At 41.0% G+C, this 72089-nt stretch overlaps 1 protein-coding gene across 10 annotated transcripts; it reads right to left on the reverse strand.

Moving 5' to 3' along the window:
- Nucleotides 1-8148: 8148 nt before the first annotated feature.
- LOC141769785 (transducin-like enhancer protein 4) lies at nucleotides 8149-53730 on the reverse strand. 10 transcript variants are annotated; one of them, XM_074639192.1, is made up of 20 exons: nucleotides 52947-53719; nucleotides 52416-52501; nucleotides 50596-50659; nucleotides 50394-50438; nucleotides 36419-36481; nucleotides 31192-31266; nucleotides 29640-29838; nucleotides 26665-26681; nucleotides 19808-19930; nucleotides 18947-19000; nucleotides 18693-18845; nucleotides 17744-17876; nucleotides 17398-17600; nucleotides 16071-16147; nucleotides 15720-15969; nucleotides 15375-15622; nucleotides 13960-14107; nucleotides 12623-12773; nucleotides 10558-10634; nucleotides 8149-10139 (listed from the first exon to the last, which is right to left on the reverse strand). In XM_074639192.1, exons 1-20 carry the CDS (start codon nucleotides 52989-52991, stop codon nucleotides 10032-10034), a joined length of 2319 nt encoding a protein of 772 aa, XP_074495293.1. In that variant the 5' UTR covers nucleotides 52992-53719; the 3' UTR covers nucleotides 8149-10031. The 10 variants fall into 10 exon arrangements, 9 of the variants coding, with proteins under 9 accessions (XP_074495293.1, XP_074495292.1, XP_074495295.1 ...); XM_074639191.1 differs by having other exon boundaries at nucleotides 29640-29841; XM_074639194.1 differs by having other exon boundaries at nucleotides 17398-17585; nucleotides 52947-53718.
- Nucleotides 53731-72089: the final 18359 nt, after the last annotated feature.

Below are 72089 nucleotides of genomic sequence, written 5' to 3' on the forward strand. Positions count from 1 at the left end.
ATTGCTCCTAAAAATTTATTATTATGGTAAGGATGACCTCTGGTTGAAGTGAACGGCGTTACCACAGTTTTGCACTCGGCGGCTCACGTTACCGCAGTCTTGGAAAGGGAGGAGTGAGCGGAGGGGTACTCAGTTGGTTACAATCTGCAACCTCACCACTAGATGTCGCCAAATCCTGCATACTGAACCTTTAATTGCTGTTTGGGTTGAATTGTTTTCAGAAAAAGCTGCTTCTTCCATCCATTCGGATGCAGGTTACAATGCAATGCTCAAGTGTCCCTCAGTCACTCACTCACACACCCACACCCACACACACACACACACACCCACACCCACACACACACACCCACACACACACACATACACACACATCTACACAGTGACTGATTCCTCCCCTGTCTTTATACAAGCCGAGCTGAAATCTCTCATCCTTCCCTTTTTAAAAAGAGATAATGATGCTCGTTTCACAGCTCAAAGAAGTCATTAATGTGTGACACAGCCTTGAATGTAGAATATCAAAGCACGGCAGAGTGCGCCCCCCTCCCGCCCACTAACGGGCACAACCTCGTTAAGACGGCGGGGACATGAATTACTCATTAGTCCACCCTGTAATAGGGCAGGAAATTGTTAGCAGCACCAGTTGTTGTGAGAAATGCCCCTTTGAGTCGCTCGGAACGTATAAAGCTCCTTACAAATCTTTCATCTCATTACAGGATCACCATCAATTTTACTCCAGCAGATAAGCTGATGGACGTGCTCCCACCTATGTACCATCATCCACTCTCTTTCACAGATATGATGAGACTGGCAAGGTGAGAGCAGGAAGGCGATATTAGTAAGTCAGATATGACAAGGACGGATTTGTATGAGTTCAAAAGCAACACGAGGCCGTAAAAGAGAATTGCCTGCATAGCTGTGATATAATCCCATTAAAAATACACTAAAGTACATAAACTGTCCCCCTATTCACAAGAATTTCCTTTCATAGGTCTCATTAGTGTAGTAGGACACATTTTTTTCAGCACTTGGAGTATCTTTTTTATTTCTTTTATGTTTTTGGTGGAGGCAGGGACTGACAGAAATGAACTTTCATCCTCGTGTTGCACTAATGTGAAAAGGTGGGCAGAAATGCTACCACTGTGACAAAACTTTCTATTGTAATGTCATAAAATGAAGCACCACGCTGAGTTATTGTCTTGCACGTTAGTTGTTGTCTATGTGGAAAAATCAGGTTGATGCATATTAGCCGTAGGTTTCTATCCTTTATTACTGTCTGAGAGCAGAGCTTCTCTGATCCGGGGTTATAAGGTAATGCTTACTTGACAGGAGTTATTAAGTTGTCTGCAGCGTACAAAGGGAGTATAAAAGCCAGCTATTATTGGTGGTCAGGTGTTACAGCAATTCATCTATGTTCATTATCAAATCCTGGCATTTGCGTTCCCTTTGTCCCTTTTGTGCAGGATGTATCTTCTGAGAGAATAAAAGAGTAAAGATTCACAGCAGCGTATCCACCGCTGTCTGAAGAATGACCAGTGATTATAAGTTCAGCTGAGGTTTCATGATCAAAGCACAGTAGCTACTGGAAAGGACCGGTGTTGTTCACTAACCTCCCTGTTCCTGTTATCAGGTGTGGAGGTTTTGTTAAAAAAAAATAAAAAAAATCTCCTAGCAACCACGACTGGTACTGTGTTAGAAGAAAGAGCACCTTTATAAAGCGGTTTAAGGAAGCTCTGATGATGTAGCGATTGGACCAAAACTTATTTTGATTGAGCATAAACTGGTAATGAATTAGCATCTGATATGGTTTATATTGCTGGTTTATTTGACTGATTAGCTCTCACTAAAATCAGCTGGTACTGCATTTGGTGTTTGGATGACATTATTCTGTGGTGTTTTGGCGCATTTGTAAATAAAGTTTTGCAGTGAGTTGTGAAGGAGAGCTTTGTGTTCTTTGTTTTTTAGCTAGCTTTAGGGATGGCAATATCTGTCTGGTAGTCGGTTGGATCCAGACGGAAATCTCAACAACTGATGAACAACTGCAGTGAATTTCTGTACAGACATTCATGGTTCCCAGAGGAGGAAGCTCGCTGACTTTAGTGGTCCCCTGACTTTTCCTCTAGTGCCACCATGAGGTTGACGTTTGTGGTTTTGGATTGCCATGAAATTTGGTTCAGGCATTCATGTTTCCCTCGGGATGAGTTGTAATTGCCTACATTTGGTGATCCCTTAACTTTCCATACAGCACCTTCATCAGGTTAAAGGTTTTATTCTGTCCAATACTTTGCTTTATCGTCAAATACCATAAACTGGATAAGAAGTGGACGTAGTCACCATGACGTCAAGATGTTTGTGGACTGCTGTTTTGAAGTTTTGGGTTCGGCATTTTGGCCAGCGCTATCTTGTTTTTTGCACAACCGTACAACAATTAACTTTCATGAAATGAAAACACACTGTGAAAGGTTTAAAGTTGTAAGCCGAAAACGCGGACAACTCCCAGACCGGACAACGCTGTGGTAGCAACCTGTCAATCACAAGGTAGCCACGCCCTAAAGCATCCCCAGCTTTATGGTCTATTTGACTCTAAATGGGACCATAATTTACTAAATGAACATCATGCTGTATTGAACAAGACTTGAAACTAGTGATTGAGACCATAAACTCATGTTTACAATGTTTACTGAGGTAATAAATCAAGTGAGAAGTAGGCTCATTTTCTCATAGACTTCTATACAATCAGACTGCTTTTTGCAACCAGAGGAGTCGCCCCCTGCTGGCTGTTAGAAAGAATGCAAGTTTAAGGCACTTAGGCATTGGCTTCACTTTTCACACCCGGAGGTAGCCGCCTGCAGAATACCTGCAAAACTAATAACATCAGCCTCTGCTGTACTTTGTGTTTAGTGATAATTCTCAACTTTTAGCATACTAACACACTAAACTAGATAGTGAACATGGTAAATTTGCTAAATATCAGCATGATAGCATTGTCATGACATTAACAATCAGCTCAAAGCGCCGCTGTGCCAGAGTGTACAGCCTCACAGAGCTGCTACGTGGCTGTATAGACTCTTTGTTCAATGCTTTTGTGTTCTAACGGAGAGCTTCACACATTTTGTTTTGAACTGCAGTAAATATTCACTCTGTTGCATCTATAATCCTCTTCAGGAGACTCCAAAGTGTGCTGTCAGTGCTCTAGTGAAGTGAATTCATTAAGAGTGATTCTCACAGTGCTCTGAAGTTAGCAGAGTATTGTAGTAATGGTTCTGTAAAGTGGCACTTTGCAAACATTACTGTATGCCAGCAGACAGTGAGGTCACCAACATGGTCACGAATGTTTTTGAACAGCGGTGGTCACAAACGTCCTTTTAACATTCAGTCTCGGTGAGAAGTAAATTCTATCTTTGCAGCTTTATGAGTCAAATTTAGCAGCAACGTGATGCAACACACGCTAACGCCATCTTGCTATTGTGTGGCCTGTTTGTTTAATCCAACTTCGATGTCTGTCAGGAAAGTGGGCAATTTGCAAGTCACAAGTGCTCTTGATATAAAATGTTGAAGTAGGGTTGGCTCATTCCCACATTACATCCCCACCTTTCCTCCTTCTCTCCCACTTTTGGCTGTTTGAAGTGGCGGTTGGAGGGCTGTAACAGGAGTATCATTCACTGTAATGGTGGAGCGTCCTCCTCCACAGCCCTCACTTAGATCACTTAATCCACTTCAGCAGTCCGGCGCTGCGCTCTGCGTGAATTCACAGCACGTTCACAATAGGAGGTGAGACGGAGACCTGCGTTGACCTGTCAGCTTGCACTAAAATGCCACACTATAACACTAGAAACCCTCGTTTCCCAGCTCACTTAATATGGATGTGGAGTCGGCCTGCCACACAGCTGCGAGTCAAAATACAGAGAAGTTTGTACAGAGGACATAGAAGATTAATTGTGATAATTATTGTGTATTAGTGTTGATCATGTCATCCTACTACTACTGGTACTACTATCTGTCGATTGCTTTTTCAATACAGGTTTGTGATAGTTTGTAACGAGGACAAAGTGATAAAGAGGGAGAGTAGCTGCTAGTGGCAGCTAATGGTGATCCAAATATAGAATAATAAAGAATAAAAGCTGGAATATTTGTTTGAAACTGCCAGTCACGTCATGGGAATGAACTCAGTAGCAGTAACAGATACAATGTGGATACTTTATATTGACTTATCTCAAGCATAGAGAGGATTCAGAGGCAGGTTTAGAAGTTCAAAAGTAGGTTAGGGCAGCTATAGAAAAGGGTGTGTAGAGGTCGTGTCTAGAAGGTAACCTGCAAATTGCGAAAACTTGCAGAAAACTCTCACGAGACTCGCTGCCCGACGACCTATCCGAACCTTAAAGAGGACCTATCAGGCTTTTGTGCTCCTTTCCTTTCCTTTAGTGTTTTATATAGTTTTTTGTGCATTTAAAAGGTCTGCAAGTTACAAAACCAAAGTCCACGCCAAAGGGAGTTACTCTACCCAGAAACTCTCTACAGAAACACTGCTCCTGAACTGCCTGAAATGCCTTGATTGAAATCCTGCCTTTTTTGTAACATGGTGATGTCACCAAGTAACACATTTGCATAAAACCTGCGTAGCGGCTAGTTTGGCACGACCTCAAACAAAGCTAGTTAGAGCGGAGCAGGAGCGGAGTCCGAGGAGTTTAGTTCGGACGACCAGAGGTGCTGCAAGCCAGCTAGTATGAGAAAAAGCGTTTTTTGAACATTAAAGCATGTAAACATGTTCTAGTAGAAATAAAAAATACAAGTATGCACCTGAGAATAAGCATAATAGGTCCTCTTTAACCATTCAAGGTCAATGCCTAACCTTAACCATCTTGCGAGAGTTTCACAATTTGCGTGTTACCTTCTAGCCACGACCGTGTGTAGATTAGTGGTAAATCCACAGCTGAAAAGTAGACAAATCAAAGGACAAACTACTGTAAAAGTTGTTATTCTGGTTGTTTTGCCACATAACAGTGCTGCAAGTTTCTTTCAAGGGCAGAAAGCCGTAACCTTTAATGCAAAATGAAATGTCTGCTATGGCTGACAGCAGGCTGTAGCCGGTGTAATTTTGTGGTAGTTGTATTAGATTGTCAAGGAAACCATTAGAATATTAATGCCGTGGGCATGCACAGAAAAGAGGCAGGTTGTTAATGAGTCCATTAAGAGGTCGCCGTACACAAATGTGTGAACTGAGGAATGAAATATGTGGAGACCAGCGGACAAGTCAAGTGTTGTGTCATGAACATTTAATAGCAAGAGGGAAGGAATCTGCCGTCGGTGACTGTTGGTTAACCTGTGTGTCAAATGTCCATCACACCCGTAATCCATTTTTCATTTCTGCTATTATGATCAAATACCACGAATACTCTTTAAAGAGAAAATCCTTCTTTCATACATCACTGTAACACCATGGAGGAAAAACAAGGTCATTTTCTTCAGCTGGGTGAGAAAAGAGGAGTCAAAATATACTTTTTTCAGTTGAACATGTCCCACAGAAATGCAGATATACTCAGTGGTGGAAGGTAACTAAGTACATTTAAGTACAATTTTGAGGTACTTGTACTTGTGTTCCATTTCATGCTATTCTCTACTTCTACCCCTCTATTCCACTACATTTCAGAGGCAAATATTGCACCAAATATTGCACCATTTAAAGGTACAGTGTGTATGATTTAGCGGCATCTAGTGGTGTGATTGCAGATCGCAACCAACTGAGTACCCCTCCGCTCAGTACTCCCTTTCCAAGACTGCAGTAACCTGAGCCGCCGAGTGCAAAACCGTGGTAACGCCGCTCACTTCGCTCAGAGCCCATCCTTCCTATAATAACATAACTCTGAAAAACGTCAGGAAAAAAATCCAAAAAAAGTCTAAAAAATGTCATAAAAATGTTTTGCACCTTGTGACTCACTTTACCGCAGTTTTACATGCTTGTTGGAGAACTACGGTGGCCTTCAGGTAACATAAAAACATGAAAGTCTTTCTCTCTCTAGGGCCCATATTTGGTTTGTCCGTTCTGGGCTACTGTAGAAACATGGCGGAGCAATATGGCGGACTCAGTGAAGATGACCCGCTGCCTATGTAGATATGAAGGGCTCATTCTAAGCTAACGAAAACACAACGAATCTTAGTTTCAGGTGATTATACACTAATGAAAACATGGTAATGAATATCATATTTCTGCTAATAGATCCCCTGAAAAGTTACACACTGTTCCTTTAAGTAAAATATCAGAGTACTTCCACCACTGGATATACTTTTCTTCAACATCTGGACAAAGAATCATTGTTGCAAAACTTCTCAGAAAGTCTCAGACAAAATACTCGACACAATAATTTAATAAAATCAACCACAGACTAGAAAAAAGAGAGCAAAGGCATTTTGTATTGAAGAGGAAAGAAAAAAAGTCAACTAGCAACAGGAAGTTTCTTTCCACTGTAAGCTTGAATTATTAAGTACATGTTTACAGTAAATGTACAACACCTTCATGAGTTCAGTCAAGCTAAAAGCTCTACACATCGTTATAACATCGCGTCTGTATCGGGTCATGTTAGCCAGCTAACTGGGAGCAGTCAGATGAGACGAGTAACATTGAGGTTTGACTCTTTGACAGCGTAACCAAACGTGTATTTTATATTTATCCATTATTAAAGAGGGCGTAGGTTGCACAGTAGCTATTTAGTACAGAGGGTAGAGGTTTTATGACTTATTCAAGAGCAGAAAACGCAGCTGAGCAGTCGATGACAGCGAGGTGAACGAATCGTCATTTTAATCTGAAAAGCGTAGCTGACTGCAGCACACACAGAAATGTTTCCGATTCAGAAAGAAAGCACAGAATAAGGCAAACACTGTGAGAAACAAACCAATATCATGACCAGTCCTTCACAATGTACAGTGTCACTGTGTGTGTCAAAGAAATTACAAAAATATCAGTCGTAACAGGGTAATATCTTACATAGGGTCCCTCCAGGTAGCTTTGCTGCAAAATGTCCCCTTGCATTCACACCAGTTATTATCAGTAGTTTCTGTCTGTGTCACAGCCGCAAAACAAGTACTAATATTGTAAAGACATTTTAAAAAATAAATTGCAATCTTTAAACAGGCTTCTCCTTGGCATTTAACTGAAGAAGGGCGTGCTCAGAAAGAGAAGAGTTAATACTTGCATGAGAGTGTCCCAGGCTGACACAAACTCATCTTTTTCAGATTCAAATAAAAAAGAAAAGTAATTTTGAGAGATAAACCATTAAACACGTGTAAATTTGTCCGTTATTTGATCTTTTATTGTGAAAGGTAAGTGAAAGGAAGAACTGTGTTGAGCCAGAGAAATAGGTTTAAAGCTATATCACATCACGATGATAAACAATAGCCTTCTTATTAATTTGATCGTTATATTATTTTAACCCCATAAACAGTAAAAAGTGGAAACCTTTATATTCATTGCCTTCTTTTCCTTCTTGATTTATAGGTTCATCTTGTCTTTTTGCACTCAAAGGGTCTAGAACTGGAAATTAAAGCTATAATCTGCAACTTCTGGGATTAAAATAACTATACCAGTGATATTTTATACATTAATCAGTCTCAAAATAACCTTTCAGTGATGCAAAAATGATGGATCCCACAGTGAGGGTTATGGGCAGCAGCTAAACCAGGATGTAAAATGATTATTTTTAAGAATGAGCCTCCAGATCAGGGGTCTCCAACAAGTAGCTCGCAAGCTCGCTACCCGTTTCTGATGGGCTTACTAAAGGTTCAAAGAATATGTACATTAATTTTTTATAAAACAAAGTCACTTTGTAAAACTGTTTAAATATCTATCCAATCAAATTCACAGACCTCCAGCTCCCTTCTGACACAAAATGGTTACATCAGTGACGCCGTAACGTCATGCGATGGTAGCAGACTGGCGAGGACACACCGGATTTGACAATGACCGCAGAAATTTGCCAGGCCAATAAAAGGCAAAAAATATACTATTTTATTATTTATTTACATGATTTTGTCTTGTTTAGATCTTAAGTTCGGGGTGTTAATTACTTCTAGCATGCTTTTATTGTAAAGCACTTTGTAACCTTGTTTTGAAAGGTGCTATATAAATAAAGTTATTATTATTTTCATGAGAAATAAGTAACTAATTTGAATGACAAATGTGTGTCTCATTTGCAGACCGAACGTGTCAATTAGCTTGTCAACGATGTAACGTCGGGCGCCACTTCACCAAAGTCCACAGCAACTTTTCTTTCCGGCTGGTAGCGGTTTACGAACAGAGAAGGTGAAGGAGCTGAAGATAATGATCAAAAGACAGCGGTCTCTGTTGACCAAACTGAAAGAACGTTAAGTGGCTCACATACTAACAAAACACAAAAAAGCCCTTCGCCTATAGCAGGATTGTAGTAGAGGCGATGACTGTGTTGGCCGAAACGCTATTAAAGGATCATAAAAGTAAAAAAAAAATGAAGTCTGCTCTTGGAGATTTGGTGAAATTTGGCATTAGACATTTTATTTTATAGTTTTATTATTGTATTCTTATTCTATTGTTGATCGTTGCTGTTCCTAGCTGTTATTTCTATTCTGTGTAAGTACATTGAGAGAGCTGCATAAAACCGGAGTCAAATTCCACGATGTAGAAAATAAACCTGATTCTGATGAATTTAGCAAAATTAGCTCTCAGAGGAAAAAAGGTTGGAGACCCCTGCTCTAGATTATTAAGTTTGGTTATAAAGTTTTAACATGGTTGTTTAGGTTTAAGGTTCGGGGAGGTTGGCGTCAGGTTGTGGTCACAGAATCTAGCGGGAACTTACATCTCTGCCAATAACTACTGAAGTGCTGTGTTTTTAGATGTCTTCCTGTAGGTGAGAGTCATTTGAGCATGGGGCTGTGCAGCACAAACACAAACACAAAAGCAACAAGAACAAACCTTGAAAGCAGAAAGAAAAAGTACGGTGAAGATTGTTGCTTCAAAAACTTCTAGTTAATGGCACCGTGCTTCCAACCATCAGACAGAAACAGCCATGAATAGTGTATTTCACGTCCACAAAGAGGAGTTTGGTCCTGATTACCTCAAAGTGGACGACAGACCGGATAATCTGAGTTACCGTTTGTGTTATTTTGCTCATGACTGATCTTTTTTAAATAAAATCCATCCTTAAATGTTGCACTCAAAAAACTGTCTTTTTTAAAAACCACTCCAACAGCAGAGTCCGTCACCTCTCATCTCTGCGTAGTTGAACACTCAGCGGGACGAAGCGCAGTAGCATAAAGGCACTGTGTTATTTCTACAAGCCAATAGAAGTCCAAGAGAAATCACGAGCATACCGCTGACCACTTTTTTTTTCTCAGAAGTGTCCAAAAGGTCCAAACAAAAAAACTCCAGGCAGGAAATGAAGGACTGGTTGGCCTCCAAACACCAATAAAAGAGTCCCACTGAAAGCATCCAGAGGAGTCTGAACTGAGGGGGGCAGAACCAAGGGCAAAGGTCACTCAGTAGTGAGGGCACCGAGGGCAATCTGGTTAGTTTGTTCAACGCCCACGCGGTCAAAACACACACACACACACACACACACACACATACATTCACACAGACGCTGAGCTCACACCTCACTTAGAATTATGAGAGAAACACACAAAGTACGAAGGCGAGCATGTGAACGACGACGCTCATGTTGTAACTGCTTGTCCGTGCAAACGTTGGTAAAAAAAGAAGAGGAATTAAAAGTGTAAAGGAATGTTATCTGGCCAACGCTGTAACAACAGCATCCTCTCCAGACTCAGTGCACATGAACATTCACTCACTCATTCATCCTCACGACAACAAAAAGCCACTCGGTAAGAAAACAAAATCATCTCTCTGTGCTTGGTTCTGCTTGTTCGTTTTGATCCACGACCAGCTAAAAGGTCAAAAAGGTCACTGTCCAAGAGTCTGTTTGGTTAGTTCCATTCAAATCCATTTTTATACACATTAAAAATCGTACATAGGTGGTGGAGACACCGGCTGGAAGGACGGCCTGGCCCTCCTAGTAGTTCACCTCGTAGACGGTCGCTTTCTTATCTCCCGAGCCCGTCACTATGTACTTATCATCTATGGAGATGTCGCAGCTCAGCACTGAGGACGACTCCTTCGACTGTAAGGGGAATAAAAGATGTGTGAAGATGTGAAAAGTGCACTTGAGACTTTGAAAAAGCCAAAAGGGATTAAGGACGTGTGTGTATCTGACAGACAGGTGTTGAACAGAAGATTTATTTCTCCGTAAAGAGTACACACTTCGCTCCCACTGCAACTTTATCTTTTCTTTTTGAGACACCGGTGACGGCTTCTTGTTCAAATGTTTGTGTCCTTGATATACAGGGATTTCTACTTCTGATTTTTCTGTATTCAGCACCTCCACTTGTGTGTTTTTATCAACCGTCTTCCTCACTGAAAGCTGAAAGGTGTTATATGTCTGGTTTAAAGATATTTCCATAAAGGCAGTAACCTCCTTGCTTTTAGACTGTACAGGATTGTATCTGGCCTCTGGTGATGGTTCATTCTTTCACACTTACCTGGAATATGCTGGCTCCATACGGGGTTCTCCATGCGTTGAGCAGATTGTCTTTTCCTGTGCTCACAAACCACTTCCCTGCAGAGGATGACAAACTACATGAGGCCACATCGAGGGAAAATATTTGCCATCCCAACATGTATTAATACCCAAGCGATCCGAGATTAATGGTGGTTAAGGGAGTTACTGTAACACTTACTGTAAATGGTACTTTAAGTCAAACTGATTCTTACATTAGATTTTTAAAAATAGCTGAAAATGTATTTTTCTCTAATAAAAGCTTTTGCCCAAACGGTGCTGAGCTCTCCACCTCCCGCCGGAGTCCCGACTGCAGGTCGAAGGCGGCATCGAAAGCGGATCTGAGTCTGTCCGCGATGGGCTGGTCGCTGCCAGAGGCCCCGCTGGAGTCTGACCTGAAGACCTGCGTGCCTTAAATCGTTTCGTCTGATTTTGTGGGGAATCAGACCCGATGACAGGCATTAAGAATAACTATATTTATTACACGGCTGTGTTGAATACTCGTTTCTGATTGGTCAATCACGGTCTGTAATTTCTCTATAACAGACCGTTGCTATGTATAACAGACCGTTGCTATGTATAGCAGACCGTTGCCATGTATAACAGATCGTTGCTATGTATAGCAGACCGTTGCTATGTATAACAGATCGTTGCTATGTATAGCAGACCGTTGCCATGTATAGCAGACCGTTGCCATGTATAGCAGACCGTTGCCATGTATAACAGATCGTTGCTATGTATAGCAGACCGTTGCTATGTATAGCAGACCGTTGCTATGTATAACAGACCGTTGCTATGTATAGCAGACCGTTGCCATGTATAGCAGACCGTTGCTATGTATAGCAGACCGTTGCTATGTATAACAGACCGTTGCTATGTATAGCAGACCGTTGCCATGTATAGCAGACCGTTGCCATGTATAACAGACCGTTGCTATGTATAGCAGACCGTTGCTATGTATAGCAGACCGTTGCCATGTATAACAGATCGTTGCTATGTATAGCAGATCGTTGCTATGTATAACAGATCGTTGCTATGTATAGCAGACCGTTGCCATGTATAGCAGACCGTTGCCATGTATAACAGATCGTTGCTATGTATAGCAGACCGTTGCTATGTATAGCAGACCGTTGCCATGTATAACAGATCGTTGCTATGTATAGCAGATCGTTGCCATGTATAGCAGACCGTTGCTATGGGCGCAGTTCTGATGTCGGACTCTGGTGGACCTTTTTTGTGTCAAATTATTGATTTCTTAAGTTAGTAGCTGTGCAATAAGCGCATAATGTACAGCTAGCGGGTCATTGTTGTGAAAGAATCCCCTTGAATCGCTGCACATTATCCCTTACAGAAATAGCCAATATTCTCGTTGATGGTCTTGTTTGCTTGTGTGGGTCATATAGAGGCATCAGTTATTTAATTGAGACTGTTTCATAAGAAGTTAAAAGTGATGACAATGTAAACATCAAAATCATCTATTTGTTCCTGCAGATAAATTCATACTGGTGCTCCATGCTAACACTAGCTAACACCAGAAGGCTTAATCTTCACGACTAAAAAGTTGTGTGTCGTATGACGGGCAGTGTGCGATTTGATGATTGGTGGCAGTCTATGCATGTACATGTAGGTACTGTGTCTGTGTGCAGATACTGTATGTATCCAAGACAAATTTCCTTTGGGACAACAAAGTAATCTTGTCTTATTATTTGTCTGGATTTTTACGTCTTGGTCCAACATGATTTCTGGCTGTACACTGCCTCCTCTGAAAATCACCTTCATTTACATTGTAAATTTTGTAATCGCGTCTCCTACACAAAGCTGACACATTTAGTCACATTATCCTTTACTCACCATGTAAAGTAACACTATAAACCATGTACAGCATCATTCAACATAGTTCTAATGCTAAAGCAACAGTTCTCATCAATTCACACAGAACTTGATCAACAAGCCAATTACCCCGAGACTTGGTACATTCATTTCCTTCCTTAAAGACCTTTTCAAAAACACAGCTCAACATGTTTGAAGACAGAATAGTTGATTCTTACCACAGTGAGCGAATCGCAGTGAGAGCACGCAGCTTTCATGCAGGTGGAGCTGGTACTTGTCAGGTTTGGTGACATGCAGGACCTCCACGTTATTGTTCTCCATCCCGACCGCCAGCCACTCGCCCGTTGGACAGTAGCCCAGAGAGAAGATCTGCAACGATTTATCATCTGTGATTACTTTTCTTTTTATATATACCTGTCTCTTTTAGCTATTTCTCTAGTGAATACTTTTAAAGGTGTGTCTCGTCTGTTGTATATGTTGTTGGGGATATTTAACTTCCATTATGCGTACTGTGAACAATAAATAATCTTGAGCGAAACCCAACAGTTATGGTAGTTCTATTTCTTATAGTGTATATATAAATATAATACATAATCATCTCCTATATTGGTTGATTTTTTCCGTGCATGAAGATTGTGTTTGTCTGCGGGGGCGGCCACCGATATTTACATATCTATGGATGCTGGCAGAAGTCCACTGTGTGCTTTTCTACACCATCATAAGCATTTCATACTAATCTGTCAAAGCAGATGGCTGCTTCAATTTCTAAAATCGTATTAAGTACGCAACCAGTCCTGCCCGCAGCAATTATACATCTATACATGAGGTGAATTCTCATGTTTGAAACAATATTTCCCCAGACTATGAAGACACCTGATGGTTGATAAACCTGGTAAACACTATTGTATTTCTTTTACTTTGTCAAATCGCTGGTGTTGAGCAGCTTTTAGGGGGGTTGGAGGGTTACAACAGATATTATTGGACAGCATTAGCACTCTACTGGCCACGTCTGTCCCTGTCTGTCTGCCCTGCCCTCTCTTTAATGCACACTCACCTCCTCCTGTGCACACTGACATTGTGAAATGGGTCTTTTCAGGAAAATTGCAGTAATGGTCTATTATTGCTGCTCTTCTCCTCACCTGAAAAAAAAAACTAAATTCTAACTGCCGGTGTTATTAGTGTTAAAGGTATTTGAGCAGAAAACCGGTGCTCATTCTGGCCTTTATGGAGGGTTAAATGTGTTGAACTGAGCTTGTAAATTACTGCAATAAAGCAGAATCAGAGAGTGTAATCACACAAACTGTGAGTGATTGTGACTTTTACTGTGATGCACACTTTTCAACAATCTGTGCATTTTACTTTAACCACCAAATAACAATAAAAAGTAATGTAAAAAGCATTTTACACCTGCAAACTAATTCCACTCTACTGCTTCACAAACTAGGATCCAAGCAGACATTTAGCATACAGTGACATCAGCAGTTCATAGGAGCTCTATCAGGTTGCAGCTTTAACAGAAACGGTGTGTTTGTGTGTAAAACAGTGTCTCGTGTACCTGGGAGGTGAAGTCGTGCTGCTGCAGCTGCCGTCCCTCTCTCAGGTCCCAGGACCGCACGGTGTTGTCCAGGCCTCCGGTCCACAGCTTGGTCCCGTCATTAGAGATGTCTATACAGCTGGCTCCGTCGGTGTGGCCCTGGAACTGCCTGCAGAAAAAAAACATCAAATCAAAGGATAAGTATGAATATTTGTGTCTTGCTGTGAAGAGACGCTTGTAAGATAACAAAAGGAAAGAAAGTGTCTTTACAGTTTCAGTGTGAAGGCCTCAGGTTGTCAGCATCCAATGGAGTGACATGTCAGGAATTCTTTGATAATGACCCTTTCTGAACATCGATCACATTGCTACTCCAAATAACATAACCTCTAAATATAACTGTAAAAGGTGGGCATTTTGGTATGAAAGACTAATGTGTCAAATTCGTATGTTTAACTCAAATTCTTGGGAGAATTTGTCAGATAAAGTCGATATTTGGGGTTACACGGCGAGAACTATTACTTGTCTTCTCACCACACACACATACCAGTACTGGTATACATAATAACAAATCAATATAATTACAATAAAGCAATGCGTTAGTGATTTCTGGCAGTTAAGCCTCAGACCAATTTACAGGAAAAATTGTAGGCACTTTGTTACATACTACAAGTTAAAATTACACTTCGGACAATAACAATAACTTATAATGTGAAAGGAGAGCACACACAAAGCATGAGAAGGCCCTATTCATTACCTAAATATTATAAAACAATATTCACAATGTCAAGATTATGTAAGAAAGACATAAAAATGAAAATGTTCCTGACCATTTTTAATGCCATTTCCTCATCCCTTCATAACATCTTGAATAAGTAAACCAGCCATTTTGAAAAGAGATACGTTTGATAAGTCACAACTTTATTTTATGCGTGTGTTATTGAAAACATAAACACATTTTAAATACTTTATAAATAAGACCAAATAAATGCATTTAGGCAGAGTTTACAGGCTCTCCTTTTTTTCCTCTCCTCAGTAACAACAAACAGGATGAACGCTAGCCTTTCATATTAGATTCAGTGATATAAATAGGCTGCAATTATCAGAATAATACGAACATTCAGGCTCCCTCATGTGGCTCAAAGGTGTACTGCATATATACATGTTAAATAAAAGACTGGACTTTGTTTTTTTGGCGACTATAAAATCTCCTGCAACCCACCCGTGGGTCCCGACCCAGTCTTTGGGAATGACTGTTATAGATGACTGTCTTGAAAAGTATGGTAGACCAATCATTTGTGGACTTCTGGACTTGACTGTGGACTCCAGAGTTGGTTGGAGGCCATCGGTTGTTGTAGCTATTTTCAGTTTAATTGTATGAAGTTCTGATAACTTGTTTAAATTGGTAAAATCTGGTTTAAAAACCAAAACCCCCGTACCTGACCAGAGTCTGGTTGTGAAGATCCCACACGGCGATGTTTCCGTCGGAGCAGCAGGAGAAGCAGACCTTGGAGTCGGGGCTGATGGCCAGAGCGTAGCAGGCAGGAGCTGACGAAGTTAGTTCAGCCTTGATCCGTGGAGTCGGTGTCGCCAAATCCCAGATTGACAAAGTACTCGCCTCGCCGCCGACGATGAGAGTCCGCCCATCCGGAAGTAGTCGACAGGAGCGGATGTAGTTATCTCTGTTCTGATGTGACAATCAATGCATAAACTAGTTGCTGTATGCAGTAAAACAATAAAAAAAACATGTTGTGTGATTTCTATGAAGGGGTCATTGCACTCACAAGGCAGTCCAGCTGGGATACAGGGGTCTTGTTTCCCGGGTGACTGATGTCCCACACCTTGACGCAGCCCTTGCCGCCGGTGTAGACGTGACGCGTCGGGTTACTGATGGTGACCGCGCACACCACCTCTCCGTGGCTGAGGGTATTGATCTGTCGTGCGTGGCGCGGGATGCCGGGGCCGATCAGCGCGTCCGGGGGAAAAGGCACAGGCTGCATTTGTCCATCGGCGCTCACGTGAAAGGAGTAGGCTCTGGAGGAAGGAGAAGGGACACGTGGAGAGAAGAGAGAAGGGAAAAGGTTCATGCAAATGTGACAAAGAAGAGGAAATAAATGGTGATTTAGGAAACATACGGTTTTCCACCAGGAATGCCTGACAGGTTGGGAGGAAGGCCCGGGACACGTATGTGGTGGTGAGGATCAAATCCCACCTGGAGAATATGAGAAAGAGAGTTTAGAATACAGTTCACAATAAATAAAGAAATAACACAAAAACTAGAGCTGTTGTAGCTGGTATCAAGATGAGTATCATGCTGTTTTCTGTATTCAGCGCACCATGAACTACTCAGCCCCCACGCTGTACGCAGGTCAAAACATGTCTAGGCGTCTAGGATAGTGCCAGACTAACATAAAAGTTTTATTTTTAGACTTCTTAAGTTATAAATGTTGCTTCAAGAGCATTTAAATGACAATAACAACTACAATATGTCAACTAAAATGTCCTCACTTAAACGCTGTTGGTTATATGTAACCCAGACATATAAAAAAAAAAACATATATTTGCAGTTATTATTTTTTTTTTGTATTTTATACACCCAGTGGTACAAACAGAACAAGAAAACAAGAAAGAAAAAATAATAAATAACTAAAAGAAAAATGTAATAATCTAATAAAATTAGATTATTAGATTATTTTTAGATTATTCATTTATTTTTTTCAGTTGTTTATTTATTTTTCTTTCTTGTTCTCTTGTTCTGTTTGTACCACTGGGTGTATAAAATAAAAATAAAAAAATAACTGCAAATACATGTTGGATATTTTGTGTGGATTGCAATAAAAGTATAAAAAAAGTTCTAGTTTTATTAATCATATGTAGGTTAAAACAGGACCAACGGTACAATCAGATGTTTTTAGTTGCATATAAGAGCACTAGTCATATAGAAGATATAATAAGATAAAATTAAAGTAATAAGATAGAATTACATTAATAAGATAGAAAGACAATGATGAGCTAACATGACAATAAGTAATATAGTATATAAATAAACCATAGTACTATATACATATGATTGGTAGGAGACAGTATCTCCAACAGTATTGCACAAATGTAATAAAGAAAAAGGAATGAGATAAATAAAGCTACCCAATAAAATAATACTCTCTCACTCACGGCACATTTTTCCATATGTTTCTATCATTTCCTCTGATCACACATAAGGTGTCAACAGAAGTAAATCCAGTCAATAAAAAAATCACATTTAAATAATTAAAACTGGAATGAGCGGCAGAAGCAGGAAAATGACTAGAATGCTTAAAAAACAGGATGTATGATTTGATTTGAGTTGTTGTTTGTTTACCAGTCTGTCCTTGGCAGGCAAAACTTGAAGTCAATTCGACACTCAGACTGTCGGTCTGCATGTGCACATATACAATATATGTGTGTTTGTGTGTGTTTGGGTACCACTTGTGTGCGTCCATACGCCGCCACCGCAGCAGCAGCCACGGCGCTCATCTGAGGAGAGATGCTATGCAGGCCGGTGTAGGCGGCTCCGGCTCCGCTCAGGTCTCCGTTCATACCCGGGTGAGGAACCATTCCAAACGGACTCGGGTACGAGCAGGGCACCGCCAGCGGCGTACGGAGACCTGGAGCTGCGAGACAAAATGCTGTTTGATACAAGTTGTGTCATTTGGAGGTTAGAGGGCCTGTTTTATCTGTGTGCATTTTGAGAAACATATTTAGTCAAACTTCTCACTGATTCATATCTGATGCACGCCAAGACGTGTTATGTTCTGTTTGCAACACTCACCCAGCGTCTCGACTCCTGGCGGTTTAGCGGGTGCAGCCCTCAGGCCCGGGGTGGAGGTGCTGCTGGGTGTCGGGGCGTCAGAGCGGGATGTGGGGGTGCTGGACTTGGACACGGGTGTCGTGGATTTCTCATTCTGCAACACAAAAAAAGCTTAAAATCTTAAATCTCAATGTCAACTTGCACGATAAACACCTCGCGAAGAACTGCGATATTGCACTCTGGGATTTTTTTTAGTTAGTTGAAAGAGAGTATCAGTGGAAAACTGCATTTTAAAATGTAGCTATCATTCTTATTTTTATAGGTTGACAGTTCAATGTTCAATTTGTTCAATAAAAGAATGGAAATAATTTCCTTAATTTTTTTAATTCAACAATAAATGTATTGTATTTTAGCAGAACACTGAAAGCAGCAGAAAAAACTGAACTGAGTACACTTTAATATATGTTTATTAATCACAAGTAATATTGTTATCGCGATATTCAACAACGTTATCACATATTATAATTTTTTTTCCTATCGTGCATCCTACTTCAGATGGAGCAGAGATCTGTTTGCAGTATGGTTTTAGAGCTAAAAGACATACGCAGCCATTTACAAATGTAATAGAGCAGAAACGTTTAAATAATACAGGAACTATTCATGCTGTGACGGAGTTCATGACTCATAAAATTGATATTCTTTAAAAACGTACAAAGTGTTTAACGCTTTTTGCACCTGATATAATCCAGCGTCTATCACCTTTATTTTGCCCTTTATTTACATTTCTCATTACTTATAGTTGATCATCTTCTGACCAACAGGAGTTTGTCTTCATTAACATCAAACCTTCATTCTCTCCTATACTTTACTCACAATGACTACATTTATCTCAATACCTAAAAATAGAAAACTACCCCGAGAGATGATGAACAAGGAGATCAGAGGGCTAAAATTACCCCCAACGACTCACCAGATTAATCTCTTTGGATTTGGACGAAGGTGTGCTGCTGGAGGAGGCGATGGAGGACGGACTCAGCGGAGCGTCCTTCTTCAACAGGCGACTCTTGTCCAATCCGTTCTCCCGAGGCGAGTGGGCGGGACTTCCTCTCGGAGACGCCGGATCCTGTGGTGGGAGAGCGCAGCAGGCACAGATGAGAGAGGAAGATTTGATTTTATTTTATTTTTTAACACAAAAAGACACCGTGCTGCTAAACTGTGTCGTACCTCGTTGGAGACGTCCACTACCAGGTTGTCGTCGCTCTTCTCTCCATCACTTTCCTGACAGACACATAGAAGACAAACACTGGACTTTCATTCGGTAGTGAAAACATTTGGGAACAATTTTTGTGCTAAATTTACACACACTAATACTGTATAAACTAATATACTTATAACATGCATTTCATGTTCTCAGCATTTTGTTTTATTTTGGAAAAAATTTATGAACTTCAGGGGTTAAAAACTAGTGTCATAGGAAAAAACATCAGTAAAAATACAGATAATGAGTGCTTTTATCCAATTCAATATGCCTTTTTTTTAATAGTACACGAGATAAAAAGGGTGATCATAAAATCAAGGATTTAATTATTGCTCTAAAAGAAGACCATAAAGACTATTTTAATGATTCCTCTGCTATTACGGCTTTTTGTATTTTTGCATGTTTTTAATTATCAGATAAAGTGGTGGAAATGGTTCCTTTGTGTATCATCCAGATGTTTCATCATCTGGATGAAGAACAAGTCATAAACTGCAACAAGCTGAGTTCAAATCCGAGCTACGACCGTTGACATGTCAGCTCTCTCACTCACTGTGTGGGTCTGAATAGGGCTCATGTGAGATAACTTCACATACTGTCTGTCAGGCTGTCTTTGTTTTATTGTGGACTTTGTATTAGAAAGCTGTCGCTCCTCTTTTTTCTCTAAAGTGGTGAATATTTGAGACTCAATTTTGGCCAAAAGTGTAGTGAATGTAGTTCTGATCACAAAACATTCAAATAAAGAACTTCTGCCTTTCCTTCAGAAATAACTATTTAAAATAAAATAATATACGTATCAAGTCATAAAAGATAACTTTACGTTGACTCACATAGCGCGTCGAGGCCAGCTCCTTATCGTCTGTCTTCTGTTTCTTGCTGTCGGACGAGTAATCGCTCGAACTCCGGTGCTTCTCTCGGGTCCGAAAACTGGCCGAAGGAGACACAGACGAGCTCTGGAGGAAACAAGAACCAGATACTTAAAAAACAGATTAAAAAAAAAACATCCTTCCAGTCTTAGAAGCAGCTGTTCTTCGTTGGAACTACTTTCTACCAGATAAACAATCCCACTTAAAACAGTTGTCAGCGTCTTCTGTGAATTATTCAGAGTAACGGGGACACTGCTATTTTTCTGTTGGATCTTTTAAATTTAAGCAAGCAGCAAAATCCATTCACATCCTTTGTATTAGGTGAAAGCAAATAAATCCCAAAACGTGGGTAAATAATACAAAAACTACCTACATGACTACATATCAGAAAAGGTTCAGTAACAGAACCAACCCTTTAATACCAACAATCAAACTGCATTCAGTGCTGTCAGTCAAAGGAAATTAGACACAAGGGCTCAAAAATCATTACTTATTTCAATTAACCCCGGTACATATTGGGTTTATAGCTTATAAAAATACTCAATGAGGAATTCTACAGAAAGACATAGTTGAAGAAATTAAACATTAAAGTTTAATGGTACATGAGGGATCGCCTCGCTTCCCAGCATTGGACGCTTGATGGGCTGCCACTAGACACAAGGCACCTGATTGGATGAACGCTTTCCCTCGTGGGCTGCTGAGCGCAGCTTTCAAACTGGAACCATTTGGAAACTTCTGGAGAACTTCTTTCTTGTATATTACGAAAATAGTTCACCAAAATGTATTTCTGAAAACATTTTAGGAAAGTAATAAGCCATGCAGTTGCTGAATCTGTCTTTTTTTAGATCGACAACGGATAGTTTAAAAGTTTCTCAGGGGGTTTCCAGAGGCGGCGGCGAGTCACGCCAGATGCCCCTGAATTGCATAAAGGAGCCTAGACTTCAACTTTATGCAAATGAGGAGCGGCCAACGTTTGAAATGCATGAATGCTACCAGAATGCATTGCACAGCTGCTTACATAGACAATGAATGGGAAGCGTGGAAAGGACGGAGGCTGTGGACACGTAGCATAAGATGGCTCGGGCATGTCTGAGTGGATCCCTGAAGTGGCTGGAAGATGAGAAAAGCTGAACTGAGACTACCGAGCAAAGAACAGGGACTTTCCTTTCCTCTCTAAAGACCGTGCTTGGTCGAGGAAAATTACTGACATCTTCTGCCCAGGACGGGGTGAAAAGCACCAGTGAGCTACAACTTAAATGCTGCAAATCTTCTGAATGTGTCAAGACTTCTAAGTTGAGCTAAATTAGGACAAATCTGGCCTATGAGCGTGCAGCCAGACAGCAAAGCGAACATCCACTCCACAGCTGAATTTCTACATCACTTTAAAACCTCCTCTTGCTTTTCATTTTGTCTGCGTCACACAATACCAAAGCAGCGCCGCATCCTTGACAGTTTGACTTGAACTCAGCAGCATTATTTTAGAAATGTGGGGGAAGAGTTGATCCATTGATGTCTCTCTTTTCTTAATCAAATATGGCATCCTTTAAATACCATTACTTAAGGATTAATCCTCTTTGAGAAGCAGAGATCAAAATAAGGTCAGCTAAACATTCCCCTCTCTTGCTGATCTCTCTCTCTCTCTCTCTGTCTCTCATTGGGAGGCTCTCCTTATACCCGGCACACGACGGACAGAGAGAAGCAAAATAAAGCAGGACCTTTAACTCGACCTTTCCACTAACTCACGCTTGTAACCTTTCCGCTGCCCTTTGCCGTGCTGCAAGTGTTGATGACAAAGATTCGGTGGGGGAGGAGTGAGGTTGGGTGTGTGTATATATATGTGTGTGTGGTCGGCCAGCACTTGTACCTGTTTACATTTTAGTAGTCTGTATGTGCAAACAGCGTTGAGATGTCAGTGTGTGTACAGGTGTCTCTTTCTGAGTGAGACAGAGCAAGTTGAATCCCCTCCTCTCTCTTCCAGACTGATTAGATTAATTAGCCTGCAAATTAGCTCTTTGAAAAACATCAAGGCAAATTAATTTCGCTGCCGAGACAAATGAAGGCTCCGCCGGCAGTACATGCGCCGCGAGTGTGAAGAGCCGTGCGGTGTGACTGGGTGAAAGTATTAATTTACCAGCACATCATAATTATATTTGCCTCCCATTTCAAATTGATTCTGCGAGTCATGATAATGATACCTGTAACCTTCACTGCTTTGCTCCATCACAGTTTGGCTAAAAAACGTTGGTGTCTCTGTTGTAATGAGAGGCCCAGACTGACCTCTTAATGTTGTTAAGCACCGTGAAGTCGTGGCCAGCAGTCCTCAAGGTGGATGTTTGGCTATTAAAAACAAATTAGAGGGGAATAAACTCAATGAAAAGCTGAAACCTGTAGCCGTTAGAGATGTTTTCAACGTCATCGTGATAACATTCTGTACTTTTACTGTGTAGTTTTGTGTTTTTTATGCTTTATCCACTGAGGGAACTAAGTACCACTGATTGTAATGCTCCTCTTTTTCAGGAACGTCCTGCTCACAATCACACAGTTCACATCAGGAAGCTGCCTGATCTGACGGGTTTAGAGCAGCTCTGCTGGAGCAGCTGAAGGTGAAGGACCTTGCTCAAGGGCACCTGAGAGAGTCGCTCTTTCACTTTCACTCAGATTTATCCTGGCGGTCCAGGGACTGAACCGGCAACTCTCCCGCTACATGTCCACCAGATCCGGTGAGGACACTAGGGGACATGCTGCTCCACTCAACTGGCCGTTCAAGCGGTGATATACCCGATCGTGGAATGCACCGGATTGGTACCTGGTTTTCTGCTTGCCGTTTCAAACAGGAAACAACATGGCGGCCTGCTTGTAAACTCTCTGTTATTTCGTCTAAACAATCCACCAGAGAAATAGTCTACACCACTGCTGAATCTCGTTTCATTTTAGAACTAGTTTCACAGCTTGGTCCAAGTTTTTTGAGCCTTACGCATTGCACTGGACGGGCTCATTTGCATAAAGTTGAGATTTTTTTCTATGCAAATACAGACCCTCTCCAACTCGTTGCAACACTACCACATTACATTGGCTGACTGCATCTCCTGCTTTCCACAAGGAGGGTGAAAAGAGGAGATGTCACGCATCATCATCGCCTCATATTATTGGGGTATAACACATGTGCAGCCTGCACTTGCCGAAATTGAGCCAATAACAACGCACAGCCGCAGCTACGGTTACACTGCGCATGTGTTTTATACCCCATAGCCCAGCCTCTTTCAATAGGCCTTTGCTTTCCATAGGAAATGAAGTGTTGAGGCCACAAGCTCACTTTTCTACCCTTTCGGCCACCACTGCCCCCAAAATATCTTTAAAAAAAAAAATCAAAATTCAACTGCTCAATTACGCAAACGTCCATAATAATGTATCACACTGTGAAAACGCTGTGATATGTGACACAGTATGTGATATAATATTGTGTATGTAAATACTTTATATATCAATATGTGTCTGCAGCTTTCTCCACTGCTGTTTCCAAGGTCAGGAATTAACTCTGAACCTCAGATTTTATGCCAACATGGATGAGAAGACAAACAAAATCATTGAAACAATCATCAACAGCTTCTGAATGTACCTTGTGGTGTTTTCTTAAAAACAAATTCAGCCATTTATACTAATATGTTAAATGGATACAGTATTAACAATGCCATAACTGTATATTACATCTTTACTTTATTTGTTCTCTTCCACCTTCCCTTAAGAAAGACATCACAAGTTTGCTTCTTTCCACTGTGAGTGAAAAAGAGACTATTTGAAAATGTCCTGTATTTCATTCTCTTTGTTTCTCAGCTTCTTTCGCTAACTATCCCCTAAAAATGACGCGTCTGTTCACACCAAAAACACCCTTTAACTCCGCGTCCAAGTCAGTTGGTTTACTCCATCACCTCTGATCCTTCTGTTCGACTCAATTTGTCTCTGATTCTGCAGCCAACACAGCATGGAAGGCCGGACTGTTCGCCGTTTACAGATTTAAAAAAAAAAAAAAAAAAAGAGCATCCCAACATTAACAAAGAGACAGACTGCTTGGTAGAAAAAGTAGAAAAAAAGAAGTGTGATGGCCACCGCAGCGGTCACGCTAACAACAAGCTGCAGCGTGTTTACTCTCAACAAGTGATTCCTTCTGAAGGTCAGCGTAACCCTGACAGCGGCCTCATTAGGAAATCATTCTCCGCGTTTCTTTTCTAAACATACGGCACATCATCAAGGATGTCGACTTTGTTAAAGCGGGATTTTACCTTGAGTGTTTAAGGTCATTGTGTTTTCAAACAAAATCTTTTAATTGCATCTACTACAAACCACGTATCTCCTTTCATCACATAGTGGACTGAAACGGGAATATTACAAATACACACACACCCCAAAAAAAAAAATCAATGGCATTGACAGCTGAACCAACAATTAGCTTCATTACATAAGTACGTTTGAAAGGCCCGAGGAGGTGCAAGTCCTTGAACGCACCACGACTGCATAATAGACTGTCTGCATCGGCAACAATAAGTATTCAGACACACGTGTACGTCTGCGCCCACATACCTTTATCAGCGCGCGAGGTGCTAACGCCAAGGACATTAAGGCGCAGATGTTCATGCAATTCACACACACTGTACCCGGTGGACCGTTGCCAAGGCAACTGTGGACCACTGACAAGGGGCTTATTGGTTTCATGAAGTGACTGTTGGCTGTGTGTGTTCTCACAGGGCGCTAATGAAAGGCATTCATCATTCTGGTCGCTCTATCTTTACCGCTGATTTCTGACGACCTCACACACACACACACACATACACACACACACTGCTAATCGCTCCCATCACGGTGCCTACGGCTTTGTGTGTGTGTTTGTGTGTGTGTGTGTGTGTGTGTGTGTGTGGAGGAGGAGGATATACTACATGGGGGGCAGGAGATAACATATTAAACATTCCTCCTGTCTCCACCTCCTCCAAAACACCAGAGAACACCCACAACCTGCTAAACTCCTGCATGTGTGCGTGTGCGTGTGCGTGTGCGTGTGTGTTTGTCTGTGTGTGTGTGTGTGTGTGTGTGTGTGTGTGTGTGTGTGTGTGTGTGTGTGTGTGTGTGTGTGTGTGTGTGTGTGTGTGTGTGTGTGTGTGTGCGTGTGTGTGCGTGTGTGTGTGAGCTGCCGGAATAAAGAAATGCTAATCTGCTCATTGAGTATTCAACAAACCAAATGTTTGCCTTGGGAAAAAAGCTCAGCTTAAGGGACTAATTACTACAAGTGCTGGATGTAATGTTGCTCTGTTGAACTGCCTCCTTCCTTCACTAGTCACACGGGCGCTTTTTTTGGGGCTTTTTGCTTCTTTTTTCTTCCTCTTTGTCTCCGTTTCCACAAATATGAATATTTTAAAATACATGATTTTTTTGCAGTAAAATGTGGAATACATAAACGACTAGTGGATCAGAGGAAACTAATCTTCAGAGAGGGAAATGATGGCGGTGGATAGAGCTAATAATCGGTTTGAGTAATTTTTTTAAGGAAAAAAAAATCTGAATTCTCTTGATTCCAGCTTCTTAAATGTGAATATTTTCTGGTTTCTTTACTCCTCTGTGACAATAAACTGAATATCTTTGAGTTGTGGACAAAACAGGACATTTGAGGACGTCGTCTTGGGCTTTGGGAAACATTGATCAACATTTTTCACCATTTTATAGACAAAACAATTAATCAATTAATCGAGAAAATAATGACAGATTAATCGACAATGAAAATAATCGTTAGTTGCAGCCCTGACAGAGGATTCTGATCATTATTAAATAATGTTCAAGTAATGAGCCACATTTACAATTCTATAAATACTTATCAACACTTTTAACACAATAATTTGTGTTAAAATATGAAGCAGTGAACATCAAATACGTGTTATATCTAAGTATATGATGTATATATGATATTTAACATCTCTGTTAAAGATAGAAATGTTTTTCACACACAACTACTCTCTGATTTTATACTTTTACCTGAAAATTAGCTATTAATATCAAATTATTAGCATAGTATATATAAATCATAACACGTTTGGACTCTTGTTGTGAGTTTATTTTTCCTTCATACAGTAGTTGACACAGTTTTGAACTAGGAAGGCAAGTATCATCTATCAGTCTCACTTCATGTTCTTTGCTTATGATATCATATGATATGCTTTACCTGAACATGCTGTAAAATTATATAGAACCATTACAGTTATTTATAACAAACATCAAGTTGACAAAAAATGAGTGCTGCCCCCTCTTAGTCAACTAATCTGTTGTTTTGGTCTTAGTCTGAGTGACTTATTTCTAAGAAACTTCTGAGCACATGTCTGGTAAACACCAGATTTAAAGTGGTGCTTTTGTGTGACTCTTTGTGGAGAAACTCAGTTTTACAGATCTGTCGATTAAATCAACTAATAGATTAGTCGACTAAAAATTTCTTTGGCCGAGGAATGCCCTACAAAACAATATTCAAATAAATGCAGCCAAGTAAATGATTAGCATACCATGTTAATCCTAACATGTTTGGACTCTTATCTTTTGTTTTTTTTAACCTCACTTCATGTTCTTGATATCAAATATTAGTCTTCAGCTACTAGCAGGCGAGTTACGAATGAAAAGGAATGAAGAAAGAAAGAGATTGGTGTTTTGCAGGTTGTGTGACCTGATAAAGGAATTTAGATATTATTTAATTAATAAAAAGTCTTTATAAAGCTCAGGTGAGTGAGAATAAATGAGACTGTAGAGCAAACTCGTCATGATGTAACAGAGAGAATGAAGAGAAGAGAACTTACCTTGACCGAGTCTCTGTCTGAGGAGGCGGAGGGCAGGAGACAGAAAAAAAAGACTAATTAAGGAAATTAATTTCTCAGCAACAAGAGCAATAATACATGAGCAAAGATAGACAATAAGTCACACATAAACACACATTACACACACAGAGGAATAGAGGAATATGGCTAATGATGGTTGCCATTGATACTGATTCTGCTTGGTGATGATATTACCTGAGGTCTCATTAATGTCAGCTAAAGATAAAAGTACATTCACTCAGACTTTTCCTGTTATTTCATGCCTGCAGCACTGGAAACAAAGCAGAAATACACGACTATACTGGCTGGCTATACTCAGAAAACAGTGTTTGCATAAAGAAAGACACAAGAAGGACTTCAGCAGCTGCTGGTGCAACTAAAAGCAGTTTGAAAGTTTAAAGATGGTCGTCAACCAACTCTGTCCTGAATTTCTTTTTTTGCCAAAGGCTGCTCAAAACCTGCAAGCAGAGCTTAAGTTGTGCCAGAACAGGATCCGGGACCTCTCGGTTTTTGACTGCCTGTGTTACGGTACCTATTTGCATGGATCCGGTACCTCTCGCTGTATAAAAACAAACATAATAGCTAGTGTAAGCAAGTGGGCGTTTGTGCTGTGAAATGGTGAAATGAGTATGGCTAAATTCGGGTGTGTGTAGATGCGGTGCTGTCCAGAGTTCTGAAACGGTGCGGAGGACATCGATAGACAGAGAGACAGAACACAAGCTTGCTTTTCGTGGTTGTAAATACAACTTTCGTCCCTAATTCCATTTACCCCCCATTGTAGCAATCTACAGACAGGAGGGAAACAACCGGGAAGTGAAGGGACAGTCTACGAGAGTGAGAGAGAGAGAGAGAGAGAGAGAGAGAGAGAGAGAGAGAGAGAGAGAGCGCACCTCCCCCTGCAGATTTGGAGTGATTATCGTGAATGCTCTGATTAATAAATGTAAAAAAAATAATGCTTTGTTTATGACAGTTTAGTTTAGTTTAGTTTTAACAGCCAGACGTTGTACAATGTGCTCCAGGCACTGTGGATTTTTAATACGTTCCGTCTTGCAAGAGGTTGCAAGACGACATCAGGTCACATTTCTTTCTCTTAGCAGAAAAATAAATATTTTCCAGTGGAAGTTCTGTGATCAAGCTAGCAGACTAAATGTACATACTTTGCACCAGAGGTGGGATTCTCTTAAGTCTTTTTATGCAAGTCCCAAGTCATGACTGACAAGTCCCGAGTCAAGTCCCGAGTCCTAAACTTTGAGTTTTGAGTCCTAAACAAGTCATAATGTGCTCTTCACTAAATGTAATACCATTTGCGTCTTCGGCTGTAATTTTTGACCTGCCTGTTTTGCATATTGCAATTAGTTTTTGTTGACTATCGCATAGTTTAATAATAATATATTTAATAATTAATACTTTGGTATCACTTTTCCAACTGGTGCTCAGTAACGTAACGTTAGTTCTTTATGGTTCTCTCCTGCAACTTGATTGGATGCTGTCAGATCGGTTCAAACAAAGTGTATCTGGAGAATTAAGTGTCGACTTGCTGGGAATGAATGGAGTTAACGTTTGATTCAGGAAATGAAGAGACATGAATCCTGTTCTTGTGGCAAACTTTTTAAATAACCTTCTTTTTAATCTTTGGGCTTGGGAGGAAGGTATCAAATATTTCCTGTCAAAAGGAAGTGAAGTCAAGTTCAAGTCGAGTTGCGAGTCTTATTTTAGGTTTTGTAAAGTCAAGTCTCAGGTCATCAAATTTGGATTCAAGTCTGACTCAAGTCCACACCTCTGCTATGTACACATGATCAACTGTTTGTATTTATCACCGAATGCTTTGAAGGTTGAAGGTCAATATATTAACACTGAAAATGGGGATGTTGTCTGAAAAGTTGCTGGATTTTTTTGTAAATTAAGGAGCCCAGAGGGGTCAAAATGAAACCAAATTTGGCAACAAAGTGACCTCATAGGAAACAGCATGAATTAGAACGAATGCATTTAAAAATACAAATAAAGAAAGCTCTTATTCTACATACACGCCCATTCACAGGAACTCAGCGAGAGAAATGTGATTGTTATTGATTGTGCTGCTAATGGGGGGAAGTATAACCTGTGTTAGCAGCTGTTAGCTTTACTGCAGCTACAGGGCAAGGTTAACTGCTCTACTGTAAAAACACTCACAGTCATGCTGCCTGCTACAGAGTAATTAAGAGCTGGCACACACTGTTTCTACACACACACACACACACACACACACACACATTGTACACTCTCTATGTACTGTAATTAAATGCTTGAGCTCAAAGTCAGTCAGCTCGTGGAAGAATCAGAGGCGTTGTGCGTGTGCGTTGTGCATCATTTTGGTGGTGTATCGCTCCCTATTAGACCAATTAAAACAGCATAATGACAAATCAGTTTTTAATTGCTTTAACTGCTGTTCATTCAGAGTACTATCAATTAAGCATCAGCCAGTACAAGTGGTGGTATAACTCACAACTTTGACTGAATATTCCAGACATGTAAAGTAATTTGGGATCATTATTAATTGAAAAAAAAAAAAAAAAAAAAAAGAACCTTCAGTATTTATGTCTATCAAACGCATTTAGTATCTGCTTATGAACGACATTAAACAGTTTGTGCAATTTGTATTAAGTATTGACATGTTATATTAGGTTTATCAGATAAACAAAAGGATAAATAATCTGTCAGTGCATAAAGATTTACAGCAATCTAATGAAAATCTTATTTAATGGGATGTTTGAGGGGAATTTTGAGGCTTTGAAGATTTATATATTCCCCTCTCATATGTTTGCACCTTTCCTAGATACGGCTGTAAAGTAAAATTAAAATTAATATTTGTATTAAATAAAAATGGATGAGGAAGTAACCAAACAAAAACAAAACTTCACATAGTGACTGCTAAAACAGACATAAACACATCAACACCTACAGTACAGAGCAGGTCTTACCTCTCGGGTGCTCGCCGTTGTTGTCGTGGTGTTTCCTGTCGTCTTTGAGCGGCAGCTGGTGGCTCAGGGCGGAGGACAGAGCCAGCAGGCTGGCGGTACCGGCTCCGGGGGGCAGGGGGGGCTGGAGGCCCGCCGGGTGTGGCGTGAGCGGGACGGGGATGGCGTGGCCGTGGGAGAGGTGCTGAGCCTGGAGCTGCTGCTGCTGAACCGCACACAGAAATAATGATTACTATGATGTTGCAATCTGACTTGAAGCACTTTGTACGGTTGAAGACAAAGAAGAAGACAGACGGGAAGGAGAACTGAGGGACGAAAGAAGAAACATCAGGAGCACCACATAATACCTAAAACATCTGGAGCCAGACCACGACTGGATATTAGAGGTGATATATTTTAAAGTATCCTCAATTTTTTTTTTTAAATCTCTGGACACCTGAAAATATGACAGGTGTGTCGGAGGGCAGAACAATGTGAAAAAAAAAAATGAAAAACCTCTGCTTACTCTTGCTTAAAAAAAAAAATGTCGTTAATAAATAAAGATACCAGCAGTAAGCAAGACAGTGTGCAGGAGGTTTTTCTTCATTACTATTATAATAAAAAAATTAAAAAAATTAAAAAATATAGATATATATCACTCAATATACATTGTTTGTTGTTGTTGTTTTTGAAATAAAAGTAAATGTACATTTCCGAGGATCTCTTAAAGGAAAAGTGTGCAACATTTAGGGGAATCAATTGGCAGAAATGGAATATGATATTAATAAGTATATTTTATTTAGTGTATAATCACCTGAAAATAAAAATGGCTCTGAAGAGGGCCGTTCATGTTTTCACGTCGGCCAGCGTAGTTCTCCTACACACTTGGCACACGGGAGAAGTTTCAGTTGGTTGCAATCTGCAACCTCACCGCTAGATGTCGCCAAATCCTACACACTACACCTTTAAATTTAGCTAGATTTGTTCAAGGCGGGACATTTTGCAGTTGAAAAGCAAACTTGTCAGAGCTCTCTGGTGGACAAACTCATGACACTGTGTCCAAATTACCTCAAATATACAGTATGTTTGCCATTTCTGTACTGAAATTCCTTGTTACCTAACAGCCGACATATACGCTGATACTCATAATCTGTGATAGTATAAAACTGGTCGATGATGTCTGCCATGCCGATGTAAATCCACGGCTCTAAACCCTTTGCATAAAGCAATCAACAGGTGCTTTTTGGAAATATTAAAAACACACTGCTGTGCTGAACAAATATTGAAAGACCTATCGTTCACATTGTAAAACTCAATAGTTAAAAGAATAAAAATGGCCAATTACTGAACTTTAGTGAATAAATAAGGTAGAAATTATTATTATTCATGTCTTTCTCTTCAAAAGGAAACAGCTAACTGGTCCATTTAGCAGTCAGTGTTTAATTCCACTATCATCTTTAAAAAATATCTTTCCCACTCTATGTAAAGCATTTATCTCTGTTAGATCTGTCTTACAGCATCTACTATTACTGTGTGTGTTTGTGTGTGTGTGTTTGTGTGTGTGTAATACACCCACTCCTATGATGGCGTTGAGTTCAGCCATGGTGACCTGCTTGGCCCGCTCCACCGCCTGCACCACCTGCTGCTGATGCTGCAGAGAGACACACAGAGAGAGAAGTGAGATATCGAAACAGCAACTGAGACGCAGAAAAGAACATCTGTTGCTTTATATCCAGACATCTGGATTTTTAAAGAGGGATTATGAAGATTATGACCTCTGTGGACGAACAGAAGGAACTACAACAACGAATGTATTCCTCCTACACAGTCCTCTCTATGGTATAAATGAAGATCGTGATTAAGAGTCTCTGCACACCTCACATCAAAGTGATGCTTGTTTTCCATCAGTCTGTTTTTTCTATCAAACCTGAATCACAGCTAAATGGCAGCTGTCAGACGTCAACATTATACAGCCTGATTTACACTTATCAATCAATACACAGCAATGCACTGATCATAAAACCTGACAAACTGTTGTACATCTCATTAAACCAGCCTTAAATGTGCAGTAACAGAACAACATAACCTCATACAACAGTTCGTACGATATCTTACAAAAAGTTATTCCTCATTTTTGGGGCGTTTTCCTACCAATGTCCAGCAATACGCGACGATTTATGCTCGTTACATGCATACAGTCTTTGCAAAATAAACTTCCGTCTCCACAGGATACAACTTGGTTAGGTTTAAGCAACAACACAAATTGCAACACTCTCGCGAGATGGTCAAGGTTAGGATAGGTCGTCGGGCAGCGAGTCTCGTGAGAGTTTTTTGCAAGTTTTGACGATTTAAGGGTTACCTTCTAGACACGACCAAGATTACGGTTTGGGTTAAAATAACTCCGGAAGTGGCGTTACTTAAGTACGGAAGTTACGTGACAAATAAATCCACGTCGACTTCTGTCACACGGGACACAAAGACTGATCTCCTGTGCGAAAGTCCTCCCTAGTTTGTGGCTCTTTGTACTTCCTGGTTCACGATTACGTGGATTACATCCGAATTGATTTTGTTGGATATATATACGAATTATGCTTAATTTATGCTTGCCGCATCCACAAGTGTCCACACTGCCAAAGTGACGTCACACCATCAGACACGGCCTTTCGCAGGGGGTTCCGTGCAGCAGGTTTTCGCCGGTCCGTGCACATCCAACATGTTCTAACTATGCGGACGCGGAAGGGCGGAGAAGATGGAGCACTTTGAGGAGCTTTGAGAATGTCACGAGGAGAAACCTGCAAGGAGTACAGAAGAGTCAAACGCCACATCAGCTCATCTCCGTGCGTCAGTCCTTGCGGAAAGTATAAACAAAGCTTTACAGTGCATTACTTTTCGTAGGTAAAGCTACGAACGGTGTATGAGAACAGCCTGAACAAAGTGAGCTTTACAGTCTCTAACTGAACCTCGAACCAGATCCAGATTAAATGCCATCAGACAAGTACCGCAGAGTCAGACTCTGCTCTTTATTTAGAAAATAAACTCACCAGTGTGTTCATTAAAACTCACCGGATAGAAAACATGAGCAGCTAATTGGGGTGTAGCTACTAGTTGGTCAAGTGTAACGTTCACAGGCCAGTTAATTCTGTCTTCGGGGAGCAGAATCTGAAAACCAAACAAGTGGAGGACCGAGGGGACGGTTCGAGATCCGTGTTTACTAATGTGTCCAACATAATCTGTGGTACGAGTGGTCAAACATACTGATATAAACAACAACAATATCTTATAAAGAAGTGTATGCATATCATTATGTACGCTGCGCTGGAGATGATGTTTCACTTTAGGATAGTGAAACATTTTCAACCCTAGTGTCTCCTACAAAATGACATGTCCATACAACAAAATTTCATTCTTAATTACGTTCGGAGGGAAACGTTTGTCTTTGACGTAGGCTATCACAAATTTGTTTGTAATAGTCCGCAGAAAGCCACAGCACGTGACGTGGTACAACGTGCGACGCGCAGAGAAGGTGGCGTAGTATATTCAGCAACCGTTAATGAAAGTTACATGGAATGACAACGAGTATAACAAGCGAGAAAATGCACTACGGGTGGGCAGACTTTCCTCCAGGAGACCGCCGTTTGTGTCAGTGTGAAACTAAAAGTCAACGTTCACTTATTTTTGTTGCCTAAACCTAACAAAGTTGTTTTGTTTCAATGTCGTAGTAATTTTAAGCCAAACCATGATGTCTTTTTACTAATAGTTTTGTTGCCTAAACCAAAGTAGTTTTGTTGCATTATTTGTTTTGTTTCAATCCACAACGTTAACCACGTGTTTAAAACTGTTTACAACTGTTACCGTAATCCAGGAGAAAATATGTTTGCCCTGTAATGTAATTAAGAATGCAGTTTAGTTGTATGGGGGATGTAATTTTGTAGGAGACAGGGTTGAACATTTTACATCCATCAGTTTTTCAACATGTTTATGGCGCAGCAGCTATAATTATAAATTCTATACAATTCTGTTTCCTGCCCACACATCTCAAAATGGTGTAGCTGAACACTTCAACACAGAGAAAACAGACGTATTTGTGGAGAGAAAGAGGCAGATAGCCAGTAAGAGAGACAGACAGCCAACAGGGCAAAGTCACCCAAAGGGTACGGAGCGAGAAAGACGGATCCAGGCGGAGAGAGAGAGAGAGAGAGAGAGAGCGAGAGAGAGAGAGAGAGAGAGAGAGAGAGAGCAGCGAAGATTCATCCAGGAGCGCAAAACATCAAAGTAGGGCAGAGAAGAAAGAGCTTATCCGGTGTGGAAATGAACCTGACCATCGAGTTCAGCTACACCTCTGCAGACATCTAGAGTCTAACCCGCCTGGACGTGACTCACACACATGAAAAGATCCATCGGTTTGATTGATGTATCGGCAAATAGCTTCTAAACCATCATTATCAATAATTGTAATAATTACAGACACCAGATATTCAATAACCAACAATTATGTTTGACATTTCAGCCAAATCAGATGCTTTTCATTAAATCACACTGCCATTAAGAGTTTATCTGTGATACTGTAACATGATATTTGATGCAGGAATAAATGTCTAAAACACGCTTTGTTAGAAAAACGCTGTTTCAAAGTGTCTGCGATAGCTGACGGAGATGAGCACAAGTTCAACTCAAATGCAAAAAAACAGGAAAGGTAATTAACTTTGTCATAACATTGTTAAACATCTTTTTTTCTAAAGTGGGTGGATCACTGAAGGCTTCCATGTAAAGTGCTGACTGTCACACGTTTACACTGTTTCAACTAGGGCTGCAACTAATGATTATTTTCATTGTTGATCAATCTGTGGATTATTTTCTCAATTAATCGATTAGTTGTTTGGTCTATAAAGTGTCAGAAATGTCGATCAGTGTTTCCTAAAGCCCAAGATGACGTCCTCAAATATCTTGTTTTGTCCACAACTCAAAGATATTCAGTTTACTGTCATAGAGGAGTAAAGAAACCAGAAAATATTCACATTTAATTAGCTGGAATCAGAGAATTTTGACTTTAATCAATTATCAAAATAGATATAATATAATATAAATTTAGTTGACAACTAATCTAATAATTGTTGCAGCTCTGGTTGCAGGGAAAACAAGACTGTAAATATCAAAAGCTTCCTGCAATCATTACAAAAACTTTTAGAAATCCACAAAAAAGAAAGAAAATTAATTCAATTCAATCAACAATTGGCTAGTAAATGTAGCATTTAATCAGACAAAATGGCCAAAATTATTAGATCAGTATGTATTAGTTAGTATTAACTAAAGTATGCTGGATTTGAGGCTTATAGGGGTTTGTTCTAATACCAGTGCTACCATGGTGACTGAGTTTTGGCTCAGATACCAAATCCATTACTTGCAGACTACAAAAGCTTGTCTACAAAACCCTTTCTCCTAAAAACAAACAAACAAACATGAGCATATAATAACTTTGCTTAAAGAACATGCAGTATACATTCAGCAAATTCATGAGGGGAGACAACCCATGCAAAAACACTGTTTTTCATGCTGGTCAGTTTTTAAGATTTTGGGCTATTTTGATAGAAAACATCCAAAATACAAATTGAGGTGCTTATTTTACTACACATTGTCTATTTGCATCTGTAGATTTCTCCTAAATTCAACCAAAGTTAGCATTAGATAATGCCTCATTTGCATATTCAAATATTAACAATTCAGAAAACTTGTAATATGATTCATTTCACCTGTAGTATCTCCCCTTAAGTCAAGAAATATCTGATCAAAGATTGAGCATAACACGACTACGACCCAGGACCTCAGCGCCAGTTGTCATACAGAGTGTGAGACCCAACCCTATCTATATTCTATACATGCACAATTATAAGTATTAGGCGTAATTCTAATAACGGTCAAATGTTCCTGAGCAATTACTTCTCGATACATCATCCTGTTAGTGACAACAATGTTGCTGTCAACGAAATAACCAAACTGTAAGAAGGAACGACATCCGAAAATGACAAAACAAAAAGCTCCAACAAACACGAGCTCACACGCCGTCGATGTGATTTGCTGCACAACAACAATAATAATAATATGATTGTGTTACATTTCATATGCGCAGCCAGTAAAACGAGGCCGTGCATCAAAACAAAGCCGGTCCCTGCCTCCCCTCTCTGCGGGCCTCAGGGCTGTGTAGCAGCACCACAGTCTAATGCCATTATTCCTAATCCACCCTAAACCCTCCTAATCCATGGCTAATCTGGAGGAGAGCTTTGGAGTCCACACTCACTCCTTCCTGCTGTTCCCACCCCGCAACACACACACTTTCAACTCCTCCAGAGGAAGGATTTACCAGCGAAACACACACACCTAAAGATTCCATAATAAACATATGTATGTATGAAACACACCTCTATCACCCACTGCTGTACGTGCACACATTTACAGTGTGTTTTACGTGCATGCAGGTGGACAAACACACACACACACACACTCGCTCAGCCGCTGGCTCCTGCATATGTTAGTGGGAGACATTTAATAAGTTCAGAGCATATCTGCCTATCCCGAGCAGGGAGGATTAGCCCAGGATAATCTGTGTGTGTGTGTGTGTGTGTGTGTGTGTGTGTGTGTGTGTGTGTGTGTGCGTGTGTGTGTGCATATCTTGTCTGTTTTGCCTCACAATCCACCACACACACTTCTCCTCCTTCTATGGCTCCTATCTGTCTCTCTCTGTCTCTCTCTCTTTCTCACCCACCTCCGTCTTAACTTGCAGCGACAGGCGGCGTTTTTCTGAGTCTTACCTCTTGAGAGAGGAAGGGGATGACTTGGGCGCAGATTGCGTTCAGCCGTTTGACGATCTCCGCCTAAAAGAAGAGAGAGAGAGAGGTGGGCGCAGACAACACAATCATCATCAACAGACGAGGAGGAAGCGGCGTCCTCCTCACACAACCTACAAAACGCTCACATCAAACTCAGCGTAATAATGTGTGTTAAATTAAAGTCAAAGCCCACTTTGTTCTCACATAACGGCCGGATCGTGTGAAACAATAGTAATTTGATGCATTCTCAGTCGTTGAAAGCTTTTACGTGTGTCGTTAGAAACATTGCGGCTGAGGTCGAATAGTCTTTTTTGCTCAGGAAGGTTCCTAACGGAGTGAAATGACCCAGAAGTATCTCAGAAGCAGCCATGATGAGAGCTGTTTGAATCCTCTAAATGTTAAGGAAAGAAGCTTTAATGCTTCCTTTCTTATCTCCTTTAGCATAGGACACACTGGACCATCCTTTACCAAAGGAAAGGAGTTATTAACATCCCACAATTCTTTGCGGCCGCAACTTTTAAAGTGACTCACCATTCGGCCATTCATGATTACCAGCGATATGCATATCTTGCATAATATTTTCATACAGTCATATACTAATTGGGATTCATGTTGATAAGTGATCAGTGACAACCATTTCGTTTAACTTTATTTCTAGTTATTTATGTTACAGCAGCAGAAGGAATAGCAGAATCTGAAAGAGCTATTTAAGCACGTACGGGGGGGAAGCAGCGTCTTTTGTAGCCCATCTTCAGAACATTGTAGTTTTACCACATCAATAACATCCGCCGCCGTCGCATCATAATTACGGAGCTTATAAGTTTAAGTGCAGTCGGATTCTCTCAACACCGCGGTTGTCTTTTCTTAAGTCCTTATGAATTCTCCTTCTCATCTTTCCTTGACCTCATCATCTTTTCCATCGAGGTCAAGGAAAAGTGGTTAGGAAAAGACTTTTTTGACTTTTCAATCGCAGCCTATGTCTGGTGGGTTTTTCTTTTGGCCCACAGGCTTTGCAAACGTTTTATGAGTAAAGAAATACACTCAACACGTTTGTTAGACCTCAAGGATACACACAATGTGTTTTAATGAGTAACACTGATTGTAAACATAACTTTTGTTTGTTTACAAGAAAACTCCACAGGGCCCCTTTAAGTTATAAGCATTTTAATGAGAAGAAGAAAAAGAAGAAGAAGAAGAAGAAGAACTGGGAGGATAGCATGAGCAGCAATGGTCACGACAAAGAGCAAAACCACCAGAAACTTCATCTGCAGACAAATGCGAGGCATCAAAGTGCCGCCCACATTGTGTGTTTTAAAGATGATCTCTGGCGCAGGCAGCGTGGTAATGAGCGCTCACTGTAGCACCGGTGTCACCAAAACAGAAAACACAAACCTGACGGAGAAAGAGCTCTCTGAAACAGATTGTCGGCAAAGAAGTCTGAATAAAGCGGAATAATTTATTCATGTCAACCGGGGAGTGAGTTAGTAACGCATTATGATCTGTATAACCTTGTCAGGTTAAAGGCACTGCTAAATGAATGATGCATTCAGTCGATGGACTGAAAATGAATCAACTATTCATTCAGCAACTATTTTGACAATCGATTAAATGTTTGAATTATTAATCAAACACAAATGCCAAACATTATCTGGCTTCTGCCTCTCAGATGGGAGGATTTGCTGACAAAATAAACTGTGATGATAATTGTGACTGGCATTTTTCCTTAGATTTTATAAACTAAAAGATAATAAATTGTAAGAATTATCAAAAGTGAAACTAATCATTGGTTGCTGACCTGGTTGAAGATGATCTTCAATGAGATTAAGATTAAGCTAGACAAACCTAATCACTCCAATCAAACGTTTTAGTTAATACACCTATAAGGCTGCACAATACATTATCTAACGTCATCAAAATGTCAACTGTGATATTGCACTTCATTGCACTACATTTTGAAGTGCTGTTTTCTACCGATGCTCTCTTTCAACTAACTCGAAAAAAATCCCTATCACTTTATTTTACTGGTGACATTTCAATTTGTTCAATAAAAGGACGATGGAGATAATTTCCCGCCGTTTCTTTTAATTAAACAAGCAAATTGTTGTATTTTAGCAGTATACTGAAAGCCGTAGAAAGGCAGAACTGAGTACACTTTAATATATTTGTAGTTACTGCACGTAATATCGTTATCGGGATATTCAACAACCTTAACGCATATCACATATTTTCCTCATATCGTGCAGCCTAAATACACCCCACACATACACACACACAATTTACACTGACAATAATACAAAACTCATGATCATCATTCTTGATGTAGAGCATTGCATCCTTGGCCATGAAATAGTGCTGATGTGTTCATCTTTTCTATCGATCAATATATCTACATACACACACCGGGTAGTATGAACACACTCCAACACAACATTCACATGTTTTTAAGAGATGTGTCAGCTGGTAGCTTTTCATCAATCTTGAGTTACTCTACATCAAATATGTGCTTCTTCAGATAATTAGTTGTTTAAAAAACTGTCCCCTAACTTAACAAGCACAAGTGAGTTTGTTAACTTACTAAAAATCACTGTTGCATGCTATATATATCATGTGTCATTTTTGCTGAGATGCCGTAGACTTCCTGTGGACTCTGCTGTCTAAACCAGTCAAGACTGAATAATGGAAAAGAAATAAATGTCAGTCTGTTGAGCAAAAGCCAGAAACGGAGAACAATGGGATTGTTTGAATCACAGAGAGCGTTTTTTTTATTCCATTCATTCTTCTTCCTTGTCAAAACCTGGCACCAACATTGCACCCACGATGCAACCTGATCGCATCATAACAGCTGTGTGCTATGTAGCCTTGAGCTGCGAGCTTCAAGCAGAGATGAGGAGCTAACTCCACACCAACAGGTTACTTTCATCTTCAGTCTCTCTCAATGAACATGTCGTAGAGACGTCTGCAATCGTAGAGATGTCTGTGCAGGCCTACCTGCCCAGCCAGTCTTCCCTTGAAGGCATCCGTGTTGAAATGAAAGTCACAGTCGGCGCATAGTTACAAAAATTCACAGGTGCACGACCAAGCGGCGTGACAACTTGTGGAGCCTTCACGCACAATGCGAAAGCCGCGATGACGTCATTTTCTGGTGAGCGCACCTTGCGCCGGCTTCACTACGTCGACCATAAACCAGGCTTTAGTCACTCTGAAGTCATGTGAATCGTTAGTCAGTGAAGTTAACGTCAACCATGACTGTTTCCTAACCCTAACTATGTGCTTGTGTTGCCTTAACCTAACTTCCTTTGAAAGAAGTTTATTTTGAAAGTACACTATGCATGTGACAAGCGTATACTGACATGTCGTCCCTGACACGTCCAAAATTAATGCTAGAGGGGTGCCTAGAGCGCCATAGTCCAATGCCGAGGTGCACTAGCCAAGCGGCGGGATTTGATGAGTGTGTTGTCCCACCATCTGATTTTTTTCAATTCAAATATCAATATCAGCCTCAAAACTCCAGTATCGGTCTCTGCTACTTATCCTCCAGTATCTCTGGAAAGTTATTCCACCGCTGCACTTTATGAACCTCAATCAGCATCAGCCTGATGGATGATTTGTGAATATAAACCCAAGACTTTGTCCTCTTGAGTATTTAGACGAGTACAGAGAGGGGAGAGCTCTCGAACAGACAGCTGAAGGAAGACAAGAGAGGTTTTTTGTCGACTTAATCAGCTAAATTAAACTAAATTACAACTGAAGAAGCCATCACGGACTGAGCTAATTCCTCCAAGTCCAACACCAATGCAGAAGAAGCTCCGTGTCAAGGGCTTGTTTCATGTGTATAACCTTGACAGAGGTGAACTTTGCTCTGGTATCAGTAGTACCAGACGCCCCCGGAGGCCATGAGAGCAAACCTGCAGACACACACCGATACAAACCCATCAGACAGTCTGCACAAGCAACACTGCGGCAGGATGCTACACATAAACACACTTGCACGTACACACACCTCCACAGCCTTCTCTGTATTCATCAGATGTTTTTACTGAACCCAAGGGTTGGCTTTTAAAGATTATACAGCACTCTCTCTCTCTCTCTCTCTCTCCACATCAGGTAGGATTTTTTTTTTCAACAGGAAATTGCCTGATCCTCTGTCCCAAAGGGAGTGCCAGTAGTGCAACTCCAATCCAAACACAAACACAGAAAAAAGACACAGACTCGCAGAAAACCACACACTAAATGGCACACGGGGATAAACATCACTTTCTTGATTTGTAAGACTAAATGCGTACAACTATATAACAGACAGTCTTTCCTCGAGAGGTCACGTGACCTGCAAGCACGATGGTCGGAGACCTCTGGGGCTCTGCTCCTTCGGTACCGGTTTTACAAATAATTTGACTTCCAAAACTTACAGCAGTATTTTCTTTGGTCATATAAACTCTATAAGATGTCAGGCAACAGGAAACGGTTTGACTTGACGATTGAACAGCCATCAGCAAAGCAAAAACAACAGGATGCAAACAGCACTGCAACTAGCGATGCTCAGAAGAAGCCATGTCCTAACAACAAGATCGCCTGGAGGCGGTTGTCACGCGATAATAATGCAGAGTGAAAAAATCAGTTTAAAAAAAGCTCCAGTAAGATATTGATGAGGCTTACAGGTTGGCAACAGGATGGTAGTCCGAACAAACAAATCCGGGACAGGTGAGCAGGTCAGGAACAGATCAGGTTCAGATAGATGGAAAGCAAAGGCATAAGCATCAAGGACAATCTTACAGGGAATGAGTTGAAATGGGCCGGTTATATACTGCAGAGCTGATGAGGCAACAGGTGAGCAGGTGGGCGGTAAAGGGGTAACAACAGAGGAAGATGGGAGTGGCTAGAAGCGGGAGTCAGGTAACTGGGACAGGTGGAAAGGTCTGAGGGCATCTAGTAGACAATTGAATGGAGGCTAGGACACGGTCTTGAGCTATGGGGTATAATACAGTGTGACTGGAGCTGCGATGTTGGAGGGTTATAGCAGACGGCGCTACAATTAAAAGGGATGGTGTCCGCTTAGCGATGGTGAGCTTAGCCTGACAGAACTTTTGGATGGTGGCTGATATACAACATTTTCAAATAAAAAGCATTTGCTTATGGTCTTTTATTAAAAATCTTTCAACACACCCTCCCTGCGGCCGCCTCAGTGAAATTAATCAATCATCATTTCTGTACTATGGACAGCGCCACACCTACACATGCAGCCTCTACACACAACAAACAGCGCTGCCCCTGGTTCTGAAACGCCACTGATAAAAAATGCACGTGACAGGTAAAAGTCAAATTGCGTAGCAGCAGTCGGTGGGAGTGGGTGATGGTGACCAGTATCGTTGGACATCTACAAGACACCAGATTTCAGATAGAACATTTCAAACCTGTCTTTACACTAAATGCAAACACCAACATTATTTATGAAAAAGCACTTCCAGCTGCATTTTAAGTACAAACAGCGCTATGTAAACAAGGCAAAAGTGAGCATGGCTCACCTACCCCTCGCTCACTGCTTGACCCCTACTAAAGTAGAGCCAAATGTTTTGCCCTTTAGGAACTAATATAATTAGTCTATTGAGCACAATGTAGCTTGTTATTAGCTCACCTTCCTCAAGTCCAGGGAGCACCCTAGACTTCTAACCCCCAAAAGGCACAACTAGACCATACTGTCAACCATCATATCAAATTTGAAGTTCCTAAGTTAAATAGTTTCTGAGTTCTGCTCCGGAAACGAAACGGATGGACGGAAGGAAGGAAGGAAGGAAGGACGGCTATATAACCCCGACTACGTTGTCGCGGGGGTATAATAATGTTTAGTCTCACAATAATACTATACCTTGGATGTGTTCAGTGCTACAGAACAGCAGTCCAAGGCTGAAAGTTGACTCTTACATTTCTTTTTCATTTGTCTTTGTTCAGGCAAAAGATGTGCGCTCTGCCAAAGAAGCAGCAGGTGAAGGTTTCTCCAGTTGAGAGTAGATGCTGCAGAATAGACAAAGCAGCCATGTTCTCTTCAGCCAGACAGCAGACAGACTGAACAAAAACAATCATAAGTGCAGAAGCAGAACTTCAAGCTGAGCCGTATTCACTCTGCAGACATTTGCAGTCATTTATTCCCACAGATTTGAGACGTAATGTACTGAAGAGGTTCCACTGAGTACATCGATTCATTCAATGTTCACGCTTGACGATTCACTTACTGACAACTATCTCACCATGTCAGGAAACATCTTTGACATCCAAGGGCTCTCATTCTTCCTCATGATGTGTTTTTATTACCGAGTGTTGTGCTGAGCTTTTAAGACAAGACTTCAGAGGCAATAGATGCTGTTAAACATATCTCAGGATGTCAGTAGAGACGTTTAGAGTCAAGCAGATGGGGAACTGTGAGGAGGGCTGCAGTTCAACTCACCTGTGATTAACACAGCGCTGCAGCCGCTCCCACACACAACCTAAAACACTGACATTTTCATTTTAGATTTAACGTTTATCCAGGGAAGACTCGCTGTGCACACATGCCCTTTTTGAGCTCGGTTTTGCTTCACATTCAGACACACCGGGGAGCTGCCCGGCACATATTAGCCTCTGGGAAACAGTTGGGCTTTAAGTGCCTTGCTCAAGGGTCCCTTAGAGCGATGTGTTGAGGGCAAAGGAGGCTGCGCTCAGTGTTTGCACCGTGAGAAGAGAATGAATAAAAGAAGTGCTTCTTCCTCTGGTCTAGCATAAGGAAATGGATGTTCAAGGACGCAGCGAATGGATGGCAGACGGCTACAGAGGTGAGAATCAGGCTGTTTGAGATGTTGCCACATCTGCTTGGACATGAGATCGCTGCTAGGCAACGCCACAATTAGAAAAACACCACCTATCAAGCTCCCAAAGTATTATTATTGATTTTGAAGTTTTAAGGGGGCATTTTATTCCTCTATTAGAGAGCTGACAGGAGATGAGAGAGATGGATGAAGTCTTCATTCTGTTACTGCGTGGCAAGCATGGTATAACTTTGTCAAAAAATAAATGCAAACTTTATGCTCAACTGTTGAATCTGCTAATTGATATCATACAGAAAAGAATGAAAACTGTCTGGAAGACAACTGCACATTTTTCTTAATGGTTTTAATGGAAAATATATATGTAATTTAGAGCTGAAACAATTAGACGTTCAACAGGAAATTCATTTTTTAAGTAATCTTTTTAAGGGGAGACACCCCAGATGAATGGGGTAAAAGATTTAGCTAATATATATCACCATGAAAACTTCCCCAGCTGATTATGCACATTAAGGCAATTATTTTTTGTATTACAAGTTTTCTGAAAATGTATGTTTAAATGAGGCATTATCTTATTAAATGTCTGCTAATTTGCATACATTTCCTGAACAGAAATCTAAGCATTGAATAAAGCCAGGTTGGAAATTCTTGTTTCATTTCGTTGACATATTAGAGTCAAAAGCTTTCACAGAAGTGATTTTGGATATCTCTTTTTATCACTTCATAAATCAGAAAATACTTGTGTCAACAGCCATTAAAAAAAAGAACAAAATGTTGTATAAATCAGGCTATGAATGATACATGAACAAACCCCTCTGTTAAAACCTCCAGAATATAGATAGGAATGAAATTCGGCAGTCTGGTGGATGTAAGTGGCTGGCTTTTCTTTTATAGAAAACAGCCTTTTAAGATATGGATTGTGATATTTTATACATTTTGAAAACACTACAGGAGAATAACTAATAGATATCACTTTGAATCTCCCCCAGATCATTACGCACATTAAGACAATTATTTTTTGTATGAGAAGTTTTCTGAAATTTTATATTTAAATATACAAATGAGGCATTATCTGATGACAAATTTTGATGTATTTAGGAGGACTCTGCAGACGCAAATAGACAAAGTAGAAAAATAAACATCTTAATGTGTATTTTGGATGTTTTCTTTCCACTAGTCTGAAAGAAGACATGTTATGGAAGGAAAATAGCGACCAATGCATGAAAAACAATATTTTTGTCTGGGGTGTCTCGTCTTGAGTAAAAATGCCAGAAAAAGATCACAGACTCCAGCTTCTCAAAAGTGGGTATTTGCTGGTTTTCTTAGTCTTCTATGCTATTAAACAAATTATCTTTGGTTTTCTTTTACTATTTTTTATGGACCAAGCATTACTTGAGGACATTACAAACAGATTAATCGATAATGACAAAGTTGTAACCCTTACGATGTACTTTGTGGCTAAAACATGCAAAACCACTAATATAGTACTTTAAAACTATAATGGTTTTATTTTTAAAAAGACTATCAGACAACCCCCGAGGTGTAAAAAGTGTAAAGCAAAGACGCAGATCTCCACTAACAACAACTACACTGAACCTCCAATCGATTGGTTTTGAACCTGAGATGTTGGCGCAGAAAAAGGAAACAAAAGCACTGGAGCAGAAAAGGAAATGGAGATGCTTTTCCACAACCAATTTCAGGTGACATTTTACATCAATGGCAGACGATCGTGACTGTCGGTCGGAGTGCAGGGGATGTCAGCCTGTTTGGCCAACACGTCTGTTCACACACAGACCAAAAGAGAAAAAGCAGGGCTCCTTTTTTTTATCCTCAAAACGTGTCCTGTGGTTTGTGTAAACCTAGAGATTTTTTTTTTCTGCAGCGAGCAGGACTTCGACCTGGACCTGTCGCCGTCTCGACAGTGAATAAATAACGAGAAACGACTTGCCAGAGAGGTTAGGACTCAAACTCAGGTCGATCCAGGGAGCTTATTGCTAGATTAGAGGACTCTGTGGTCACATAAAGCCTGCTAACCTCAGAGGCGAGAGCATGTGCGCTGAATTTATCTTTGACCCGAGGTGTGAGTCGCTGGAGAAAATATTCCCCCAGTAAAAGAGAAAAACTAGTGAGCAGCTGTACAACATCACACTTCTTATTTTATGGTTTGCCCCCTTGTGATCAGATCAACAACATGCACTAAATGCTGTGATCTGCCTGACTTTTATGAACGGTAAAAAGAGCTACTGCAGAACTGAATATGCTTTCATTATTTACCTGAGAGCACCTACTTGCTGTCTGTTAGCTTCTTGGATTACGGTACTCTCTCTCTCTGTGATAACGGGAAGGCGAGCTAGCGCAGCACAAAAACACCCCAGCAATAACCACTTATCACCAAAGATGTTGCACAAAGAATGAAGAAGAAAAACACAGCTGAAATAGTCTCACTTTAACTCCTAACAACAGAGAAATTAGATCAGGCAGGAGCCCTGGAGTCAGATTGGGTCAGATAGAAGATCAGATGTCCATCTCCCCTGTGGAGCTTTGTAAGCACCACATCAGCACCACTTTTCACCACCAGCTAATACACCTAATGGACCCCACCATATAACGGCTGTATTCCCTTGTGACTGTATGTGTGTGTGTGAAAGACACAGCTCGATAGGTAGGGAAGGAAAACAAAGGGCGCTATACAGTCAGCTCAAGCTGCAAAATTAGTGCTTAATGTACATGATGCAGTATTTTTTTCACCTTATTAAAGTTTAAAATGAACCCTCTCTTCCTCCTGACAGGGTTAGTAGTGGTGACACACTGTCTTGATTGACTATAAACAAGAGTACATTCAGTCTTGACATATTTACATATGTGACAACACAAATAAATATGCCAGCTGTTTCTTTTTGGCCTCTAATTACTTTAAAAGGCGGTTCCATAATTTAGCTTTTTTTAGGTTTTTATATCATTCTGTAGCTTCCCAGTGGTTTTCCTTATGTATTTAAATCTGAACATTAAAATCCAAAAGTCACACAATAACACAAACTACCTGATCGATGCAGCGGTAGACCAGCGACTCTGTGTTCTGCGATGTAAAATGACTGTTTTTGTGAATGGAGTCTGGTGGCTTTGAAGACAGCGATATACAGCTTCAATTCCCCATCAGAAAGGGCTGTCTGATGGCGAGGTAAAGTGGTGATCAGATTCTAAATATAAGATATAAAATGCTGATAATTAGTGACTTTTGGAGGTGCTGGAAGGTGGATTTTGTTACCTTTTGAAAGAGTCAGCCTAGCAGTTTCCCCTTGTTTCCAGTCTTTATGCTAAGCTAAGCTTACCGGCTGCAGCCTTATATTTACCAGACAGATACGTGAGTGATATCAATCTAATCATCTAACTCTCAGCAAGGAAGAGAATAAATGCATTTCCCAAAATGTCGAACCATCTCATCCGTCATCTTGTAACCCCTTTGTAAAACACAAGGCCACAGTTTTACCCAGCGTGACGATATTTTCACCCTCTTGTTACATACAGAAGTTACATTTAAAGTAAACCCTAAATCTGGAGATTATTAAAATGCTTTATATGAAACCATCAGAGAATATTAAGAAATGATTACAAGTCTGTCATTTAAAATCTTATTTGCTGTAATTCAAAGGTTCCAACGTGCTTATAATCTTGCTCTAAATGCATTTTCTAGAAGTAAGACGTGACCAAAATCCTCAAAATGAAACAAATGGCTCCCTGTCCGCTGCTGTAAAATGAGTTGTCAGACCTGGTTGAAAACGCTGCCAGTCTCCAGTATCAGAACGTCTTATTACTTCCTTCTTTCACCACTTTCTCCTCCCTCCTCCTTCCCCTTTTTCTCCCCATCCCTCGCTTGCTTTATTTCTCTTTCAGACTCGCTAATTTGCAATTGATTAGCTGTCCTCTGGCAGCTCAGTCCCATGCTCTACACCCCTCGAACCCTCCTCCCGCCTCCTCCTCTCCTCCTCCCCTCCTCCCCGCCCCCCCCTCGCCCGTCCTCTCCTCCATCTATGAGTCAATTTCTCTTTAACGAGGGCACCAGAGCCCTCCTGTGTAAATAAAACAGAGCCGAGCCAAAAATCAATGGGCCTATTACCCTCAGAAAATGCTAAACAAGCAATATTAGCAATTCGCTTGGTAGCTTGGACTGCCTTAATGGGACTGAAGCTCAACACCACCACAACCTCCACCCCCCCGACGCCCCCCCCAATGCTCTTCAATCTCGGCATCCACTCAACGAGCCACACACGTCGTAGCATCATATCGAATGCTAGAAGACACACATTAATGCCCATGCACGCTGGAGTGCACACAAACACAGCCTGCACATCGAAATCATTTGCTTCCAGAGCTCACACACACACACACACACACACACAAAGAAAAACATAAACACACACACAGCGCTGGCAGAAATTAGGGATTCACTCTCCAAAACTGTTTCCTGACAGAAATCATTGGGCACCACACAGAGCTACAGAGCCACATTTTACCTCTTTTTATTTATTCTCCCTTTCCCCCAATAAACACACACACACACACACACAGCCGTGTACTTGTATCTTTGTGAGGACACTCATTGACATAATGCATTCCCTAGCCCCTAACCCTAACCTTAACCATCACAACTAAATACCTGACCACAACCCTTACACTAACCCTAACCTAAACCTAATACTAACCTGGACCTTAAAACCAAGTTTGAACCCACAAACAGGCTTTGAAGGTCTGTCCGAAGGCGAGCACCGGCCAAAATGTCCTCACTCTGAAGGTCTAAAACTCACATTGGTCCTCACAAAGATAGCTGTACAAGAACACACACACACACACACACACACACACACACACACACAGCAGGATTTATAGTAGACACCCCATATTTCATCAGACAAGTCTGATTAGTGTGCCGGCAAAAAGCTGCATGTGTGTGCAACATTCACACACACACTACAACAGAAATAGACACACAGGCCAACACACACGGCCAAAAAAAGGTCTACTATATATGAGCACACACACACACACACTATTACAAAAATAGCACACACACGACTAAATAAACAGTGTGCATACGGACAAACACACACACCTACTACAGTGAGTAAACGTGTACAGTATAGTGTACATACAGGCTGATATACAGATACTCCTACACACACATACAGCACGGTAAACACACAGTATAGATACACACAAGCAGAAAATCACACACACAGCAAAACAAAGGCCAAGCATTTATCACTTCCTCCCATACACACACACACACACACACACACACTACACACACCATTTGTCTGGAAATGAACGTGTAGCTGGTTAGCCGTGGCCCATTTAGCCTGCTGGCAGCTCATGTGTGGTTAACACAGACATTTATGCTAATGACCTTCCGCGCTTTAAAAAAAAGGCAGCGGTAATGTAAAGGCTCGTTAAAGGCCAAATCCTCATTCACTCCAGTCATTTTTCAGCCCGTTTTCTCCTTCAATTAAGCTGATGAAATCATTATTCACACGTGGAATTACTATTCAGCCTCGCAAAGCCACGGCGCTGCTGCAAAATGTATCACGTTTCCATTATGAAATGCAGCTCCTTTAATGTATATTCTGGGGATGATTTTTCTCCTTTAACTCCGGCCCCAGTTTGTTCCTCTCATGTTTTACCATTACATTCAAGTCACAGCTAAGCATCCGGTTTTCCTTAAAAATAATTACCCGGCGATCTTTGAAAGACCCAGAAGGTTGTTTGATAAAACTGACCGCTGTGCTGAAGGTGTTTCCACAAATCTTCAAAGACTCGTCTGACCCTCTGGATGGAAAACAGATTCTGTATGTTGCACTTTTTACCCCGGTTCTCAAGTTGTGACTGTATTTCCTGATTCAGGCAGCCAGAAACGGCTCTTCTTGTAAAACACAATCAAAATACGAACGCATTATTTTTAAGGCTGTCAAAGTTAACGCGATAATAACACGTTAACGCCAAAACGTTTTAACGCCACTAATTTCTTTAACGCAATACGCAATTGATCTTTCGGAGGTTGTAGCGGGCTCAGTTTTAAAGCTAAAGTGAAGATACATCATATGAAACTAACTAGAAAACCAAAGGAATCCATTGGTACCAACCATGTCATACTAGCTTGTAGAAGAAGGAGGTTAAATAACGCTCCAAACCTGTGCTAAATTTTGAAAATGGTACCCACGAGTCACATCTTCAGGACTATTCAGCTTCTTAAGAATAGTCACATACTGGACTTGTTTTAAATGTCTTTACAGGCATGCCCACTTCATGATAATCACATGCAGTTTTGGGGGCAAGTCATAGTCAAGTCAGCACACTGACACACTGACAGCTGTTGTTGCCTGTTGCGCTGCAGTTTGCCATGTTATGATTTGAGCATATTTGTTTATGCTAAATGCAGTACCTGTGAGGGTTTCTGGACTATATTTGTCATTGTTTTGTGTTGTTCATTGATTTCCAATAATAAATATATACCTACATTTGCATAAAGCAGCATATTTGCCCACTCTCATGTTGATAAGAATATTAAATACTTGACAAATCTCCCTTTAAGGTACATTTTGAACAGAAAATGTGCGATTAACATGTGATTAATCGTGATTAAATATTTGAATCGATTGACAGCCCTAGTTTTTACTGATGCCTCTTGATGTTTGCACTGTCCCCTTTGCTGCTGTAACATTGCAAATTCCCCCCGCTGTGGGATTATCTTATCTCAATCGATTAGTTAATAAAATCGTGCAAGTGTAAGTCGACTAAGAATGTTTTTATTCGAGGACAGCCCCTGTAGAAACTTTATGTATTTTTGCCAGTTTGTATAAAACGCGGGGCCTCGAAAAATATGGCGAGACATTTTGAAATCTGAGATATTTTAGTTTTTAAAATTCCAAACTGCCATCAAGTGATCGCAGTTTCTAATGATATAACCTTGTAGCGCTGGTGGTGATGAATAAATCATCTCAAAATTCACAGGCCAGTATAAATATTGTAGAATTCAGCAACACCTACTGATTTCAAAAAACAAAATTTAAAACCCAAATCTCATGTTGATCTTATCTGCATTCTTCTGACATCTACTACGCTGTGGTTTGAATCAGTTTTCTTTTCAACCTTCTAGTAAAAAAAACATTTCCTACCTGCTTGTGCATCTCGATGTTGAGTCCGTACGACATCTCGTAGTACTAAAAAAGAAACACAGATCAAAGCGTGGTCAACCCAACGTGTCTTTTCTGTTCCTCTTTTTGCACATGCCAAAAATACTCATGAACTCATGAACTCATGCACACACACACACACACACACACACACACACACACACACGTGGTCAATGAAACTCACCATCACATAGTGCCTTTGCATCTCGGTTTTGTCACTGGCCAGTTTCTCACACTCCATTTTCAGACTGTGAGACAGAAGGAAAGTGTTGTGTTAGAGTACGACACGATTAAACACACAGAAACCCCCCCACACACACATGTTCAAAAGTAAACACAAAAACACCTGGAATCATTCATGACTTTAAATCATGATACTCTACAAGATACCTTACATGTTTTCTCGCAACTTTACTAAACATGTCACCTGCAGAATGCTGAGCCTGTAAGTAAGTAACTACATCCTGTTACTTTGAATTTGCATTTCTAAATTTAAGTGCAACAAAGAACGATGGCCGGATCACACCAGCTTCCCCTGCAGACACTTACTCAGCAGGTGCAGCGCAGTAATTAATGGATCAATAAACGACCACACAAACCTCATCATATATTCTTTACAGTGTGAGTGGATGCCCGAACTGCACCATCGACAAAAAAGCAGGCATATAATGAGGATCCATTTTACAACTGTGGTTACACAAAAGCTTAAAAAATGTCGTCTGTTACTGGAAAGGCTCCACGTATTACTACAGCGAGCTTCTGTGCATGTCATTTATGAGAAAATCAGCAGGTGTGCAATGTTTCAGGTAAAGTTAGGATGCTGACGGACTAATTGAGACACTTTTGCATGTGACTGAAATGTAAATTATAGAATCAGCTGAAGAATTTTGGCATTTTGAATCTTCAGAACATTAACTTTCATTTGCTTTTCATCAACCCAGAAGGTTGGAGAGGTTACTCAGCTATCAGTCTAAGTTGGAGACATTACACAATATGAATGTCAATAAGCTTTTCCAGGTATTTAAAATCACATGTGATGGTTGAAAAAAAATACTTTCATAAATGTCTTAAACTCAAAGAAAGTTTCAGAAGACATTTTACTTCTAAAGACGTCCATAAAAACAAAAATCTCCAAAGAAAATGATGATGTGTATTCAGCGTGTATATGTGACCGACCCTTCCTTCTTTTTTTTACCAAATCAGTGTCTCCCTGCAGTTTGGATTTCACGCGTATGCAGAGGTTTGATCACAGTATTACGCATGCAGCGGAGCCTATCCTCGGTTCAGCTCATTCAGCTCCAGGATTGGCCGGCAAACTGGACCGCTGGTTCATCTCGCCAGGTGATTGGGCAATAATTACCAGGAGGGCCAGAGGTGGGCGATTATTATGCATTGGTATCGTGCTTACGGTTCTGCCCCCGGGCAATGTATTTCACACTTCATCATGTCGGGTAAAAAAGTATTTCACACCACTTGGGTTTGCAGAGAGAGACGTGCATACCAAGGCTGATGGGGTTTACCTGTGATAGATGGACCGGCGTGTTACGGAGGGTCTGAGGAGAATCACTTCATGGGATCTCCGGATGGGTGTTTACCTCAAACTAAGAAGTTTTATTTCTCAATCAAATCCTAAACAAACATCAGTTTCTGTCTTGTGTTTCATGTCATTGCATCATGCTTTCCCCCAAAACCTTTTGGTCAAACTGTGGGATTCATACATGACTGGTGCAAGGGAGGTCAGCATCACAGAAATGACCATTTTTTCTCACATACTCTGGAGGTTTCAGTTTATACTAGGGTTGATTAATCTACTGATTATTTATAAATAATAATTTGAAAATGCCCATTAGCCTACAATAATGAATCGAATAATATTTGCAGCTCTAATTTGTACCCAGAATATCACACAGATCAGATTTATAATCACGTTTCTTTAGTATTTTTTCATCACTATGTTGCTGATGAGTAGATGTTTCCATGTTAATGCTCCATCCAAACTCTCACCTGTGATACTGGGCTTGCAGGAAGTGGAACTCCTCCTTGATCCGGTCGCAGGACTCGGTGACGGTGAACTTTAACGGCTGTCCCGGCTGGTGGGGGACCTCAACCCGAAGCAAACCGGCGTGTGAGGGGGAGGAGGAGAAGAAGAAGAGAGGAAGAACTGAGCCACCAAAGTTCAGTGTCACGACACGCACACACACACACACACACACGCACACACACACACACACACACACACACGCACACAGACTGGAGATGACAATAGGCCCCTGTGATATGGATGGCCTTTTGGTTTCTCTCAGTCTCTTTACACGTTAACCCACGCACACTCTCACACACACACACACACACACAAACACACACACACACACACACACAGCTGCAGTAGTTTGACAATGAGCGCGTTTGTCCGTGCAGAGCGCGCAGTGGCACGGAAACTTGATCCAAACTGATTACGCATCAGGCTGTTAATCTTCTCTGTTTTTGGACACACTGCTTCTCTTTGGCTGATGCTGATGCTGCTCTCTTACTTACCGGATGCCGTGCCGGGGGGTACATCTTGCTCAGATCTCGAATCATTAAAAAAAATGTAGTGCAAAGTTCATCCACAGAAAAACAAAACGTGCGAGCATAAAGGGATCTTTTTCCACTGTGCGTAAAAGAGTCAGTCAGTCAGTGTGGAACGGTTTGCTGTTTGCTATGTGCAGGATCCGTGGAGAGGAGTGGTGGGAACATCCTCAGACTTCTTCTGTGTCATCATCATTCTCTTAGACACTATTTCATAAAGTGCATTCAGGTTGATAACAAAAGCAGGAGTTGTCTTCAGTCTTCTCCAAAAAAAACTCCAGCGCGTTATTCTGTAAATGCGCACAAAGCTCAACACTCAACAACGAATCCTCTGCTTTTTCTCTGTTGTTCTCTACAAAGCATCGACTTTTTGACACATCGTGACCTTGCTTGTCCGAGAGTGAGCTCCTCCGCGTCGTTTATCGGTTCCAGCCTCCGTTAATAACGTTCACATCCTCGCACACAGTCACCGGAGGAGCACAGCGACCACCTCACCGACTGGAGCAGCCTGACTCTGCGTCCTGACACTGAGAAAAGCCAAATTTAGAAGCAACCAGTCGACACGAGCGCAATTACATATTCACAACAATTAGAAGAGACGTCGGGACGTGTAGTTTAATTCCTATTAGTCGATAATAAGCACTACAGATGTGCGTCCGCTGCAAAGAACTACAAGCCCCCCAAAGCCAATGGTGTGTGGTCTGCAGGAGGAGCGACCATTAAAGACGACCAATAGGAGACAGATGAGTGCTGCATCCTGCTGCCAATCATCCATCTGTTGTCCAATCATCTCCATCCGGATGCAATTTATGCAGACTCCCCACGTGGGGCTGCTACTAAAAGATGTCACAGGGATATGTATGTATATATAAATAGATTTTATTTTATTTTTTTAAATTGTATTTCTTTTACTTGTGTATATTCTTTTTACTTATATATATATTTTTTTATATATATATGTTTTTCCTGGCTTATTTTATATTAATATTAGGTTTATTAAGTTTCTTTGTACCGAGAATGTTATTATTGGGGACGTTTGTGAATGTTTAGTCTGTTGTTTCAAAATGAAGAAAAAAACAATAAATATAATATTGAAAAAAAAAAGATGTCACAGGGATTAATCTGGGAACTATCTGTTGACTGTGCTTTTTTTTTTTTTTACGGAGACTTCCAGGCAGAGGAGAACATATGGCCCCGAGGTGTCTCGTGTTTTTTTTCCCTGTTTTTTTTTAATTGAATCGCCTATTAAAACACTCTGCTGTTATGTCCACAGATTGCACTCATACAGCCCTGCAATTAAATTCTCATTGAGCTCCCGTGTAGGTGCCTCTGCCTGCTTGTATATATAGAATGTAAAACATATAGAAAATATTGTTAACACTTCAGTTTGAAAGAGGTAGGACTTGATAAGTACTCACTTCTTCCTTTTTCAGACATGCTGTATTTAATTATTGTTATTGAGAGTTTGTAGTATATGTTTGCTGGGTGTTGTTTTGCTTACTTATATTCAATACAATATTATTATATTTTTATTTAATTTTTGTATTTGTTTGAAATAAAACAATCTAAATTAAAACGTATTATTATTATTATTATTATTATTATTATTATAATTATAAAGGTGGGTTATATTAGGTTTTATTCTGTCTCGAGAACGTGTGGTGGAGCTATTTAATGGTTTTCTAGTCTGATGCACCTGCAGATTGCCAGTGGGGAAGAAGTACTCAGATTTACTACTTAAGTAATACCACAGTATAGAAATACAAATAGTTTATATCAAAGTCCTGCATTCAAAATTGTACATAGGTATTAGCATCAAAATACACTTAGAGTACCAGAAGTACTCATCATGCAGAATGGCCCATTTCAGAATAATATATACTTTACGATTGATTCTAATTATTGATGCATTAATGTGTTCATCACTTTAATGTTGCAGCTAGTAAAGGTGGAGCTCATTTTATTTATTTCATATACTTTATATGCTTGTGAATTCCCATCCACAGATCAATAAAGTCTAATCTTAACCTATAATTATATATGAGAATCCATCCATCCATTATCTGACCCTCTTGCTGTGAGGCGGCAGTGCTGACCAAATCAATTCTCATATATTGGGCTGCACCCATCGTGCAGCCCAATATATGAGAATTGATTTGGTTATTGTATTTTGTAGTAACCACAACCTGCAAAGTAACTAGTAACTGATTAGTTATCAGATATATGTAGTGGAGTAAAAAGTACATTATTAGTAGTATAGTACAATGATTCTCAAAGTGGAGTCCGTGGCTCTCTGCCAGAGGGTCCGTGAAAAGTTTTCAGATTCATTCATTTAAATCATCATGATATATGTATATAAAAATATTTTCTTTTTAAAAAGGCTTCGTAGTCCATCAAATAATATTAAAAAATGTAAGTCTACAGCATGCATTACATTCTAATCTAACAAATCTATAACTCTTGAAGCATCCTCAAATATGTTTAATACATGTCTAATATCTTTCTAGTACATTTCTCTTGTGTAGAAGTGTAAAAAAATGATTCCAAGGGACATACATGAGAAGGTCCCAGGTATATCCTCTATCTTGTAAGAGGTCATTGGCTGAAAAGAGATTGGTATAGTAGAATAGTAGAAGTGTAAAGTTGCAGAAAATGGAAATAAGTGGAAGTAAAAAGTCATGTAAAATGACTTAAAGGAGCTAGAGTTAATTAATTAAGACATCTATTGCAGATTAAATTTAAATACAGTCTATTATAACTGGACTCACTATGTCTCTTTCTCTCTCTCACACAGATATACAGTACATCATTCAGGATGTCAGCCTACATTGTGAGTAGATGTTTAGTGTGTGTAGATGTTGCTGGGTCAGCAGCTGCGTTCAGTCATTTAGCTGCACTAACCGACTGTGTCGGAAGTCTTAATCATCTTCTGCTGCATTACGCTTCACATTCCTTCTCCCTGTCTCTGAATGTGTTATCACCTCTTATAGCTACATTTAGGATCAGATCTGTTATCGTGTCTAATTGTCTCTTAAAGCTGCTTTAACACGATAAAGGACGTCTTCTATCATTTTGTTTTTTCTTGCTCAAACACACACACAGACGTACAAATGATCCACAATATGACACCACATCAATCCTCTCTCCTCCAGTCTCTCTGTCTATCCTGTTGTCTCTGCCTCTCCCTCATACATAGACGGCATTGTGCACACATACATACACACCACCGCAGCCATTCAAATACACATCTCTTTCTACCACACATACAAACTAATATCTCAGGTAAGCACAGGGCCTAAAGTGACCTGCTGTCGTCTGCGTGAATCCACCAAGGCTCAGAAAAGGTAATATCATGCCCTCCCTCTCTCCCCTCCACGGGTTGAGGCGTGATGTGGGCGAGCAGGGGAGGTGCAGAGGTGAGGGAGGGGGGCAGGTGAGGAGGAATAAACAGATTTATTTGCCTGCGCCCCTCTCTGATTATTTTGCCCCTGCCTTTTGTTCCAGACCTTATGAAACCCAAATGTCAAGTGAGGCGAGGGCCTCATATCAAGCCCTGTCAATCACATCCCGCCGCGCACCTGAAGCCCTGACGCCGGATTATTGGCTTCAACACAAGGGCTGCCTCTGCCGCCAGCCACGACGCCTCGGGCGATTCGACAGCCAAGTTTTTTTTTTTTCTAAAGAGGAACTTCATTTGGCAGCTGATGCGCAGGAGATTGCACAGGAGCGGATTTTGAGGGTAGATGGGTAGCAGGCTGAATGTGTTTGTGTGTGTGTGTGTGTGTGTGTGTGTGTGTGTATATGGAGGGGGGTTGAGTGGCTTATCGAGGGAGGGGGGATTAAGGGGGAGGCGGTGGGCTTGACGCGGGTTGAGGTGGCGAGAAACCCCGGCCTTAACATCTTGCTCAGTGCACTGATCCCGACGAGCTATCAGCACCTGTACATATGTCTCTAAATCTCAATGCAGCTCTCTCTCCAGTCCTGCCTCCTCTATTTCTCCCACACACATGAATACACACACATATCTGCTTATACTCCCTCACTATTACTAACGCTGACATCCATGCACTCACACGCAGCCCACTGGTCATAGAATTTACCCTCTGTCGGGCTTTAAAAAGAGTATTATATATATATTTATAATGCTATATTTAGCATTGCTTACCTATAATACTGCAAGCTGTTGTCATACACTGTTTGTAGCTACAAAAAGTATAATTCGTATATCACTCATGCAATCAATTTGTATGCAATCCACGTAATCGTGAGCCAGGACCATAGACTGTATATGAGAAGTGGACCTAGTCACCGTGACATCATCCAATGGTTTGCCGTTTTGAAGCCTCGAGTTTAGCATTTTGGCCATCGCCATCTTGCTATTTTGGAACCGGACGTGACACGAGAGTGTGGAGCTAAGTACAATCAAACACCGGATACATTTTAGGCAACCAAAAAGGGATATAATTAATTTTCATTATCTGAAAACAAACTGTGAAAAAGTCCTGTGTTTGTTGGACCCATCCACCTCCCCCATCCACTCACCAAAAGTGTTCTTTCTCGCTTTTTATTACACGGCTGTGTTGGATACTCGATTCTGATTGGTCAATCATGGCGTTCTGCGGTCTGTAATTTCTCTGTAACAGACCGTTGCTATGTATAAAAGACCGTTGCTATGTATAACAGACCGTTGCTATGGGCGCAGCTCTGATGTCGGACTCTGGCGGACCGTTTTTGAGTCAAAATATTGATTTCTTCAGTAAGTAGCCGTGTTGTAAGCGGAATAATGTGCAGCTAGCGTTCATTGTTGTGAAAGAATCCCAGACAGGGCGATGCACGTCGGGGTCTTTCACAACAATGACCGGCTCGCTGTACATTATCCCGTACTTATTCTTCCCCACTAGCTCTGAGCGTAGCATATTTACACGGATGCGTTTACATTTCAGTCAGTACACCCTACATGGAGTGCATATCTAACACGCCAAAAACAAGAAAAGGCATTGTTATTGCATGCTAAATGCCTTGCGCATCATCGTGGCATTCATACGCTTTCGTGCGAACGGGCTGATGCATTTGTACTTTTTTTATGTATTTGGTGTCATCTGATACGATGCCAAACAGCAATATTGGCTTTATCTTTGCTCAGTTGTGTTTATGGGTTCAAATGATATAATCATGATATAATCGGCATCTAGGAATTGAGTGAAGTAAACTAAGGAGGGGCGTTTTTCCAAGCTTTGTCTGTGGGGAGGCCAACTTCTCAGACGTTGAAAACCCCTGAGATGCAACGGCAATATCCTTATACAGATAATAAAGATAGAAACCATTTCAAAAGAAATTAAAAAGATAAAAAAAGGCCACTGCAAGATGTGAATGCTCTTTTGTCGAGGCTTCTGCTGTTGTCCTATAGGTCAGCAGAGGTGTAATAACTATACGACAAGCACATTGTCCTTTCACCACACCGTCCTCTGGGTATATAGAATAATAATACGGCACCTGTCTGTCATTGTCTGTGTGTCGGGGGTTAAATGTCTAACTAATCATACTCCAGTGAGCACTAACCACTGGTCCGTGTTCTTAAATCTCCTGTCCTTACAGCAAGCTGCGTCTAAATCCCTCATGCTCGCCCCTTTAACACGTCATTAATCCCCGGCGGCCGCCCCTTTGAACAGGGAGCTTGTGTGAAGGGATAACCAGGCCTCCTCAGACACAGATACGGAGAGGCGGAGGCAGCGCTGGATTTACTCCGCTACCAGCAGGTTAATCCTGCCTCCGCACCGAGAGAGCGAGGGGAGGCGGCGTGTGTGTGTGTGTGTGTGAGTGAGGAAGTGTGTGTCTTTATTGGAGACAGTTAAGGATCGGCTCCATCACAGTAACGACTCTGGGGGAACATCAGCATCTGGTGCTCAAAGTCATCCAGTCCCCCAAAAGGAACATACAGACTGCTGCCATTTCTTTATTAGATTACAAATGGATGGATGCAAGTGTTTGTGCTGATAAAAACCAAAATAGCATGCAGCGACCAGATGACAAACAGGCCGAGACGCCGAAGGCAGAAAAAGGGGGAGACAGACCTAGATGAAGCACAATTAATTAACAGGGAAGTGGTGACATCGACAACGGCTGAAAAAAAAGAAATCCTGAGGGGCTAAATAATGCAGCGAGCTAATCATGACATCGGTTTATGGCAGAACAAAGTATCACGGGTAATACTTTACTTTGAAGGCACAATGAGAAGGATTTTCCTACAGAACAATGCATAGACTCATACAAGAATAATCCCTCTCAAATGACCCACTAGAAGTGTGTGGCTGTGTCTGTACCTCCCTGTGTTTTATTATTTTGCTGTATTCAGGACGTTTCTTGGCGTCAACTACGGGTGGGAGAAAAAAAACGATACAGCATAGTATCACGATATTTTGCGTGGTAATATTGTATCGATACACTGACGTCAAGTATCTTAACAACCCGACGGACGCTATTCTGTCTTTCAGAGGTTGTAGCAGGTTCAGTCTTAAAGCCAGATACTGGTAGCATATGAAACAAGAAAACCTAAGGAATCCATTGGTGCCAACCATGTCATGTTAGCTTGTCGGGAAGAACGATAAATAACGTTCAAAATGTACGCTAAATTTTGGCGAGGAAAAACTGGCATTGCCATTTCCAAAGGGGTCCCTTGACCTCTGACCTCAAGATATGTGAATGAAAACTCTGCGATGAACAGAGTGAAACTGTATCTTATTAGATAAAACAGATGTTGACCACCTGCATAAATTGCAGTTGAAAAAAGGTAATAAATCGCAATGTTCAGCATATCACATAATGTTTGAAATCGCAATAAGATCGTATCGTGACTCGTATCGTGGTGATTCGCAGTCCTTGTGTCAATCTATATAAAAACATAGCAACCAGGTGCCGGATCGTAAGCACGTATCCAAGAGGAAACTACGAAAATGGTGAACAGTGCATAGAAGAAACACAAATATATAGCGAGACGAAACGCCAAGCGGAAAAAGCTCGTTCCAAAGTAAGAGTGAATCTGAGGTTGTCTTTCACCCGCTGGCGAACATCCTGACCTTCATTGAGCCGGGGAGGAGGGGCCAACTTTGAATGTTGTGTTTACAAACCTCAACCAATAAATCCTACTCATTGTGCCTTTAAGTCCCCCTATTTAGTATCCATAAGCCATATGTAAACATTTAATAAATGCTTCACAACACACTATAATATAGGTATGAGCAAATATAAGAGCAATTTTAAATTATGTGTTTAGATTCGAGCCTCAGCCTCCACATATGGGTGCCAACAGGAGGAGTTATAGAATACAAATACATTAATAAACACATATATCTGCTTACAACTTCATTAACAAATGGTAAAGAGGAAGGAAATATTAAAAAGCCTTTATTATAGTGGCTAAATCATTAAAAAAGTCAACATGTTCCAACCACTGTAGGTCTTCGTCAGGGCATTTATCAAGTCTTTTTAATATTTTTTCTTCCTCATTGCTATACTAATATTTTGGAGTGCCTGGATTGTTTTCCTGTTTATCCTGATTTATCCTTGTTTTCCAAGAGTACCCGACACGTTTTGGATTTACAGAGCAACCAGTTATCTCAGTTATGTACTGCTTATACATGTTAAATATGGGGGACTTAAAAATACAAATAAATAGCATACAGTGAAAATTCGAACTTTTATACCTCTTATATCTGTACTAAAAGGTATTAGTCCAACTCAACCCATCCATGTCTGCTCCATTGTAGCAAATCAACTCCATAATGCAGCTAAAAAAGCGTCTGTGTAACGCTGGTGAATGTGATTATTGTTCAGTTTAGTGTATCACATTCACAGGGCGACGACGAGGCTGCTAACTTTTCTTTCCGATATAAAACGTCCTTGCCTTTGTCTGCTGTGCAGAAGAGTCTCAGATATGCAGCCGGACTTTTAACATTCTGTCTCCTCTTCAGTCTAAAAGACTAATCAGCCACTCGGCGGGGCTCTGGCTGCTAACCAGGACTAATTCTGCCTCCTGCTGGCTGGTGACACACACTGGGACAGCCATGATTGGCTGTTTAGCACCGGGGGGTACACCTCTGATTGTCTGCTTAGCATATTTTCTCCCTTCGTTCTGATGGCACATGCTCGCTCTTATCCTCATCGCATGGCACAAAGAAATGGAAACGGGGGAAGTTATACGTAGATGTCTGTGTGTGTGTGTTTTACATCACATGCCACAAGAGTGTTTGGGAAAATTCATTACCAAGCTAAATCTCCCTCCTCTTCTTTCCTCCCACCTTTATTGTCTCCCCCCCCCTCCTCTCTTCTTCTTCTTCTTCTCTTCCACGGCGGCGCAGATCAGATAGAATGTCACCTCTACAAACTGCCGCGAGCTAATTAGCTGTTAGCCATGTTTGTGTTCTTGACTGATGACAGGATCATTTACTCTGGTCTCCAGCTGGCTCTGTTTGTCGGAGCCATCTCATTAGCATGGCAAATTAGTCCCACTCAGTCAGGGCTCTGCCTCGCCCAATGAGAAGTGATTGGAATGCAAATCAATCAAGAGGGCGGGGAAATGGAAATCACTAAATTGTGGTGAAGAGGGGGAAGACGAGGATATTGTGTAAACTTTTATTTCGGAGAAGATAAAAAATGTTGTCTTGTTTTGCTGGAAATTAAAGGTCAAGATTGAGCCAATTTGGGATGGGTTTGTTACTGGCGAAAAACATTCAACAGCGCTGCCCTGCACTGTTGCATGTGATTGTTATAAATCTGAGGAAATCGACTGTAAATTGTAGGAACATAACTCTGAATTTGTGAGTTTAATTCCCCTAAAAGCTCAGCTTCATTCCCAATACCAGATTTAATCAGGCAGCAGCCATTCATCACATCAATGCCGGGCCAACCAGGTGCAGCATGGCTGAATTGAATAAAATAATCCAATCTTTGGGGGGGAGAAAAAATAAAATATATCAATAAATAAACAAGGTTCAGCATATTAACAAGCAGCACTGCCTGGCAAAGGAACCTTGTTTGTCATCATTGCTCCGTAATCCTGCTAAGTGAGCCGTTAATACATTCCCAGCGTAAAACAATCTCTTTAATTTAATATTCTGTCATCAGGTTTTTCTCCTCATCAGCAGGAAGTTATTGATCACGCTCTGCTTTCACAACAAGACGGCTGCATTTTCTCCTCGAGTCATTCAAATCAGTACGCTCCCCTGCTCGTATGGCCGTGATTTACTATTTGACTGGAGGTGAAGGAAAGTTTGCGGAGAGCATATAGCACATGTAGGAACCTGTAGTGTGTGTGTGTGTGTTTTTTGTGTCCAGTACAGAACAATAGATGAGCGAGCCACTGGGGTTTTCTAGGTACATTTATGTTGTTAGGGGGTGCAGGAGGTCTCTGTCTCGCTCTCTCTTTTCTCTCTGTGTGTTTTACTCCTTCAAGTCAATCTCTGTGAAGCTGCCGCTATCTCCAGTTTCATTTGTCGACAGGTCTGGCAGCAGGGAGGGAGGCAGGGAGGGAGGGGTGGTGGTGGTGGAGAGAAGGATGGAGGTGGAGAGAAGGAGGGGGAGCAGTAATGTAAGAAAATTGGAGGATTAGACGGCGAGCCCTTTTCCTGTCTACTGCAACCCCCCCTCCTCCTCCTCCTCTTCTTCCTCCTTCTCATGCCTCCATCCAACCCTCAGACTATAATAACACAGCCTGACATACTGACGATCAGCCCCCCCCCTCCTCTCCGTTATCCCTAACAGATCTGTCATACCTTACTTTTCCTCCTCTTTTTTGCAGATCTGAAACCTGGACTTTTCTCCCTCTTACTTTGTCTTTTTCGGTTAAAAGCAGGATTACGCTCTATTTGCGTCTCTCTCAGCCTCACTCTATCTGTCTCACTGTCATTCTCAATTACTTTGCTCCCCTCCTGCCATCATCAGCTTCTCTAATCTTTACCAAGACCTGGTCTGTGCTATAAAGGATGCGTAAGATCTCTAAGTTTGAGGCAGATTTTCACTGTCACAGAGCGTAGAGATGTGGCACTGACACGACACAAGGCAAAGAGGTAGAAGTAGTAGTGGTGGTGATGGTGGTGGTGGTGGAGGTGGACGGGGGATGTGAGCAACGAGCGGGAGTTTCAGAGTGTACGTGAAGGGGTCTGAAAGGGCCTAAATGGATCCGCGATTGGACTCTCTGAGGTCGTCATCAGCCCAGATTGGAGGCCATTAGGGCCTATTTAAAAGAATTACTTCCAGGATGCAATCAAAAACCCTGATAGGTAATCAATGGCAACTAGATCAGGGCACAAAGGCAGTCCATGTGTCTCAATCAGCCACCATTCAGCAGGACAGGGAGATCAGTACCGGCCAGAGAGACTGCATTCACTTTCATGCATGCACGCGCTGCACATAATGTACAATCGCAAATACCTGGGACACATGCATGCACACAAATACACACAAGCGTACAATCACTCGAACGATACGATGCATCGCCAGAATATCCGCACACACACGCGCACACACGACAGTAAGTTGATCTGCAGATGGCCATGTTACTCTGATCTGCTCCCAGACAGTGATTTATCAGGAGGCACATAATGCCTCCAACACCACCCCCTGAGCTTTAAAAAGAAGAATTACAGGGGAGAGATGGAAAGAGCGATGGAGGAAGAAAGAGGGAGCAAAAAAAGACGAGTGGGGAGGAGTAATGGGGGAATAGGTAAGAGCGAAGGAAAGGGAGGAGGTTGTGGACAGACAGGTTGATGTATTAGACCTTCTAGTTAACACATGCACACACACACATGCTGTGCACACACACCTGCAGCATCCAGCGAGAGTGATGAGTGGGGAGAGGTTGGTAATGCTGCTCAATGATGCGGATGGCGTTTAGTTCAGTCTGAGTGCGCCCGTTTCTCCAGCCGTGCTGGCTCACAATATGCCCCGGCAGGCGGACAAAGAGAGAGAGACACAGAGGGAGAAAAGAGAAAGAGAGAGAGAGAGCACCAAGGCCACAAATTGGGTCAATATGCTTCGTTCATAAACAGAGCAGAACCCTCAAAGCACCCTGGCACGCCGAGGGGCAAAATTAGCACCCACATCCGAGCCGGAGGGACTTCAGGGTGCACGCAAACATGCATATGCAAACAGAGACAGTCGCTCAAGAATGTGCAATAACTCAATTTATGAGGTTATATACACCAGCGCATATAAACGCAGAAACACACATATACCAATAGGAACAATAATAGTCCTGACATGATAAAACACCATCAAGAAGGGGATATGAAACACGCCGCGCTCCCTGCAATAAGATTACAGGCTATCAGCCCTCAGTAGATTTGCCAGCGGGAGTCCCCAGTATAATAAAATCAGATTAAAGGACAATCATATTTATTTCTAGTATATACAATATATCAAGGTTGCTCAGTAGCTCTTATTGTGATAGGCTGTGAAAAGGCGAGCCTCTGTGTACTCTCCTTCTTCTAAGTTGACGTTAGGCTGTGTTTAATGAGCTTCAGGTGTCAAGGAGTCGGGGATGTAACAGGATGTGTTGGCGAGGCTTATTGATTTATTGTTTTTCAAAGAAGTTTTTGTACTTTTTGTTATTGCCTGGCTGTCACCGGTAATGTCATTTCACAATCATTTCAGGTGAATAAAAGTTGAGGGACGGCGTGTAAATGCGAGCGCGTGATTGCTCTGCAGCTGGATAAAATATTAGAAAAATAAGATGACTCGGAGAGGTTAATGTGGCTTCTGACACATAAACACATCTCCCGCTACGGGAATAAGAAGAGGAGGTGTGTGAACATATGCAAAGATTTTAATTTATAGGGAGTAGGAATAGAGGCAAAGGAGTGAACAATGAAATGGGTTCATTATTGCCACGAGTAAAAACACTAAACTACCAGTTCTACTACTACCAACACCAACAAGTATAACAAATCATACCATAAAACTACTGTATAAAGAAATAAATCATCACACAAGAGCTGAAAGTGAAAGATTTAGTGGCCTATTTTATAAATTGCTTACAGGTATATACTGTATGTATAAATGTTAGTGAGTAAAATAGCTGTTAGGCCCAGATGCTCTTCAGTAGGTGGTCAAACAGTCCCATGCAGGTGTCCTTCCTCATTAATTAAAACCTCAGAAGGTTACATTGGCAGGAGATGTACACAAACCAAAGAGATTGTTTGCTTAAATGTCAGCTCGTAACCCAAAAGACCTCTTTATGTATGTATTATAAAATCTGTAAAATATTTTAAAAATGTATTAACCATTAATTTAGTAAAAAAAAAATGAATGACAATGTACTGTGATGCTGACAATTTAGTGATTCTGATCTGAGTCTTATACATGCAAGACAAATATACAGTAGCTTTTCTTAAAGGTACAGTGTGTAGAATTTGGCGGCATCTAGCGGTGAGGTTGCAGATTGCAACCAACTGAAACTTCTCCCGAGTGTCAAGCGTGTAGGAAGACTACGGTAGCTGACAAGAAAATGCAAAGGGCTCTCTCTAGAGTCAGTGTTGGTTTGTCCGTTCTGGGCTACTGTAGAAACATGGCGGCCGGCTCCGTGAAGAGAGGACCCACTTCGTATGTAGATATGAACGACTCATTCTAAGGTAACAAAAACACAACAATTCTTATTATCAGGTGATTATAGACTAAAGAAAATATACTTATTAATATTATATTCCACTTCTGCCAATAGTCAATAGTCTCCAATTTTCTGTTCCTTTAAAGCTGCTTTATTAAATATTTCTATATTTACAATAAATCAAACGACAAGATTATAATTATCACCCAACTCCAACAGCGTCCTTCAGCTGATGATTTGGTTTTACAGTTGTTGTTGTTGTTTCCAGTGAAAAAGCTCTACAAAGCCACTGTACACTACCAGCACCAAACAGCAAACAAAGTTAGCGACTAGCTGGTGAATATAATGGATCATTTAAAGGAGAGTAAATATTGAGCTTGCATTCGTCGGATGGTAAGACACACGACTCCAAACAAAACAACAAAATAATTCAACAAAATAATGCCACCACAGCGTTGTACGGTCTGGGTGTTGTCCGCGTTTTTGTCTTACAACTTTAACCCTTTCACCGTGTGTTTTCAGTTCATGAAAACATTTTGGCAGCCTAAAAATGTCTTATTCAGCGTTCGGTTGTACTTAGCTTCACCTTCTCCTGTCACTTCCGGTTGCAAAAAAACAAGATGGCAACGGACAAAATGCCTACCTGTAGTCCACAAACCAATGGGTGACGTCACGGTTGACTTATGTTTATCTTGTAAATTCAGAGCGACCTTTACATAAGCAGAAATTATCCTGTCTTGCGTTGGAGAGCTATGTTTGTTTGACTTTTAATTGTTTTAACTATAAATGCCAGAGTCATTGCTCATGTGGCTCAAAGAGACTGATCTCAAAAGCCCCTGAACTACACATAACCGCATCACATTTAAGAAACATTAAACAAAAAAACTGTAGGTCTCTTCAACTGTAGGCTAATGAAATTAAAAGTCTTAATTACAACAAATGAAATAAATGCTGCCTAAAATCTAGCATGTGCATAAAGATTTCCCTTTAATTCACAATGCTTTATCAGTTTTTCTACACAGTACACCTACAATAAAGCTCTCTCATCAGCCAGAAGAATAGGCATTATTTATGCAGTGTTAGTTCATCACTTTCGTTCTGCACTGCAGTGTTTGAGGTCACATTGCACCTTAGCATGCACTTAATTTGGTACCTGTCTCTTGACCGGGAAGCTCTTTTCCCTCCATACTTTTGCCTCCACTGAATAGAGGCTCCGTGCACTCTGCCCCCAGCCAGCTTTGTGCTTATGCAACCAGCTGTTTGTCTGCTTTGCTCATCCTGTCCAGGGAAAGCAACTGTCTAAACAGCACTTGCATCATTGGACCGTAGAGGTTGTTATCAGAGCCTGATAATACAAAGGAGGTTAAACAGATTTGATTGATTCCACCAGAGGTAGGGCTGCTTCTTGTGCCGTGTTTAAGGTTGTTAAAAGAAGTTATCTCTGTAGTATCCTCCAGCATCTTTGTCAAATTTTACCGTCTGGATAAAGGACCTCTCGGCTAATAGTGTGCTGTCTTGTGAACTGAAACCATAATTTTCTTTTTAAGCCGAGTACAGACAACAACTATCAAGAATGCGTCAACAAAAATGTAAAATGCGGTTCAAATTGATTGCGACAGTGCTGAACAAATTCTGTTCTCATACATCAATGTCAGAACATAAGTCTCTCTCATATGATCCCAAGTGCCAACATCAAAATGATATGTTTGATTTTATTGGGGCTTGTGTGTTTTCTTCCCTATGATGTCCGTCCATCCATCCATTCCTCTTCTAAACAACTTATTCTGTTCAGAGACACTGGGCTGGGGCCTCTCATCTCTTCACAATGGACATTTTCAATAGCTAGTTTGTGACGGAAGAATTAAAGGTATTAAAGCTGAATTTATTTATTTTTCTTTGTTGGACACTAGGGGACAGAGGAACAAGCTTATAACGTAATTTACATATTAGCATGCATGGTGAACATGCAAACAATTTCATATTTTTTACACGGGGGAACATAAGTAATCATTTGCAGTCGTATTTCTGGCCACCTGGTGAATTTAATCTTCTCATGTTCACTGAGAGCAGACTGGACGCTACAGTGACTCACTGCCGGGGCTAGCTGTTGAGCACGCTTATTTCAGTAGATCTCTCTGCAACACAGTACATAGATGTCTTTGAGATAAAAAGTTTTACTTCTTCACATTCTGTTGATAATTTTAGTTCATTTTTTGAATGTTTTAAACAAAAATTCTGGCCATATCCTACGCATTGTACCTTTAAAAGAAATGTCCAGCCCTTTAGCTGCTAAATGCTCCACTATGTTCACCAGCTAGTTGCTAACTGTGTCTGGGGCTGAGCAGGTAGTGTGTGGTGGTGTTTTTAGAGCTAAATGACACAAATAAGAGCGAAAAAAGTAAAACAAAACAGTAAAGCTGCAGTCTGAAAAAAAAAAAACAATGAGCTGAAAGATGCTAAAATGCTGTGTAGAGTTGATGGGAACTGCAGCGAGGGTGATAATAATCTGTGGGTTCAACACTGCGAGCGACCCTTATCACTACACAGTCATTTGATCCATTGTTGATATAGAAATACTGATTACTGCAGCTATAAATGTGGGATATTTTCACAGTGTCTTATGTGACCAAGGCTTTAGGTTGCTGCACCTTCAGTTGAAAATGTTTCTCAGGATTATCAGCAATAAGGCCGACAGCAAAAAACTAAAAGGTATTTTATTAATGTCAAAATATACAAGCTTCATCCAAGCTTGCATTAATATTTGTAGTCCACTTTTTTTAAGATCAGGGAGATTGCCACTGTGCCTAATTATTTTCAAATAACAGCCTTAAGTGTAAAACGGGGAGGCTCAGACTTTTCAGCGGTGCTCTCGCCCCCACACGACTAGATGTCCCTTTCCTCGGCCTAAATGCCACACAATTATGAGTGGCTCCGGGTTTGGCAGACCAAGATGGTTGGGGGTTGTTGAGGAGTGAGATTGCATGCGCGAGTGCACAGGCGTCTGTGTGTTTGTGCGTGTGTACATTGTGTGAACAGAGAAGTCATCTTATTTACCCACCTTGGTGTTAGGGGTGGCCATCACCCGCCCAGCTAAATGCCATGCAAATGCTGCCGCTGCCGTCAAGCTGCCAATCACAACGCTTTTGGCATTCACGGCGTGCCGCAGGAGCATTTACAGCGTCTGTGATCTTTACTAAATGAGAAATAACCCTAGCCTGTCCACTGGCCACGACGTTTAAACAACGCTATCCCCAAATTCCCACTGGAAAAATGCTGTGAAGTGAAGACATCGCATTGTGTCAGAGGAATGATAAAGAAAACAAAGGGGGTGGAGGGGAGGTGGGTGGGTGGATGTGTGGGTGGTAAGGGAGGTGTCTTACTCCCATAGTACAGCCTCATTATGATGATGTGATTTGCTGGAATGGCAGCAGCGGCTCTCGTCACTAATACCAGCTCCCCTGAGCCACGAAACAGCGCTTTATTAAACTTTATGAAAGGCTTAGCTGTCCAATTTATGAGCCTGCCTGCTGAGGACATGAGCGTGCAGAGACAGAGGAAACACTGCAGCACTGCATCAGATGAGATTACACAGAACAAAAAGTTTTACCCCTGACAGTACTTTTTCTCTCGCTTTATTCTGAAATGCAAACACAAGACATTGTGTTAGATTGTTCTTACAAGAAGTGAAGGAATCGGATCATCGCAAACTACAAGACGTTCCTATCATCATATATCTGTGGAAAAAAAAATTCCGGCTTTAATTGAAGTCTGAATTTTAATATGTTTTCATAGAAGTAGAATCATAAGACGAAATAATATTAAAGCTAGGGTAGGTAATGTATTTTAGACACCTTTTTTGTTATATTTGTTGAGATTGTCTTTATACCCAGAAAGCAATCAATAAATCCAATGCTCTGACCATAAAAAAAGGGGAAAAAATGGTATTTATGGCTGTCGTAGGACTGCAATAAGCCCTAACAATAGCCATGTTTGTTGTTTACGTTCATCATGATATGTTTAAGTTCGTAATGCTAATTTTGGGGGAGTGGCTTTGGACGGAGGCCTGAAGGGACAGCTGCTAGCTGCTTTTATTGGAAAAGAGTTGGCAACACTGGACTGGGTTTTTCGGTTGGATATATTTATAATATTTAAAATCTAGCGTACTCTTGCTGGTTTCTCCAATGTTGCCGACCCCAGCTTTTCTTCTCAAAAAAGAAGATCATAACAACATTATTTGTATAGTATGATTAATCCTTATTATCCTGCCTTACACAACTAAAAAATAAAGATGGTGATAATTGTTTAATCATGATAAGATGAGGCAGATACCATTCTCTCTCTGTGCTCGGATGAATGATGTATCTGGGACTGCAGAATCGTCTGTTATGTTTGGCGAGAGGATTGATTAGTTTGCTGTACCGGTGATGAATTTGAGGACCCGTTCTGATACTACGGCTGCACAGATTAGTCATGACAGTCATGATTATACACAGAAATAATGCCCACAGAGCTGTGTGCACCTCGCTCAATCCACTCCTGGTGGCAAAAAAAAGAGCCTCATTAACTCCCGTGTCTCTGGTGACATTCTGTTATCACACACTGACAGACACACACAGATAAAACACGTGCATTAAATATTCACTAAAGTGTTTATGTTGGCAGAAAGACAGCCGGGCAAACACACACACACACAGTCGTGCACACACACTCGCACAGATCCCCAGGCAGCAATTAGTCCTGCCCCATAAGAGTTCACCCCCTCATCTCACTGAGCTGTAGGTGCAAATTAAATTTGTCTGAATGCACTGACACTGGTCTCTCATCATACATGAACATGTCAGGGTCACACAGAGGCAAAGACAGGTGTGCTCATTCATGCACACTGCACACACCAAAAATATCACATAATTAGAGGGGATTTTTTCTCAAGAACGGATTCATTTTCCGTTTGTTGAGAGCTGACAAAGACTGTTAGATAAATCACACAACTGAGCTTATAGTGAAACTGCAATATGTAAAGGGGAAATGGAAGATTTCACATGAATTCAGAGCAACAATTTTGCCAATTTTTGAACAATTGAGACAACCAGTTCAAAAAATGCTGAAGTTCATCGCCAAGTATTAAGGGACTATTGTAACTGTTGTAAGCTGAAGTCTCCAAAGTCTATAAGCTTACTTTATACAACCATTTCAATAGTTTCCCAAGGTGAATTTTACTTTCATACAAGCAATTATTTTTGAAGGTTTTTTAGCGACAAGGTGTCTGCCTGGTCTTTCATACTTTTCATACATAAAATGATGATCTCAAGACAAAATATGGGCCGATTTAAGTAAAGTTGGAACAAATTCAGTGAAGTTCAGAGTCTAACAAGTTTCATACTGTATTAAGAATGTTTACCAGGAAGTGAAACACTGATACTGTTTTAGTTTAGAGCTTAAATTAGCCTCTGTTACCCGACGAACACGGTTTAAAATAGGCGAAACTAACACCTTATACTGCATGCAAAAAACTGCATGCATGTGATTCTCATAAAGTGGGTATGTCTGTAAAGGGGAGACTCGTGGGTACCCATAGAACCCATTTTAATACACATATCTTGAGGTCAGAGGTCCCCCTTTGAAACTGGCCATGACAGATACCATTGGATTCCTTAGGTTTTCTAGTTTCATATGATACCTGTATCTTCACTAGCGTCAAGACTGAGTCCGCTACAGCCTCTTAAAGAGGGTTATGTTGCCGGTCTCAGAGGATTTTAAAATTATTTTTTAGGGGTGCCGAGATGAAATTTAGGTGTGGTTGAGCATCCCTAAAAGGAGTCTAAAATCGCCCTTAATGTAGTTAATGACTCAGCAGAACCATAAAAATCAAAAGTGCAGTAACTCCATGCCACATGGATAAGTTAAGCACACTTGTACCACAGCGGCTCTGAATGAATGAGTGTCAGCAGTGGCAAAATGACAACGTAACACTAAAATCAATGGCACTCTGCTGCTAATGAATGACAAGGCTAATTGCGGGAACGGCTTGTTGCTCTTTGGTTTAGATAAATACTCCCGACAAGTGAAGTGCTTTAATTATCCCCAGTGTGTTTGTGCCTGAGCGCCGCCGCCGCCGCTGCACTCGAGATGCCTGCCGAATGAGACAAGCTAATTAAGAGTGATTTCCCCGCTCCCCACTCATTAATAACACAACAGCAATTAAGAGGAGCTAGCGGAACATGGTGCATTTGGTGCTAACAAGATTAGCCTCATGGAGCAATGAGTTTACGAGAGAGACAGACACAGAAAGGGAAAGGTGAAGCTGGGAAAGAGATTCAATTGAGAGAGAAAGATATTAGACGCTGTTGAAAGGAAGGAGAGAGATAGTGTGAGATGAAATGAGACAAGAGGAAGAAGGAAAGCAGAGAAAAGAGGAAAAGACAAACGAAGCTAAATGCGGAAGCGAAAGACGAGGAAGTGAAGGAGGAAGAAAGAGACAGAAGACGTGTGTTAAATTGTGTGCTTCTGATTCA

Source organism: Sebastes fasciatus, chromosome 6, assembly GCF_043250625.1.
Source record: "Sebastes fasciatus isolate fSebFas1 chromosome 6, fSebFas1.pri, whole genome shotgun sequence".
NCBI lineage: Eukaryota > Metazoa > Chordata > Actinopteri > Perciformes > Sebastidae > Sebastes > Sebastes fasciatus.

Excerpts from the sequence above, each read along its gene's own strand:
- LOC141769785 (XM_074639191.1), bottom strand. The coding sequence starts at position 52,991 with ATGATTCGAGATCTGAGCAAGATGTACCCCCCGGCACGGCATCCG. Across the intron at positions 36,482-50,393 it reads ACATCGAGATGCACAAGCAG|GCGGAGATCGTCAAACGGCT; the intron begins GTAGGAAATGTT and ends CTCTTCTTTTAG. Across the intron at positions 10,140-10,557 it reads ATGGAGCCAGCATATTCCAG|TCGAAGGAGTCGTCCTCAGT; the intron begins GTAAGTGTGAAA and ends TTCCCCTTACAG.